At 36.9% G+C, this 72,089-nt stretch overlaps 1 long non-coding RNA gene and 1 pseudogene across 1 annotated transcript; one reads left to right on the forward strand and one right to left on the reverse strand.

The window, feature by feature from the left end:
- Nucleotides 1-1,884: 1,884 nt before the first annotated feature.
- LOC132654509 (uncharacterized) lies at nt 1,885-35,161 on the forward strand. The gene is made up of 3 exons (XR_009592144.1): nt 1,885-1,933; nt 17,814-17,951; nt 34,799-35,161. It is a non-coding gene; the product is annotated as an uncharacterized LOC132654509 (long non-coding RNA).
- Nucleotides 35,162-43,797: 8,636 nt separating this feature from the next.
- LOC110540442 (large ribosomal subunit protein uL10-like) lies at nt 43,798-44,683 on the reverse strand (annotated as a pseudogene).
- Nucleotides 44,684-72,089: the final 27,406 nt, after the last annotated feature.

Here is a 72,089-nt window from a genome sequence, read left to right on the forward strand (position 1 = left end):
TTCCATATTTAATAATGCCATTAGAATTTAGTGGCAGGTTTTGAGAAACAAAACCTAAATTAATAGGTGAATGTGTTTGCTTTTGAAACACTTTCAAAATACATGAACAGCAGCGCCCTCTACATTTGGATAGCTTATTTATTTATTTATTTATTTATTTATTTATTTATTTTTCCTGAAATAAGGAGCATTTGGCAGGCAGGGATCACTGCAGTGTTTAGGATAAGGTATGTGATTGTAACATAAAACATTGCAGGTGATTTCTCATACGAATTTGCTGTATTTTAAAACTGTTAATTGAGTATAGAAGACCCAGCTCTGGAAACCAAATAGCACACCATTATAAAATAAACTGACAGGAGCAAGAGTCGAGGAAAAAACAAGGCTACCCAGCAAATGTTCCAAAATAACTCAATAATATTATTCAAGTAGATTTTCAGAAGTCACTTGTAAATATTATTATCCTTTATGGCTAAGGTAAACAGTACCCTGTAATGTTTACAAGTTCAGGCACAAATAAAAAAACTTAAAAAAATTTTAAAATAAAGTGCTTTGTAGTTTCAGCATCTAGTAAAGATAATATAAACTTACAGATACTGTGTTTAATGTATTTTCACAAAACAAAATAAAACGTTTAGTTTTTTTTTTTTAATCCCTTCTCCTTGGAAAGGGGCACGGTGGAGATGAGGGAGGGAGGGTGGGATTGAGAGGGAATGAGGGAGCGGGATACAGCTGGGATACAGAGTTAATAAAATGTAACTGATAAGAAAAAAATAAAATTAAAAAAATCCCTTCTCAGAATAAATGGTAATAAAACAGTTTATGAAATTATATAAACATAAAATATAATCAGTCATCTTACATATACAGTCTACTGCCTGCTATTAATTAGCATACTACCCTTTAATGGATTTGTACATTACCTCTTAAGTAATCAAGAGAAAAAAAACAGGGACATCTATAAATTATAGTGGATTTTTATAACACAGAAGAAAAATTTAATACATATTTGTGTCTCATTTTTCTAATTATAAATATTTATTGCTCACCAATTTTAATTAATTTAAGTAATCTGGTTAAAACATGATTAATAGTAATAAAATAAATCCAGAGCACTGATGTTGAAAGGCTTAGTTTTATATTTCTGATGCAACTTTTCTTTTAAGATAAATGATATATATTTTAAAAATATAAATTTTGCTTATATGTATTCTCTTAGACACAAGTTTGCCACTGTACTTACATAGAACAGCCTAAAGCAAAAAGTCTTTTAATAAATTCTTTGTCCACTTCCAGTGGCCAAAGAGCAGATTCAAATAACTTAAACTAGTTATCTTTTTATAGGTTATCAGTTTCAATGCCTAAGTATCAGTATTTTAAATGAAAAACAATAACACAATGTATTAAAAATCAACAAGTATGTTTTATGCTTTAAAATGCAATAACTTAAATATCTCAAATGAGCTCCTGGAGAATATATATGTTATTATAATATATATTATATATAAATTAATATATATATTAAATCAGTAAATCTGGATAATCATCACTTGTGAGCAGGAAATAATGCTCCCTTAAATTATCTACTGAGTCTTTGCTTTCCTTTCAACGCCAGAAAGAATCCTAGAGTGGGTTCTAAATTTCTAAAGACATATGCCAATGACTCCGTGGATCGTCTTGTTCATTTGAAGAGCAAATTAAAACAGTGGAAGAATGGTGCAAATAATTGTTTCATATGTTCTTTGCCAGTGACTGCTGCAATCATCAGGCTTGATTTACAAATGTAGACTTGAAGGTTTCTCAGCTCCCCGCGGGGTAGAAGACTGTTACCTTGGCATTCGCCCTCTCGCCCTTGTAATCACCACTCAAAACAGTGCCCTGGTACTTCCACTTCCCAGTGTCTTGATTGAACACCTCGTTCAGTGCTAACAAGGTGAGGTATTTGAACAGGGGCTCCAATTGGAAGATCATTAATGGTTTTGCTCATTAAGAGTTGCTGTGCTAGTTTTGGTAATTTGGTAACTATCTAAGTCGCAAGTAGATTTCTCGGCTTCAGCCTAAAGAATGAGGCATTTAAAATAGTAACGGTAATACCTCCGCTTCACATTGGCAAGGGAGGAGGCTGCTGATTGTTTGTGTACTAACTAGGCTTTGCCGGACTAATGAGGTTCACTTGGATGCTCAGGTTCACTGTCTGTTTAAAACAATGTTTAAAACACAGCCAAGTAAAGTTGAAGATAAAATATATTTCACTGGGTGAGATTTGATCCAAGTTAAGAATAAAAGATTTCTTTATGAATGTGAGAAACAGTAGCAATTTCACCTTTCATTTAATGTTAAAAGTAATTGCATTTTGACCTTTGTTTTTACTAGCAAGTGCATTTTGAGAGGTAGTAAAGCTCATTATTTGTTTAAAATACGAAGTTTTGATTTTTAAAATTTATCCTTGAGATGGTTTCCAGGGCATTAATTACACAGTTCATTTGTATTGAAAGGCAGAACATATCAGGAGACCCATATTTCTGTTGAATAGTCATTTAAAAATAATGGTCAATATTATCTGACTATTTAAGTGTAACTTTTACACACACACAAACCTATGTATACACACACACACACACATATCTATACACACACATAAAATACTGAGTATTTTTTATGAGTTAAACATATCTGTGTCTGTAAAAAATGTGCATGTCAATACCACATTATTTTTACTTATTAAATGATTTTTACACATTAATACTTTATAGAAGATATGCTTTCCAAGGTGAGTTAAGATGACTAGTTTAAATAAAAAATATTTATATACTACATGTTAATGTAAAGCCTCAGATTAGCTTGTTAGGATTTGAGAGAATATTTTGAAAATAAGTTTCCGTACACATTGTTGTTTTTTTAATCATGAATCTTTTTGTTAAGTTTGGCAGCAACTTCACCAGATATTTAATTAATTTCAATGATTTGGATGATTGCCATTTCATCATGTAGGATGAAAGTGGGAAGAGTCAGCTAAGGATGTAGCATTTTCCCGGACCGAGCAAAGGGTCTATTTTATGTGTCTATTTTATGTGATTCATGAGGCGTTTTCTTCTGTGTCATCTTTATATCCTTATTGCTTCAGTGTGACAATACAATGATTGGGAACATTTTGGTAATAACATTTGGTAATAACATTTTGGTTTCAAGTAATAACTTATTGGGGTAAAAACTCATAACTGTTTTGTTTTATTTTGCTTAGAATTCAACCTGAAATCTTTTTTGACACTACTAAAACACAGAAGTTTGCTACAGGCTTATTATTTCCAACATGTTAGAATTGTGTGCTCACCCAAAACCCTGACTACTAAGTCTGAAACTTTTCTTTATTTGGATTGGAAATTGAATACAGACCATGACTTGTGTATATAAAACAAATGCAGAAGTGATGCCTCCTACTGTGTAAGTAGTTTTGTTTGTCATGAATAAAGCCCAAAGTTATTTAAGTTAATTCTAGACTTCCCACAGCAATGGGATATCATTTTTGTTCTATTAAATATACTGGTACATGAATATAGCTTTACTGATTACTTGACCAATTTGCTCACACGTGTTAAATTTTGGGACACAAAGGTGAAACTGATGGCCGTAGCTGCATGTTAACAGGCTTCAGTCACTTATCATGAAGAATACAACTTTCTATGTTGACAAAACATTATATATTCATCATGTCTTTGGAACGCAGAACACAAAGTATTTGAGGATCTTTCTCGGCACTTTCTATTGTAAGCTGTGCAGCTGCCAACAGGAGTATTTGAAATTTTGCTTTTTACAACTTGGAGTTAATTTCAGAGATCCTTCCACCTAAGTAGTTAAGTAGGATGAATTTATTTTAAACTAAAGCGATAAGTAAGAGCTTACAATCTCAATAGTAACTAATTGGGATGCTTAGGTTTAAAAATTACTTTGGAATTGTCTTATTGGCTATGTGATTTTTTTTTTTTTTTTTTTTGGAAAAGGTATTACTGTAACATTAGAAGTAATGTTGTTTCTATAAGTGTTTGGTAGGATGATATCAATGTGTGTGCACATGTTCCTGTGAAATTTCCCAACTATTTAAAGATTTCCATGGGTGAAATTGTGATGAAATGCTACAAAAGACACTCTTGTACAGGCAGACTTTTAAAATATTTTAAGTCTGTTTTTGTTTGTTTGTTTGTTTGTTTGAGCTATGACTTTATGTTGTTATTTTTTAATTATAAAACATGGTTGGCTCCACAAAAGGAGGATCACATTAAAAACTACGTAAGAACATAACTCTATGTGATTTATGCTTATCGTAGTATTTGCTTAATCATAGCTCAGATGTATGCTCACAGTGGTCTTGTCTCCAATGTCACAACTAAAAACACAAACAGGGCTCCAACGCTGTGGTTTCAAGTAATAACTGTAGTAAGGATTGCAACAATGTAGCCTGTTAGTCTACAGAAAACCTAAAACGTCACTCTGCTATGTATCACAAGTAATCTTTTAAGAGATGAAAACCTGATGAATTTGTAGGGCTGTGAACATTTTGTCTAGGAAGAATTCTTCCTAGCTATTGAGGAAGCTGGCTACATATTTACGTTCAGCAGAACTCATATTTGCCTTGTCTTCTTTTATAGGAAAGTCAGCAAATGGACTTTGAACATCAGTTTACAAAAGAGCAAAATGAGATAGAGAGTGAGGCCAGGATTTTTCTTTATAGATCTTGGATTTTGGAGTCAGAGGGAGCTTACTAAGTGACTGAACCCAAGGTCTTCATTTCAAAGATTAGGAAAGCGACATCAGAGGAGGTGCCAGGGTTTTCACCCAATCTCACGTCTAGTCAGCGGTCTGAAGACTACCACCCACGTTCCCTGCTTCACAGATCAGTATAGTTTTTCATCTGCCTACCTTCTCTCATCATCAAAACCAAGCCTTACCTCAAAGGTCATATTATATATGTATACGTGTGTATACGTATACATACGAACACATATGTATGTTTATGTTGAATCAAAAAATATACTAATTGTCTGAGCTTTCGAAGACAGCTTGTTCCTGTTCTAAGGTATTTATCGCTCAGTAAAACAGCTGATAGAGTGCACTGCCGTCTACCACACACGAAGCACTGACCTAAACCCCTAGCGTCTCATACACCAGGCACAGTGGCACACACTTGTAATCCCAGCACTTTGTTGGGGAAGGCAAGAGGGTCAGAAGTTCAAGAACATCCATCCTTGTCTCCATAAACACTCCAAAGCCAACTAAGCTGCATGAAACTCAGTCTCAAAAACAAACAATTCAATTAATTAACTTATGAAAAGTGAAAATATCTTTGTTATTATACCTTAACTCATTGATGCAAAGATCAGAAACAGGACTACAAAAATCAATGTTTGCTGGAGTGACCAACAAACTTAATCACAAAGCAGATTGTGTTTTCTAAACTTGAGTTTGTCTATTTTTATTTATGTACTCTTGATACTACTGTCTAGGCATCTGAGAGTAATATATAGTTCTTTCATGTTCCTCTTTTTACCTGTAACCCACCCATTGTCTTTGCTGACCTGGGTACGATCTGTCCCTCCTCTGAAACCTGACTGCTCTGGCAGTATAGCCCTAGCTTTGCTGCACTTTTATTCTTACATCAGACAAAATTATATGCCCTCTAACATGGTGCATATCACATATTCTAAACTACAGAAGTGATAATCTCATTCAGAAAAACAAGCATTTGTTAACACAGGGTCAGGGAGAACATGTAAATGTTTGGTATTTTTTCCTAAACATAAAAATATAGACATATGCGCATTCCAGTTATTTATTTAAAATTGAAATTATGCTGTTTAGTAACTTTTAAGATCTTGGTCTGCTCACTTTTGAGCATTTGCCTTAGAATGAAGCTTGCTTTAAATTTGGAAACCCAACAAGAGCATTTTGAATTGAACAGCTGTGCGTTCTGAAAAGCAAACTGGAGGTGGCAGGGAAGAATGAAGAGAAATAAGCTGTTACAGTGTTCTAGGCATTTGAAGGTAAGAGCCAGGAGGGTCAGACACAGAATAGAGTAGTGGGAAGCTGGGTACACACGAGTCATGTCAAGTGAGACGGACAAAGATCAAGGTAGGCATCTTACGGAAGTTCTGAATGTGGGAGGCATGAACTGGCAGTGATGTTTGTGAATATGGTTTATGACAAAAAGAGGGTAATTTTCACAGCCCACGGTTTTTTTTTTAAATGGATTAAAAAGCTGCAGCATGAACATTCTGTTGCAAACATAGAGAGGCTCGATGGTTATGACATACAGAAGGAGCAGGCAGCCAGCAGCAGCAGAGTATGTGAAGGCACTGAGAACAGGCAGGCACAACTAGCTGTTACTTCCTCTGGGGGATCAGGTAGACTAGACACGGCGCACAGACAATAGAGTAAGGCATCGCTAACACTTCTCAAAGAGTAGTTTATTATACTCGAATTTCAATTACTAATTATGCTGTGGAAATTAAAGTTCATAAGAGCTAGCTTTACTCAAGGTAAAAACGCAAGACAAAGTAATGTTCCTTATCTTTTAAGGCAGAGAATCCGAAGTAAAGAATAAATTTTAAAATGTAGCATTTTATTTAGACTCATGGTGTTAGCTGAAGAATAAGGTTTAAAAGCATTAAATGGAGTTGTAACATGGTTAGTGAAGGGTGTGTTTGACTTTCATTTCTTGTTCTTCTTTGGTATTTGAATTTCTCATTCTTTATTCCATAGCTGTGGCCACATTCCCTGGCTGAGTTAACATTTGAAACCTCAGAAATAGAGACACAATTTGTAGCCCATCTAATGCGCACATACCTATCAACATTTTTTTATTAATGATACAGGACCGATGACACTAAACTGACAGATGTTTTGTGTATGGTGTATGTATGTACACATTCATATGTGTATACATGTGTGGGTACATGCATGTGGAGACCAGAAGTTGCATGTGATGTCATCCTTTATCACTCTCTATCCTACTTCTTGAGACGCGGTCTCTCACCAAGTCTTGAACTCACAACTGAGTTACAGGAATCCTATTTCTAAGCCTATGCTTCCATATCTGGCTTTTTCTGTGGGTGTTAGGGATTTGAACTCTGGTCCTCATGCTGTCAAATCAAGTTCTTTACCAAGAGAGTCACCTCCCAGCACAATATAAGCTATTTCCAAATTTTATTATTAGTTGTTTGTATTTTCTTATTGTGCCTCATTAATAATATGCTGTCATAAAACAGACGTGAATGTGGTCTTTCAAAAATGACTTACTAATATTCACACTTGTGATGGATGATATGGTACCCGTGTGTTAAGATGCAGAGAGCTGTGTAAATTGTGTGAGTGCAGTATTATGTTCCTCCTGAACTTCTGATGGTACATCAGGAGGAAGGCTGGGAGTTTAAAATATGATTTTTTTCTAAAGTTATGTTTACTATGATCTTACTCAGTAGTCTGTCACTTATAGCTGAGATCATGAAAAGTGAAGGAGCGGCTAAGTGGTCCCAGTTTCTCTACAACACATGCAGACAAGTTGAAGGGCTCCACCAATGTAAGGAGCAATGGGCAAGGGGAGTTAAATAACATGATAGTTATAGAAACCCACTTGACAGATGAAAATTAAGACAAATGGAGAAAATCAACAAGAATGTTAAAACAGGTGGCATTTGGGAGCTAGTACTCAGTATGGGCTAGATCACCTCAGCAGATTCAACTCAGAGACTAGATTTAAACAAATTATTTAATAGTAACAGAGTTGAAGGTGACAGGGAGATCTAACACTTAAGAGAGAAAGCTAATTTACTTTATTTTTATTATTACTATTATCATTATTAACTTTAAATTGAGGGTATTTATAGACAGAATCAGACTTTAAAGATGCTTTATGTTGGAGAAAGTAGAATGAAGGTATTTAATAATACAGTGTTTGCTAATGATGAAAGTCAATTTTGTCAGATATTGGCAGCGAAAAGGTAAGAGCTCAAAAATACAGTTGGAAGCTTTGGGATGGGAAATCTCTGACAAAACATCCAGAGAGTTTAGGTGTCCTTGGTGTTGGATGGGACAGGAGATATGTAGAGTATTTCTGGAAGACAGAAAATGGTGGTGAGACTCCTTTACTGCAAACAAGTGTCTGCGCAGAATCAAGAATCAAGTTATCTATAAAGTTTATGTTGGCCATAGCCTTGGCACTAATAGGAGAGAGGAGGGAATTTGGCAGGCCCTTGTAAGTAATATCACAAAATAGCAAGTTAAAAAACAAAAAAAGGAAAAAATTGAACATACATGAACCTACTACAAACTAAGAAAGAATCGAGTAATATAAAAGAAGCTTAAACAAGTCACAGGCAAACGGTGGGACCTAGAAAAGATCATTCCTAAGTGAGGTATCCCAGAAGGAGAAAGACACACATGGTATATAATTACTTATATAGACCTATAAGATATGATAAACATACTGAAATTTATGTACCTAAAGAAGATAAACAAGAAAAAGGACCTGGAGTAAGATTATCAATCCTCACTTAGAAAGACAAATAGGATGGACATTGGATGTAGGAGAAAACAAGTAACAGGACAAGAGCCTACCACAGAGGGCCTCTGAAAGACTCTACCTAGCAGTGTACCAAAGCAGATACTGAGACTCATAACCAAACCTTCAGCAGAGTGTGGGGAATCATTTGAAAGAAGGGGGATTTAGTATGACCTGGAGAGGATGGGAGCTCTACAAGGACCAAATATATCTGGGCACAGGGGTCTTTCATGAGACTGTTTCTCCAACCAAGGACCATGTATGGATATAACCTAGAACCTGTGCTCTGATGTAGCCTATGGTAGCTCAGTAGCCAAGTGGGTACCCTAGTAGGGGAACAGGAACTATTTCTGACATGATATCAATGGCTGGCTCTTTGACCTCTGCTCCCCTACCCTGGAGGGAGGAGCAGCCCTGCTAGGCCACAGAGGAGACTTTGCAACCAATCCTGAAGATACCTAATAAACCAGGGTCAGATGAAAGGGGAGGAGGTTCTCCCCTATCAGTGGACTTTTAAAGGGGCAAGGAGGAGATGAGGGAGGGAGGATGGGATGGGGAGGGGATGGGGGAGGGGGATACAGCTGGGATACAAAGTTAATAAACTGTAACGAATACTAAAAAAAAAAATAAAAAGTAAAAAAGGTCACTCAAAATAATTAATTTTCTCTTTTTAAAAATAATGTTCGATGGTGCTGGAGAATGGCTCAGCAGTTAGGAGCACTGGCTGCTCTTTCAGAGGACCTAGGTTCTATTACCAGCATCCATATGGACACTTACAACTGTCTTTAATTCCAGTTTCAGGGAATTCAATATCATCATACAGACACACATGCAGGCAAAACAGCAATGTACACAAAGTACATAAATAATGTCAAAAATAATTAGATATAATTGTAATAAAATGTTACCATATGTGGGGTTGGGGAGATGGCTCAACAGTTAAGAGCACTTGCTATTCTTGCAGAGAACCAGGATTTAGTTCCCAGCACCTATAGGAGGTGACACACAACCAGATGATAACTCAATTTTCAGGCAACTTGACACCTTCTTCTGACTTCTGGCAGCACCAGGCATATGTGGGATACACATATATGTAGACAGGCACTTACACATACATATAAAGTAAAATATATTAACATGAGACATAGTTATTACAGTATAATTTTTATAAATAAATAAAATTTATTCTTAAAAGTATGACTTAAACTTAAAGCAAAAACACTCATATGTATCTCTCTCTCTGTATATATATAAAACACAATGTTGCAAAGGAACATTTGAGTTGTTTACGAAAGGTATCACAAAGTAATAGCAGAACTTTTATATGGCCTATATTCAAAATATTATTTGTTTTTCAAAAGAGACTATCCCCAAAATAAGCCTAAAATGAGTAATTTAGAAAAAGACATTACAACAAAATATTTTATACCTGTTTAAAAATACAATTTTACTCCTACAAGCTTGAAGTTTACTATATATACACAATGTAATATTTTTATTAATTCTAAAGCCTCTGCTAACAAATTACTTTTGAGGTAAAATTACTATATAAAAATCCAAGAAACAATTAAGACCTGAGGTAGTTCTTTCTTAAATAACCTTCCTACAAACTCAAGTCCATCTGACACAATGCAGATACAAGTTCTAACTTCAACCAGGACAATAGCGGTTCTTCCACAGAAGATTAAAACTATGCTATCCTTTGGTTAATTATCTCCATTTCCAGCGACTTCTCAGGCATTCCCATCAAGTAAGGATTTGCTTCAAAGATCAGTGCTCCAGAACCAAATTTCCCTGATGAACTCATGCGTGCTACTGACGGCCGCGCGGGTGAGACCAGCAACCTACAGTACTCACTATGCCAACTCTTCCACCCCAAGAACGAAAAGATAATGCGCACACTTACAAGATTGACCAGCAAAGGCTGGCAAGGAAACTTGCAGATTTCTGAGTGTCTATTCTATCACCCACCCAGGGAAAATATATTATTTTTTGAGTTTATTTTTGCAATGAATTCTCTCTGCAGAAATATTCAGGTACGTAGGTGTATGAGTGGACTTGCGTAATCGCTAAACAAATGGGCACTTGTTCTTTTTTTTCTTCTAAGTTTGAAGCAGATCATCTCCAGATTTATTTGCACTCAGACAATGATGGTAGACTCCCTTTCCTCAGCAGGATTCTTTACACATATATTAATCACAGGTTATTTACTTTGTCCCTCAGCCATATCCCCCTCCCTCATTCCCTCCCAATACCATCCTCTCCCTCATCTTCCCCCTGCCCTTTCCAAGGCTACTGATAGGGGAGGACCTCCTCCCCTTCCATCTGACCCTAGCTTATCAGGTATCTTCAGGACTGGCTGCAGTGTCCTCTTCTGTGGCCTACCAGGGTTGTTCCTCCCTCGGGAAGGGGGGGGGGTCGAAGAGCTTGCCATTGAGTTCATATCAGAAATCATCCCTGTTCCCCTTATTAGAGAACCCACTTGGATACTGAACTACCATGGGCTACATCTGAGCAGAGGTTCTAGGTTATTTCCATACATGGTCCTTGGTTGGAGAAACAGTCTCATGAAAGACCCCTGGGCCCAGATATATTTGGTCCTTGTGGAGCTCCTGTCCTCTCCAGATCTTACTAACTCCCCCTTCTTTCATATGATTCCCTGCACTCTGCCAAAGGTTTGGTTATGATTCTTAATATCTGCTTTGATATGCTGCTAGGTAGAGTCATTCAAAGGCCCTCTGTGGTAGGCTCCTGTCCTGTTACTTGTTTTCTTTTGCATCCAATGTCCATCCCATTTGTCTTTCTAAGTGAGGATTGGTAATCTTACCCTGAGTCCTCTTCCTTGTTCATCTTCTTTAGGTGTATAGATTTCAGTATATTTATCCTATCTTATAGGTCTATATAGGTGAATATATACCATTTGTGTCTTTCTGCTTTTGGGATACCTCACTTAGGATGATAATTTCTAGGTCCCACCATTTGTCTGCAAATTTCATGATTTCCTCATTTTTAATTGCTGAGTAATATTCCACTGTGTAGTAATACCATAATTTCAGTATCCATTCCTCAACTGAGGGACATCTGGGTTGTTTCCAGGTTCTGGCTATTATGAATAAAGCTGCTCTAAACATGGTTGAGCAAATGTTCTTGTTGTGTACTTGAGCATCTTTTGGCTATATGCCTAGGAGTGGTATAGCTGGATCTTGAGGAATCACTATTCCTAATTGTCTGAGAAAGCACAAGATTGATTTCCATGGTGGTTGTACAAGTTTGCATTCCCACCAGCAATGGAGGAGGGTTCCCCTTTCTCAACAACCTCTACAGCACATGTAGTCACTTGAGTTTTTGATCTTAGCCATTCTGATGGGTGTAAGGTGAAATCTCAGGCTCGTTTTGATTTGCATCTCCCTGATGGCTAAGGATGTTGAGCCTTTCTTTAAGTGTGTGTTTTTTTGTTTGTTTGTTTGTTTTTTTGGGGTTTTTTTTGCCATTCTACAATCCTCTACAGAGAGTTCTCTGTTTAACTCCATGCTCCCTTTTTTCCCCATTTTTTAATTGGATTACTTGATTTGTTGCTTTTTAACTTCTTCTGTTCTTTACGTATACTGGATATTAGCCTTCAGTCAGATGTAGGGTGGTGAAAATCCTTTCCCAGTCTGTAGGCAGTCGTTTTGCTTTGATAACAGTGTCTTTTGCTTTACAGAAGCTTTTCAGTTTCATGAGGTCCCATTTATTGATTGTTGCTACTAGAGCCTATGGGGTATGTTGGTGTTCTGTTCAGGAAGTTGTCTCCTGTGACGAGTTCTAGGGTCTTCCCTAATTTTTCTTCGAACCGATTTAATGTGTCTGGTTTTATGTTGAGGTCTTTGATCCACTTGGATTTTAGTTTTGTACAGGGCGATAAATATGGATTTCTTTTCATTTTTCTGCATATAGACATCCAGTTGGACCAACACCATTTGTTGAAGATGCTGTCTTTTATCCATTGAATGGTTTTGGCTTTTTTGTCAAAAAAAGATGGAACTGGTTTCTGCCTTCCATCTTCCCGATGGTGAGTGCTCTCTCTCACGAACAACTCCACATTTGGCTAAGGCTGAGGATCAGGCTTGCTTCCATGTATGTGGACCTATCTGCATTGCCCACGTGGCATGCCTGGGTTGGCTACCCAGAGGCTATTTAAGCTGTGGGCTGGCTTTCCCCAGGGTCAGATGATTGTTCAAGGTTCCTGAATAAACTGCATTGAAAATAAATAAATAAATAAGTAAATAAATAAATAAATCAAGTATTCATAAATGTGTGGGTCTTCTATTCGGATCCATTGATCTTCCTTTCTGTTTCTATGCCAATACCATGCAGTTTTTATTACTATTGCTTTGTAGTACAGCTTGAGATCGGGGATAGAGATACCTCCAGATGATCTGTTGTTGTACAGGTTTGTTTTGGAAATTCTGGGGTTTTTTTGTTTCTCCATATGAAGTTGAGAATTTTTCTTTCAAGGTCTGTAAAGAATTGTGTTGGTATTTTGATGGTAATTGCATTAAATCTGTAGATTGCTTTTGGCAGAATGGCCACTTTTACTATGTTAATTCTACCAATCCATGAGCATGAGAGATCTTTCCATTTTCTGATATCTTCTTCAATTTCTTTCTTCAGAGACTTGAAGTTTTTCTCAAACAGGTCTTTCACTTGCTTGGTTAGTGTCACCCCAAGGTACTTTATGTTATTAGTGGCTATTGTGAAGGGTGTTGTTTCCTTAATTTCTTTCCCAGCCCTTTTATCTTTGGTATACAGGAAGGCTTCTGGTTTTTTTGAGTAGATTTTGTATCCAGCCACTTTGCTGAAGGTGTTTATCAGTTGAAGGAGTTCTCTGGTTGAATTTTATTTATACTATCATATCATCTGCAAACAGTGATATTTTGACTTCTTCCTTTACGATTTGTATCCCTTTGATCTCCTTTAGTTGTCTTATTGCTTTAGCTAGGACTTCAGGTACTATGTTGAAGAGATATGGAGAGAGTGGGCATCCTTGCCTTGTCTGTGATTTCAGGGGGATTGATTTAAGTTTCTTTCCATTGAGTTTGATGTTGGCTATAGGCTTGCTGTATATTGCCTCTACTATATTCAGGTATGTGCCTTGTATCCATGATCTCTCCAAGACTTTAAACTTGAATGGGTGTTGGACTTTGTCAAATGCTTTTCCAGCATCTAATGAGATGATAATGTGGTTTTTCTCCTTCAGTTTGTTTATATGGTGGATGACATCGATGGATTTCCGTATATTGAACCACCCCTGCACACCTGGGATGAAGCCTACTTGGTCATGGTGGATGATATCTTTTATGTGTTCTTGGATTCGATTTGCAAGTATTTAATGAGTATTTTTGCATCAATGTTCATAAGAGAGATTGGTCTGAAGTTCTCTTTTTGTATTGGGTCTTTGTGTGGTTTAGGTATCAAGGTGACTGTGGCTTCATAGAATGAGTTTGGTAATGGTCCTTCTGTTTCCATTTTTGTGGAATATTTTGAAGAGAATTGGAGTAAGCTCTTCTCTGAAAGTCTGGTAGAATTCTGCCCTGAAACCATCTGGCCCTGGGTTTTTTTTGGAAGGGAGACTTTTGACAACTGCTTTTATTTCTTTGGGGATATGGGACTATTCAATCTTTCTACCTAATCTTGATTTAATTTAGGTAGATGGAATCTATCAAGACAATTGTCCATTTTGTTTAGATTTTCAAATTTTGTGGCATGTAGGCTTTTGTAGCAAGACCTAATGATTGTTTGGATTTCCTCAGTGTCTGTAGTTATGTCACCCTTTTCATTTCTGATTTTGCTGATTTGGATAGTTTCTCTCTGCCTTTTTGATAGTTTGGCTAAGAGCTTGTGTATCTTATTGGTTTTCTCAAAGAACCAGCTCTTGGTTTCATTGATTCTTTGAATAGTTGTATTTGTTTCTAATTGATTGATTTCAGCCCTGAGTTTGATTATTTCCGGCCGTCTGCTCTTATTGGGTATATCTGCTTCTTTTTTTTTTTTTTCCGAAGACTTCAGTTGGACCATTAAGTTGCTTGTATGAGATGTTTCAAATTTCTTCTTGAAGGTACTTTGTGCTATGAGCTTTCCTCTTAGCACTGCCTTCATTGTGTCCCATAAGTCTGGGTATGTTGTGCTTTCATTTTCATTGAATTCTAGGAAGTCTTTAATTTCTTTCTTTATTTCTTCCCTAACCAAGCTGTCATTGAGTAGCAAGTTGTTCAGTTTCCATGTATGTGCAGGCTTTTTGCTGTTTCTGTTGTTGTTGAGGTCCAGCTTTAGACCATGATGGTCAGATAGGATACCAGGGATTATTTCAATCTTCTTATATCTGCTGAGGTTTACTTTGTGACCAACTATATGCTCTATTTTGGAGAAGGTTCCATGAGGTGCTGAAAAGAAGGTATAGTCTTTTGATTTTGGGTGGAAAGTTCTATAGACATCTATTAGGTCCATTTGATTTAGGGCCTCTGTAAGTGCCCTTGTTTCCCTGTTTTGCTTCTGACTGGATGACCTGTCCCTTGGTAAGAGTAGAGTGTTGAAGTCTCCCACTGTTAAGGTGTTAGGATCAATGTGTGATTTCAGCTTTAATAATGTTTCATTTACAAATGTAGGTGGTCTTGTATTTGGGGCATAGATGTTCAAAATTGTGATGTCCTCCTGTTGGAATTTTCCTTTGATGAGAAGGAAGTGCCCTTCCTTATCTCTTTTGATTAATTTTGGTTGAAAATCTATTTTATTAGATATTAGGATCACTACCCCAGCTTGTTTTCTGGGTCCATTTGCTTGAAAAACATTTTTCCAGCCCTTTACTCTGAGGTAGTGTTTATCTTTTTTGCATACATGTGTTTCTTGGATGCAGCAAAATGTTGGATCCTGTTTCTGCAACCATTCTGTTAGTCTGGGGCACTTGTTCTTATTCCTTTTGACTTTCATAAGTTTTTGTCCACCAAGAAATAAGTAGGACTGATGATTCCTTACTACTTCAGCACTTTAGTTTTACATCCTATGTTTGGCTAACTAAAAAGTTATGTGAGACAATTATTTAAGCTAATCTCAAATTTTTTGTAGGATATAGATATCCAAAATGAACATGCAGAACTTGATTATATACCACAAACATCCAAAGGAACATACAGATTTATTAACTGAAAACCGATTTATTTAACCATAGAAATATGGGAATATCAGAACCAGGTTTTAAGGGTATATCCATGTTTATTGTATAGTACATATAGTCCCTGTATAATAATTTTAATAATCTGTAAAATCACAATGCAAAAAGTGTTTCTGTTTATATTATTAAACAATAATTTAAAATACATTGTATTTATATTGAAACTTTGAAACTTTAAAAAAGACTTAATTTTATGTAGGCATGTGGGTATGTGCACATGAGTGCAGTTACCTAGAGAGGCCAGAAGAGGGAACCAGATCTCCTGGAGCTACAAGCTGTTGTGAGTTACCAACTTAATTTTGCTGATGGGTAAATATCGTATTTAAATGTCTAGACTCATAAATAAATTTTGCGCCTGACTCAAATAACTCATTTTTATTTTCATTATGTACTGTTTTGATAAACTGGGCAGTAAGATAGTGAAAAATGGTAGACATGTACAAGAAATTATATCTACAATGTTAAAATAAACATTGTAACATTTGCTCATCAAACATTTCTAAGCATTTCAATAATAGTAGTTATTGAAGAGACAGAAATGAAGTATGTACTGTGAGACATTTAGAGAAAAAGTAATGAGGAAGTGGGACCAACACTTCAGTGTAAAATTGGAATAAAAGAGTCAGAGAAAAAAATTGTTAATATATGTGGTTATTCATATTAATAGGGTCTGCTGCAGACCAGGTTTTTTTCTGACAATGTTATCAAAACCATTTGATAAAAAACAATGCATACAAATAGACAAAAAAAAATTTGGTTTGCATATTTTGTTCCACAAGCACTCTCTTCACATATATTAGATACTTTCCATTTCTGCACCAAAATGTCTGACAGAAACAATGGAAGCAAGAAAGTATTTATTTTGTTTCACGGCTTAAGAGGATGCAAACGTCATGCAAAGGCCCAGCAGCTGTGCTCATGGCAGGTTGGACTCTGTCTGTAATGGGTCTTGTCTGTAATGGGTCTGTTAGGGCTTGTTACAGCTTTGTGGGTCAAGAAGTAGAGTAAGCTCCATGGTGGAGGAGCGACAGATTATCACTCTCCAGACCCACCCCTGCTGTTCTGCATCTGCCAACTAGGGCCCAAATCTAAAAAATAAACTAAAATAAATTTTAAAAAAACAGCTTGTGGGAAACATTTTATATCACAACATAATATTTTATCACCCCATAACCTCATGGCTTTCTTATAAAGAAAAATGCAATTAAGCATAACCTCAGAAATATAATCTTTTTAGTTATATTTATTTATTTACCTAGCGTGTGTGTGTGTGTGTGTGTGTGTGTGTGTGCATGAGTGGGTCAGGACTCAGCTTTCAGGAGTAGGTTCTTTCAGTCCTCCATATAGACATAGGGGAGCAATATTTAGGTCTTTGGGTTCCACAGCATGTGCCTTGATCCTCTGAGCTATCTTGTTGGCTCAGTACCTACATTTCAAACACCTGGACAATGGGAATCAGTTCACAACATTCAAATGATGGACAATACTCACAGGTCAGAAAAAACAATTTTTAGAATGAAAGAATGGGAAATAATATTATTATAAATGTGTTTCACCAAGTCACACAAAATTGAAATACATAAAATCAAGAAGGAGAGAATCACAAAGTAAAACCAAGTAATGTAACCATCATTCTGACTGTTGCTCAAGAGATGATCACAGCAAAATTTAACAAGGATTAAAATTTTCGAATACATGGGTTTAATTGAGAAATTAAAGTTTACTTTAAAATTTAGAAGTATAAAACATATAACTTCTGTTTTCTAACTTTCATTAAGTAGATTGTCAGGTAATCAAAGGATTAAGTTATGAGGTCAAATTTAATTGAACGTATTCCTGATCCTGATTTCAAAATTTTTTTTCTAGTTAAAAGGCCCTAACATATTCTTTTGTCTTTCTTTCCCCTTGCTTTTCTAACAACAACAACAACAGAAATTGCCAAGCGGGATTAAATCCCAGCTCTCAAAGGAAGGAGACTGCAGATGAGAAAGTATTTACTTAGCACAGCATTCTCTCTGAGTAAAGAAAATCACATTCCTGTTTCTAATTCTGTAGGAGACAGACTTCTGCATGTTTTGACACTAACATTGCCTGTATGGATGAGGAAATGCATAAAGTCTTTGCATTCCATTACTATGTATTCTGGTTGCTGAGAAGAAAATCATAAGACATGGACATTCTAAATTTATTTTGGTAAGTAAGCTTAATGAGGGAATCTTGTTAATAATAAATAAAATGAGATGCAATATAAAAAAGTTATGATATTCAACACTGTATTTGGTTGTTTAAATTGGACTACATTATTTTGTTCTGAAGCTTGCTTGATAATGTGGCACTATGTCATTTGGATTCCTTTTTAGAGAAGCACAGACTAGATATTTAAATACAAAGAATGCATACAACACCCAGTTATATCAAGAGCTTCTCAACTTGGTGATGTTCCTTTTCAGGTGCAGCTAATAGGTACAATCAGCCTATACCCACAATGAAATTAGATGCTGGACTGATGTTCACACGTATTAAAGCATAGCATTTTCTTTTCAGATGGGAATTACAAAATTGAGTAGTTTAATCAGAAAAGCTAGAGCTATGAAATTAACTTCTAGAAATATTGTTTTGGTGTTTTTGAGTTCACATCAGATTAAAAACTACCTAGCTGAGTATCAACTTTCTGCGCAGCCCCAGCGCTAACACCTAAGAGATAAGGAGGAACAGTCTAAAGCAATGTTAACCTAAACATTGCTTGTGCTCTGGGAGGCTGATCTCCATTCTGCTCCCCTGCACAGAAAATCACCTTGCGTTTCACAGGACATTTTATTTTTATTTTTATTTTTAGTTACATTTTATTAACTCTGTGTCCCAGCTATATCCTGCTCACTCATTCCCTCCAAACCTCACCCTCCCTCCCTCATCTCCTCTTTGCCCCTTTCCAAGTCCACTGTTTGGGGAGGACCTCCTCCCCTTCCATCTGACCCTGTTTTATCAGGTATCTTCAGGACCGGCTGCAAAGTCCTCCTCTGTGGACTAGCAGGACTGCTTCTCCCTTGGAAGGTGGGGAGGTCAAAGAGCCTGCCATTCAGTTCCTGTCAGAAATAGTCCCTGTTTCCCTTACTATGGGAAACCAATTGGTTACTGAGCTACCATAGGCTACATCCGAGCAGAGGTTCTAGGTTATATCCATACATGGTCCTTGGTGGAGTGTCAGTCTCAGAAAAGACCCTGTGCCCAGATATATTTGGTTCTTGTGGAGCTCCTGTCCTTTCCACGTCATACTAACTCTCCCTTCTTTCATGATTCCCTGCACTCTGCCGAAGGTTTGGTTATGAGTCTTAGTATCTGCTTTGATACACTGGTAGATAGAGTCTTTCAGAGGCCTTCTGCGATAGGCTCCTGTCCTGTTACTTGTTTTCTCCTATGTCCACTGTACCTCTGATTTGTCTTTCTAACTGAGGATTGATAATATTACTCCAGGTCCTCTTTCTTGTTTAACTTCTTTAGGTGTATAGATTTCATTATGTTTATCGTATCTTGTAGGTCTATATAAGTGAGCACATACCATATGTGTCTTTCTCCAAGGACATCTGCTCAACCATGTTTGTATCAGCTTTATTTGTAATAGCCAGAACCTGGAAACAACCCAGATGTCCATCAATGGAGGAATGGATACAGAAATTGTGGTATTTTTACACAATGGAATACTACTCAGCAATCAAAAACAAGGAAATCATGAAATTTGCAGGCAAATGGTGGGCTCTAGAAAAGATCATTTTGAGTGAAGTATCACAGGCCATTTTAACACCTCTGAGCATAACTCTAGAACAGGAGAAGGCATACTGGCCAAAACAAAGACAAGCATTTAAAGAGAGCAGCAATGAACATGGGTGAGCAGGTTATCTACAGTAGAATACATCTGTTTCCAGTGTTTCCAGGAATCTTCACACCTATTTTGCGACTGTACCAGTTGAAACTTCCACCAGCAATGTTCCCCTTTCCACATGTCCATTTCAGCATTGTCAACATTTACTTTTTACACCTTATCCATTCTGACTTCGGTGAGATAAAATTTCAAATTAGCTTTAATTTACAAGTCTCTGATTGCTAAGTATGTTGAACATAAAAACAAAAACTAAAGGAAAAATGAAAAAACCCATCACCTCAGTCATTTCTGTTTTCTTTTTTTAATTTATTTTTATTTTTATTAATTACAGTTTATTCACTTTGTATCCTAACAGTAGCCCCATCCCCCAACCACTCTCAATCCTACCCTCCCTCCCTCTTCTTCTTCTTCTATGCCCCTCTCCCATTCCAATGATAAGGGAGGTTCTCCTCCCCTTCCATCTGACCTTAGTCTATCAGGTCTCATCAGGACTGGCTTCTTTATCTTCCTTTGTGAACTGGTAAGGCTGCTTCCCCCTCAGGTGGAGGTGATCAAAGAGCTAGCCCATGAGTTCATGTCAGAGATGATCCCTGTTCTTATTATTGGAGAACCGTCTTTGACACTGAGCTGCCATGGATTACTTCTGTGCAGAGAAAGTATTTTGTCTTTTGAGAACTATTTATTTAGTTATGCCTAAATTATGCCTAAATTTTCAGTTGAGTTGTTTCTTGATATGTAGTTCAGATTCAAACCTTTTGTCAGGTGTATATCAAGGAAAGATCTTTTCTCTTTAGTCAAATGATGGTGTCCTTTGATAAATAGAAACTTTGGTTTCATGAGGTCGTCTTTATTAATTGTTGATCTTAATGCCTACACTAAGATCAGGAAGTCATTTTTGTGCCAATGAGCCTGAGCATATTTCCTACATTGTCACACTTCTGTATCAGTACCATATCAGGACTTATGTTGAAGTCCTTGATCCACTGGAGTTGAGTTTTGTGCAGAGAGCTAAGGATCTAGTTTCAACATGTGGTTATCCAGTTTGGCCAGTATTTTTTGATGACGGAGTTGTCTTTTCTTTTATGTATATTTTATATTTATTGACCCCTTTGTCCAAAATTTGGTGGCTGTCTTTACATGTGGATCTTTAATTCCATTCTATTGTTTATTGAGTCTGTTTTTATGCCAGTACTGTTTGTGTTTTTGTTTTTAAATCACAATATATCTATAATATAAATTGCAATATGAGATGGTGATACCTCCTTTAGTTTTTTAAAATTATCAGGTATGGTTTTGGTTATCCTAGTTTTTTTTTTAATTTATTTTTTTTTCAATGCAGTTTATTCAGGAACCTTGAACAATCATCTGACCCTGGGGAAAGCCAGCCCACAGCTTAAATATCCTCTGGGTAAAGTTCAAAGTAACCTTTTCAATTTTTGTGATGACTTGCATTGAAAAGTTGACGGAGATTTTATTGAAAATATAAACTCCTTTTGGTCGGCTGGTCATTTTAACAATTTTAATTCTAATAAAGCATGATTTTGGAAAGTGGTTCTACCACTGGTATCTTCAACTTTATTTTTGAGTGTTTTAATATTTTCATTGTACAAGTCTTTAACTTCTGTGCACATATTTATTCCTAGATATATTACAAGCTATTATGAGTAGTACTGTGGGCCTGATTTCTTTTTTGATGTATTTGTCATTTGTATATAGGAAGGCTACTGTTTTCTTTGTGTTAATTATGAATCCTACTACTTTGATATATGGGATTATCAGCTATAGGAGCTTTCTGGTTGAATCATTAGTGTCTCTTCCTATTAATCCTAAAAATAACAATGTCATTATTGAAAGATACATAATTGTCACTTCTATTTTGACTGTGAATAAACAGAGAAAAAGAAAATCTGTAATTTTCACAGTCACAGAGCTAGTGAGTTATAGAACTGAAATTTGTTACAAAGAGGTTGGATCTCTCAATCTGAACTTTGTGCATTTATTCTACTTATCCTTTTATTAATTAATTCAATTTACATTTTAGTCATAGGTCCCCTCCTCCACTCCTCCCAGTTCCAACTTCCCTCTTACATCTCCTCTCCCCTCTTCCTCAGAAAACAGTAACCTCCATACCCAGATACCCCAGCTCCTCTGTTCACAGGAGGAAGTGCTCATCTTCCTCACCTGCGGCCTGGTAGGGAAGTCCCATCGTGGAGAAGTAATCAAAAAGCAGGCAACATAGTCTGTGTCATAGATTTCCCGTTTTCCTAACTAGTGAGCCCACATAAAGCCCAAGATGCCCATCAGGCTTATCTTCTTGGGGCCTAGGTGCTGAGTATGTCTATCCTGTTCCCTATGAATAAAATCCACTTATGAGTGAGTATATGCCATGTGTGTGTGTTTTTCTGGGTCCGTGTTACCTCACTCAGAATGATCATTTTAGTTCCATCCATTTTACTGTAAATTTCATGTTTTTAATGGCTGAATAGTATTCCATTGTGTAAATGTACCACAGGTTCTTTATCTATTTTTTGGTTGAGGGACATTTAAGTTGTTTCTGGCTATTACAAATAATGCTGCTACAAATATGGTTGAGCCAATGTCCTATTTCTATGATGGAGCATCTTTCAGGTGTATGCCCAGGGGTGGTATAGCTGGGTCTTGAGGTAGAGCTATTCCCAATTGTCTGAGAAAGCACCAGATTGACTTCCAAAGTGGTTGTACAAGTTTACATTTCCACCAGCAATGGAGGAGGGTTCTCCTTTCTCCACATCCTCTCCAGCATGTGTTGTCACTTGAGCTTTCGATCTTGGCCATTCTGACAGGTATAAGATGGAATCTCAGAGTCGTTCTGATTTGCATTTCCCTGATGACTAAGGATATTGAGCATTTCTTTAAGTGCCTCTTTATCATTTGAAATTCCTCTGTTGAGAATTCTGTTTATCTCTATATGCCATTTTTAAATTAGATTATTTGGTTTGCTGTTGTTTAATTTCCTGAGTTCTTAATATATTCTGGATATTAGCCCTCTGGCAGATGTATGATTGGTGAAGATCTTTTCCCAATCTGTAGACTGCTGTTTCACTCCATTGCTAGTGTCCTTTGCTTTACAGAAGCTTTTCAGTTTCAAGAGGTTCTGTTTATTAATTGTAGATCTTTGAGCCTGAGTTGTTGGTGTTCAGTTCAGGAAATTGTCTCCTGTGTCAGTAAGTTCAAGGCTCTTATCCTCTTTCTCTACTAGCAGATTTAGTGTAACTGGATTTATGTTGAGTTATTTGATCTACTTGGACTTGAGAGTTTTGTGCAGGGTGATTGGGATGGATCTAGCTGCATTTTCCTACATGTAGACAAGTGGTAGACCAGCACCTTTTGTTTTTTTCCACTGTATAATTTTGGCTCCTTTGTCAAAAATCAGGTGTACATAAGCGTGTGGGTTTGTTTTTGGGTTTTCTATTAGATTCCACTGATCAACCAACCTATTTCTATGCCAGTACCATGCAGTTTTTTGTTTGTTCGTTTTTTTTGTTGTTGTTGTTTTGTTTTGTTTTCTTTGTTTTTTTTTCTTTTCTTTTCTTTTTTTTTTTTTTTTTTTTTTTTTTTTACTATTGCTCTATAGTATAGCTTGAGGTCAGGTATGGATCTACCTCCAGAATTTCTATTATTGTATAGGATTTAGTTATTCTGTGTTTCTTTTTCCATATGAACTTTATAATTGTTCTTTCAAGGTCTGTGGAAAATTGTGTTGGTATTTTGATGGGAATCACGTTGATCTGTAGTTTGCATCTGGTAAGATGACCATTTTTACTATGTTAATCCTACTGATCCATGAATGTGGGAAATCTTTCCATATTTGTTATCTTCAATTTCTTTTTCCAGAGACTTGAAGTTCTTGTCAGTATTTTTATTTTTTTCCCTTGGTTAGAGTTACCCTTAGATATTTTATATTATTTGTGTCTATTTTGTTGTTTCTCTATTTCTTTCTCAACCTGTTTGTCATTTGTATACAAGAGGCTGAGTGATTTTTTGAATTAATCTTATACCCAGCCACTTTGCTGAAGGAGTTTATCAGTTGCAGGAGTTCTTTGATGGAATTTTTTTGGTTGCTTATGTATACTATCATATCATCTGCAAATATCAATACTTTAACTTCTTCCATTCTGATTTGTATCTCTTTGATCTCCCTTATTGCTTATTGCTCTAGCTAGAACTTCTAGCAATATATTAAAGAGATATGAAGAGACTGGGCAGCCTTGTCTTGTCCCTGAATTTTGTGCAATTGCTTCGGGTTTCTCTCCATTTAGTTTGATACTGGATATTGACTTCCTGTATATAGCCTTTATTATGTTTAGGTATAGGCCTTGTATCCCTGATCTCTCCAAGATTTTTATCATGAAGCAGTGTTGGATTTTGTCAAAGGATTTTTCTGCATCTAATGAGATGATCATGTGATTTTTTTTTCAGTTTGTTTATGTGATGGATTATGTTGATAGGTTTTCATATGTTGAATTATCCCGGCATCCCTGGGATGAAGCCTACTTGAATCAAGGTGGATGATGTGTTCTTGAATTTGGTTTGCAAGTATCTTATTGAGTATTTTTGCATCAATGTTCATAAGGGAGATTGGTCAGAAATTTTCTTTTATGGTTTAATCTTTGTGTGGTTTAAGTATCAGGGTGACTGTGGCTTCATAGAATTTGTTAGTGTTCCTTCTGCTTGTATTTTGAGGAATAGTTTGAAGAGTATTGGTGTTAGCTCTTCTTTGAAAGTCTGATAGAATTCTGTGCTAAAACCATCTGGCCCTGGCCTTTTCTTTTGTAGTTGGGATACTTTTGATGGGTGCATTTATTTTCTTAGAAGTTATAGAGTTTAAACCATTTACCTGCTCTTGATTTAACTATGGTAGGTGAAATCTATCAAGAAAATGTTCCATTTTCTTTAGATTTTCCATCTTAATGTAACACAGGCTTTTGAAGTAAGATCTAATGATTCTTTGGATTTCCTCAGTGTCTGTTGTTATGCTGCCCTTTTCATTTCTGATTTTGTTAATTTGGGTACTGTCTGTCTGTCTTTTAGTTAATTTGTCTAGGGGTATGTCTATCTTGTTGATTTTCTCAAAGAACCAACTGTGGTTTCGTTGATTCTTTGTATTGATCTCTTTGTTTCTAATTTATTGATTTCCTACCATCTACTCCTCTTGGGTGTGTTTGCTTCTTATTATTATTCTTTTTTTTTCCTAAAGCATCCAGGTAATCTGTTAAGTTGCTAATATGGGATCTCTCTAATCTCTTTATGAAGGCATTTAGTGCTATGAACTCTCCTCTTCACACCGCTTTCATGTTGTCCCATAAGTTTCGTAAGTTGTGGCCTTATTTACATTATATTCTAGGAAGTCTTTAATTTGTTTCTTTATTTATATGAATGATTCCCCACCCACTGATCAAGAGGGAGTTGTTCAGTTTCCATGAGTGTGTAGGATTTTTGTTATTTCTGTTGTTGTTGTGGTCTAGTTTTAATACATGGTGATCTGATAAAGAACAATCAGTTTTTATGTATCGTTTGAGGTTTGCTTTGTGACTGACTATATCTTCAATTTTGGAGAAGGTTCCATGAGGTACTGAGAAAAACATATAATCTTTTGTGTTTGGTTGAAAAGTTCTGTAAACATCTGTTAGGTCCATTTGATTCATGACCTCTGTTATCTTCATTGTTTCTCTATGTAGCTTCTGTCTCAATGATCTGTCCATTGGTGAGAGTGGGATGTTGAAGTCTCCCACTATTATTGTGCTGGAACAGATGAGTGATTTAAGCTTTAATGTTTCTTTTACAAATGCAGGTGCCCTTGTCTTTGGGGCATAAATTAGGATTGGGATGTCCTCTTGGTGGCTTTTTCCTTTGATGATCATGATGTGTCCTTCCCTATCTATTTTGATTAATTGTGATTGGAAGTATGGTTTATTAGATACTAGAATGACTACTCCAGTTTACTTCTTGGGTCTATTTGCTTGAAAAACATTTTCCAGCCCTTTACTTTGATGTAATGTCTATCATTGTTGCAGAACTGTGCTTCTTGAATGAAGCAGAATGTTGAACTCTGTTTTCTCAACCATTCTGTTAGCCTGTGTCTTTTTATCAGAGAGTTTACTCCATTGATGCCGATAGATAAATAACCAATGTAATCATGAATGTCTTGTAGTTTCTATGGCAAAGTAATGTAGGTTATAATGGTTGCAGTGTAATTCTTACAGTTGGACGCCAGTATTTCAGAGGTATTTTGAAAGTCTCAGGTACTCTGATAAACATTTTTCTTATTATCTTATTTATTATTTAACTTTTAAGAGAGTAGGCTTTACTGTCATTCTGACATAGAAAGAACTACATTCCAACTTACCCAGATTACTATTACATCTTATTTGCTATTAGACAGTCTTATATTTTGATCCAAATTTCTGAAGTACAAATGAAATGTACAAAGTCTTTCTATTTGGTCATAAAACCTAAGGGTAAATAATCTTTAAAGATTAATTAGCAATCATTTGTCAGTGAATTGCTAGCTATAGTACTGTATACTAATAATTTCACATTGACCAGCAGCTTTCTCTTTAGCTTATCTCCTTAAGTGAAAGAAGACAGAAAAAGAAGAAGGGAAGCCAAATGTCTTGTATAATTGTACAGGTAATAAAATATTTCTGAAGAAAATATAAAGCTGTTTGGAAATCTGTATATTACAACAGAATTGTGAGCGTTAACCAATGTATGTATTAGTGACTTTTCAGGTAAGGAGAGAACATTAGATATACATTTGAAATACAGAGAAGTAACAGAATAAACGTAAACATTATTTTATGTAAAGTATTAGAGTTCAATAATTCACCTTGGTGGTTATAGTTTCTTTGTTACGTACAATTTTGCAATTTGTTCTAACAGTGATTCTTTAAAAATTTCTCCAAGGAAATGTACAAAACCCACTAGTAACCTTGAATTCTAAGTGCTAACAACAATCACAATAACCAGTATATTTACTTAGCCACTGTTGCTATAAATTAAAATTGTATTGGGCTAAATATCATTTATTATTTGTCCTACAATTATTACATTAATATTATTTTTTGAGATACAGTAGTATTTATTTCAGTGATTTTAAAATGATGTTTACTCATAGAAAGTACTTGAACTATTTTGTCATAAAGTTACAGATGAAATAAAGGCAAATGTATCAGTATATATTTTTACAGATTAAGTTTAAAAATATTTTACTAACACATTTATGCATATGTACACATATACACAGGTAATCACCTCTGTGTAAGAATCCTAGACATCTATTATTATGATTTTATTCAACACACATCATTGTGTTTCATCCTTTCCATAGTTTTATGACCTGCCAAATCAGTTTCATTTAAGTCTGTTATAAGTAAGGGACAAAGAACAATTACAAATGGACAGTATCAAGTACTTCTGCTTAAAAGCTTGACTGGGGGAAGTTACATCAACTTCTAAAGGTCTTGAGAGGCTGGTAAGTTCAGGTTGATTAAATTACACAGCTGAAAGAAACATTTTCAAATCACAATCACTGTGTGGGTCTCCGTGAGACTTGCAAACACTAAATATAAATAACTAAAGTCCTGAGTTTGTAAGGGACACAGTGTCACATGTCCAGCAGTATTATTTAACCCACTATCACAATCAGTAAGACAGACACCTGTTAAATTTTATAATTGCCTTATAACACCTTGGGCTGGGCAAATAATTCCACCAACACTATCTTACTAACCTCCCAGCCTGAATCCCATGCCATCTGATTTTCATCCATAATCTTCTAAATACTTGCTTATGTTTTTCATCCTGGTGTTTCTTTTCACACTGTTCTTAGAGTCTTTTCTCCTTGCCCATGTGGTTCTTCTTCATGCTAACCCATAATGGCATCCTTCTTCTTCCTTTCTTCTGTCTTTCTCCTTCTCAATATTTTTTCCTCAGGAAACCTTAGCCATGCCTACCTCCTTCTGCCCTGTCCACATACAAGCCATTTTTATTAACCAATCAGGACTAATGTCTTAGGCAGGTTTACACAACAAGGATAGGACAGTGACCATATTCTGAGGGCCAGTAATTAGCATCAAAATACTAGCATCAGACCAATCCCCAGCAAGTTTCACTTGTTCAAAAGTCCTCCATTTTCTCTGCAGAAAAAGGTGTTTTCGTTGACATAATAAGCATCAACCTACCTTCCTGCTAAATCTCTTGCTTAAGGGACCAGACATGATTGAAATCATGTGGGATCCCCTAAAACAGTGGATTTGCCAGCTGAGTACAACTCAGAACCATACTCAACAGAAGAATTGAATAGTTAAAAAGTGCCTGCATTTTTACACCATGAGATTACAAGTTATGATAAAACCGTTGTTATGATACTATGTGTTCTCTGGGTGTGGTAATAAATAACTATAGCTATGAAGTTTGAATCCCTGCACCTTTCCCCCTACCAAACCCTGCCCCTATAATAGGGATAGACTTTTGTTTATTTGTCAGGATATGTAATGTGGCAAGTAGATACTGGGGGGGACTGCCCCTGCTTTCCTACTTCAATCTGTCTTCTTCATAAACTTCGCTCTAGCAGAATTGAAGCATAATCTGTCCAACCATAAGCACATGTTTTGCAATAAACAGACTTTCAGGATTCCATGAAGTCCAGTGGGATGCTAATGGATAACCTAGAAGTAAGGATATTATGTACCTAAAGACTAGAGAGAAGACTAAAGCAATACTTTAGCCATGAGAACATTTTTTTATTATAAAAATATTTATTTTTCCATAATGAATGTATACATTTAGCACAATAAGAACATTTTCTATTCCACTAGAGGACTAAGTTCTGATCCCAGAACCTGTATCATGGAGCTAATAACCACATGGGACTTAAGGTCCATGAGATACAGTGACTTTTGACCTTTGTGGGTAATTGGTGTACATATGCTACACACAGAGACATATGCATACACATAAAAACGAACAGAGATAAAGAAATGAAGAAATTCAAAAGCAGAAGACTTTTGTGATCTGTATCTTGCTATTGTAAGTTTTCTGGGGCAACCCAATTCAAAATCTTTTATCTATGTCGTCAAAACTTACTGGAACATCTTATCATTTCCTATATTTTTGGTGTGTAAAATATTTATTTCAAAATATCTCTTTTACTGGTAAAGATGGAATTTTTTGTTAGGCTACATGTTCCAATTTTGTGTTCAGAAAATAGGACAATGTACTTTCAACTTAGAGTTAGAGAGCAACAAATTTGGCAGCAAGGATAAGGTTATAGAGGCTGAAGGCCTGCTGGAATGCTGCAAAAGGGGAGCATGGAAGAAAAATAGTTTCTATATAAAGTTTGTATTCAGTGAATATATACAGATATCCTGAAAAAGGTAGTAATCCAGCCTAGTTTTTTGAAGTTTTAAAGTACATTTCTCAACAAGATTTTCTTGAGGATTTTAAAAGACACATTTTTAGAATCATAAGAAAAGAACTACACATTAAAAAAAAGTTATTGAAATTTTTAAGACAATTTCTGTCTTGTCCTCACCTCACCAGTAATTTACTAGGTTTTAAAAATTATGTGAACGCTGTGGTTGTTGCAATTATGCTATCATTCTGTGTTTGTGAGACTATGAATGAAAGGCGAGGCCATCACCCCCCAGCACCATAACTTAAACATGCCCTGACCATTCCTCAGGGGACTTACAGAAAACTGCCTTGCAAGATCTTCAAGTGAAGCTGCATGCACTGTTCTTAAATAACATTGGAGATAACCTAAGACCCTGCAGAGATGTAGCCCACGGCAGTTCAATGTCCAAGTGGGTTCCATTGTAATAGGAACAGGGACTGTCTCTGACGTGAACTGATTGGCCTGCTCTTTAATTACCTCCCCCTGAGGGGGAAGCAGCATTACCAGGCCACAGAAGAAGACAAGGCAGCCACTCCTGATGAAACCTAATTGACTAGTATCAGAAGGAAGGAAAAGAAGACCTCCCCTATCAGTAGACTTGGGGAGGGGCATGCATGCAGAGGGTGGAGGAAGGAAGGGATTGGGACAGGAGGAGGGAGAGAACCACAGGAGGGATACAAAGTGAATAAAGTGTAATTAATAAAGAAAAAATAAATAAATAATTTTTTAAAAAAATAAAACACTTTAATGATCAGGAGAAATGATGTTTTACAACAAAATAGTTTTCTTTTTGTTTTGGGACATGTCATTTAAGCACATTTAACATTATCCATTTTCTTTTTTTTTAATTTTTTTAATTTTTATTAATTGCACTTTATTCACTTTGTATCCCCCCATAAGCCTCTCCCTCCTCCACTCCCGATCACACCCTCCCACCCCTTTCTTCCTGTATGTCCCTCCCCAAGTCCACTGATAGGGGAGGTCCTCCTCTCCTTCCTTCTGATCTTAGTCTATCAGATCTCATCAGGAGTGGCTGCACTGTCATCTTCTGTGGCCTGGTAAGGCTGCTCTCCCCTCAGGGGGAGGTGATCAAAGAGCAGGCCAATCAGATTATGTCAGAGGCAGTCCCTCTTCCCATTACTATGTAACCCACTTGGACACTAAACTGCCATGGGCTACATCTGTGCAGGGGTTCTAGGTTATCTCCATGAATGGTACTTGGTTGGAGTATGAGTCTCTGGGACGACCCCTGTGTTCAAATTTCTGGTTCTGTTGCTCTCCTTGTGGAGTTCCTGTCCTCTCCAGATCTTACTATTTCCCACTCCTTACATAAGATTCCATGCACATTGCCCAACAGTTGGCCATGAGTCTTAGCATCTGCTTTGATAGTCTGCAGGGCAGAGCCTTTCAGAGGCCCTCTGTGGTGGGTTTCTAACTTGTTTCCTGTTTTCTTCTTCTTCTGATGTCCTTCCTCTTTGCTTTTTGCAATGGGGATTGAGCACTATCTATTTTCATAAAAAAAAATTTAAGAGTAGCTTTTGTATCTTAATTAAACATGTAATTATACCATGGGGTAAATTTTTACTGTATATTATGTTTTTACTTTAAGTTGTCTTTATTATATCTATTGGAATATTCTAATAATGACCAATTGTTTGTGAGAAAGTATTTAACATTTTTATTGAATATTTGAGAATTTCTTACAACATATTTAGATCATATTTACTCTTAATTCTCCAAGATCCATCCATAACTTTGCATTTTATGTCCAATTTAACTGTTTGTTAATAACCCAGCTCCAGTTGAAGTGCCCATGTATTCTTGAAGGAGAGACCATGTACTGAGTATAATCAGCCTACCAGGAATTGTATCCTTTAACAAACAACAACAAAAACAAGTTGCAACATTCTCTTTCAGAAGCCATTATTTATCCTGAGTTCCTCAGTTAGGGTTGACAAGCTTATGAACCTCTTCCCACTGGAAGCTGAAAATTTGCCTGGCTTGCTATTGTGCAAGTCTTGTGCGGGCAACCATGACTTCTGTTCATGAATATAGCAGACACAACATTTTTAGAAGCGAATGTTTTATTCAATACAATCCAACCTCTAATTTTTCTAATTCTTCTCTCCTGAACCCCGCTGCTGTTTTTGCAATGGTCCCTGAGCTTTGGGGAGAGATATAACCAGAAATGTCCCACTGGTTGCTGAGTACTTCACTGATACTTACTCTCTGCACTTTGACCAACTGTGAGTTTCTGCATTAACTACCTTCCACTGTACAGTTTAAAAAGCAAATCTTATATTTTAATAACATATATAATTACATCATAGAGTGAATCTTCTACTCAAGTCATCTTGGTGTGTTGTTGTTGTTGTTGTTGTTCATGCACAAAGAATCCCCTCTAATGTGTATGAGAGCTGCACTAAACTGTGGGTATAAAGACCTGAATTTAGGAACCACTTTGCAACTATGTCCAGTTAGCAAAATAATGGCACTACATTCATGCTCGAGGCTTGTAAGCTCCCCAAACATGACTTTGCATGCATATTTATAGTACCAGGAATGGGTTTCTTTCTGTAGAATGGAGCTTAAGCCCAAACAGAAAAAAATGGTTGTTTATCCTTACAGCAGTCATGGTCACATTTGCACTAATGAGATTATCTTGTCACGAGAGTCATTATTGCAGTTCACAGGATTAATAGGTAAAGACTGTGGATGACCACCACCCAACCTCACCTCCCAGAAACATGCATATCATCTTTCAGTACCAAAAAAGATAGCCAGCAGGGAGGACACTTTCTGGTTACAACAACTTGATTTCTCCACATCCTATGACCAATGTGTCTGTTTTCCTCAGCAATTGGGTCTTACCACCATAGCGTGCATTGTTTTAGAGTTCTCTGGGACACATTTAACAAATTATTGAAATGCTGGTAACTGACACTAGCACTCAGCTTTTTTTTTTTTAACTTATCTTAGTGTTATTTTGTGCTTAGTGTTATTATAACTTTATTATTACTTTCTACAATATCTTGGCATTCTCACTCCTCTCTGAAGCCCCAAAAGAGTTCAGTTTAGTAGAATATAAATTTAAAAAATATGACATTATGATTCTCTGCATTTCTTCAGTATTTGTTTTACTGTTTTTTCTTCTCATCTCTACTTTTGTTGATTTGGCATTCTTTCTTTCTGTGGATTAATTTGATTAAAGGTTTGTCAGTCTTTTTATAGATGCAACCTTTCATTGTGTTGATCCTTTGTCTGGTTTCTTCCATTTCTACTATATTAATTTCAGCCCTGCATTTGGTTCTTTCTATCTACTGTTTTGGAGTGTTGTTTGTTCTTATTTTTCTAATGTATTCAGATGCAACATTAAGTTATTGAGTTATCTCAAATATTTTGATGCAGACACTTAGTGCTGTAAACTTTTATGACTGCTTTCAAAGTGTCTCATAAATTTTAACGTCTTGTATTGTTTCTGTGCTCACTGAACTGTAGAACTTTAAATTTTCTCCTTGATTTCTTCTTTTACCCACTGACATTATTTGCTAGTGTGTTTTTTAATTTCCATGAATTCGTTTACTTTGTGTAGTTTCTACTTCTGTTGATGCCAACTTTTATTTCACTGTGTCAGATAGAATGCAAGATGCTATTTCAATGTTGCTTTGTGTTCTAACATAATGATTGGTTGATTTTGGGAAAACTTCTATGGGCTAATTAGAATAATATACACTCAGTTATTTAGTATAATGTTGTGTAGAAGCCTGTTAAGTCCATTTGACTTATGATGTTAACTCCAGTATTTTTTTTGCTTATGTTTTTTCTAGAGGACTTTCTATTGGTGAGAGTGGACTTTTGAAATCATTCACTATCATTCTGTTGGGGTAAATCTGTGGACTTTAGCTTTAATAGTATTTCTGATATGAAATTTGGTGCCCATGTATTCACACAAAACATATGTGTGGGTGACTATGTACATATGTTTAGGATTATACTATCTTCTTGATTGATTATTTCTTTAATGAGTTTGAAGCAACCATCTTTATCACTCTTATCTAGTTTTGTTTTGAAGTCTATTTTTGTCAGATATTATACTAGCTATACCTGCTTGATTTTGGTTCTAGTTATTTGAACTACATTTACTCTGAGGATTTGTCCATCTTTGATAGTAAGGTATATTAGTTGGAGGCAGAAAAAATTATATAACATGTTTTCTTATCCAATTTTCTATTTATTTCTCTTTATTGAGAAAATGAGGTAATTAATATTATTATTATTATTGGATAATATGCATTTATTTCTATCTTTTTGTTTGTTCCTGTGGTGTTTTTAGATCCCTTTGGAATTTTTATGCCCTTTCACTTATTCGATGTCTTCAGAATTAAATATTCTTTCAGTATCCAGAGAGAGAGAGATGGCTTAGTGGAAATAAATTGCTTTATATATTTTTGTCATGAAAGTATTTATTTCTTTTTTAATTTCCGTAGATAATTTTCTAAGTATAATAATTTGGGTCAACAATTGTCTTTCAGAACTTTGAATACATGTTTTCACATACTATGGCTTTATTCAATTGTTTAAAAATCAAATTTGCAGATAAATGGAATTATAAAAAATACTGAGTGAGGTAACACATACCCAAAAAGACAAATAGGTTAAATTTGTTATATTAGCTTCTAACTCAGTGATAACCAAGCTACAGTCTGTAGAACCATAGGGGTTAGATATTGAATAAGAGACTAAGGGGCACAAATATGCCTCTTCAGGAAAACAAAATAGATCAATGGTTCTCAACCTCTGGGGGGGTGGAGTCCACTCACAGAGGTTACATATCAGATATCCTGCATTTACGTTATGATTCGGCTTACGGCAACATGAAGAACTGTATTAAAGGTCACAGCATTAGGAAGGATGAGAATGACTGGAATAGATAGTTAAAGGCAGACAGGGTGGGAGGGACTGGAAAAGGAGGATCAAGTGGATAAAGGAAGGGTGGGGGAGGGAAGAGAAGGATGAAGAATGAAATTCAAGAAGAGACAGCTAAAATCAAAGGCCAGTTGAGGGATAGTATGGAAACTTAATACAGTAGAAGTTTCCTAAAATGTGTACATATGTGAATGTAATCTAATTGAAATCACCAAATAATAGGGGAGACAGAGCCCCAATTGGACATCTTTTGTCAACACATGAAGGTTCTAGTATTAGGAGTGGGTTACATAAAATTGAGTTGTTGGCTAAAGGGGTTCCACAGGAATCCAGAAATATCCCAGGTTGTTGCCAAGACTATAGGTTATTCTCCACAAATGGACAGCACGGCCCTATTGCTGAAGACATTGCATATAAAACTACTTGAAGATGGAGAAGTCGAGATGGTTCATACATAGAAATTTCATCCCTATGGACTAGTGTTCATGATATGGGGAGGTACTCTGCATGCTACCAAAGGAGAAAGGTCAACACCAAACCAGCTACAAACCCTTCAACTTACTATGGCTTCCTGCCTGAAAGGTATGCTAGTGCAAGAGTGGCACAAAGCTGGTGAGAGTAATAAACCAATACCTGACTACAATCAGGGACCATGGGTAGGACTCATACCTAGTGCTGCGTGGATAATCAAGGCCCGGAGACTAGGTAGCCCAGGGACCTAGAATAAAGCCAAATACTACTTTTCTATAGAAAGAATGAAACAACAACATGATCCCTAACAACATTCTGCTACATTCACAGATCAATGACTTGCTCGTCCATCATCAGAGATGCTTCCTCTTGCAGCAGATGGGAACGGATACAGACAAACTCAACATTATGCCGAGAGACCTTAGAACACTCCGTAATAAGTGGCTGAGTCTCTCAAATCCTTCCTGTCATGGCTCAAAGAACATTTTGGGAAAGATGGTGGAATAAATGTAAGAGCCGGAGGGAATGGAGGACATCAAGGAAACAAGGCCCTCTAAATCAACATGATCGACACATGTGGGCTCACAGAAACTGAGGCAGTATGCACAGGGACAGCAACTGTCTGTACCACAGGGAGGGAGTCCTTGAGCTGAAAGGAGAGGTAGACACTTGTCCATATCTCTAACCCAGAAAAGTAATCTCCAATTGATAAGCATTTGCAAATAAAAATTTAGTTTTTTTTTAACACGTGGGCCTCAAACTGCTCTCTTTTTAAAATTAATTCATTAATTTCATATCAGAGCCCCTTCCTTATCTCTTGCTGGTCCTACCCTCCCTCCCTCTTCCCCCCATCCACATCCCCTAGTCCTCAGAAAGTGGAAGCTCTCCTTTTTAAAAATTTTAATTTTAATATTTTTCTTCACAATTTATTCGTTATATATCCTGATTGAAGCCCCCTCCCTCAATTCTCCCAGCCCCCCTCTCTCTCCCTCTTCCTTTATCCCCTTCCCCTAGTCCACTGAAAGGGGGAGTTCTCCACTATTGCCATCAGTCCTGGAAAAGGATCCAGGCAGTCCTGATGAGAGTTAACAAGCTATGGGCAGATGGAAATGGTGGTGCTCTCCTCATTTACCAACTGACTCCAGACTAAAGTCTCTTCAGGACTGCCTACATCCTCTGTGGCTTGGGAAGGCCACCTTGCCAGGGGAGGTGACTGAAGAGAGGGCAATAAAGTTCATGTCAGAGACAGGTCCTGGTCCCCTTACTAGTCTGTATTCCCAGCAGTTGATAGCCAAGAGAAAATGAACTTAAAAAAGTCTTTTGAGGTTCTCTATCTCCTAATGTCAGGTTTTTAAATTTATTTCATTTTTTCTTATTTTTATTTTGTTTCTTTTCTCTCTCTCTTTCTATCTTTCTGTCTCTCTCCTCTCTCTATTTCTCTGTTTATCCTACAAATCCTTTGTTTATATATTATTGCTTCCACTTTTGTTTTTTTAACTTTATTTTCTTAAATTTTTATTAATTACAGTTTATTCACATTATATCCCCTCCCCCGTAGCTCCCTCCCTCCTCCCATCCCAATCCCAACTTCCTTTCTCCTTCTCCACCTCTTGTCCCTCCCTAAGTCCACTGATAGAGGAAGTCCTCCTCTCCTTCCTTCTGATCCTAGTCTATCAGGTCTCATCAAGAGTGGCTGCATTGTCTTTCCTGATAAGGTTGCTCCCCCCTCAGGGGTTGGTGATCAAAGAGAAGGCCTATCAATTCATGTCAGAGACAGTCCCTGTTCCCATTATTGTGGAATCCACTTGGACACTGAACTGCCATGGGCTACATCTGTGCAGGGGTTCTAGATTATCTCCATGAATGATCCATGGTTGAAGTATTTCTCAGAAAAGACCCCTGTGCCCTGATTTTTTGATTCTAGTGGCTCTCCTGTGCAGCTCCTGTCCCCTCCAGGTCTTATTATTGCTCTCTTCTTTCATGAGAAGTTTGGCTGTAAGTCTCACCACACTGAGATTTCACCTTACACCTATCAGAATGGCTTAGATCAAAAACTCAAGTGACAACACATGCTGGAGAGGTTGTGGAGAAAGGGAAACCCTCCTCCATTGCTGGTGCGAATGTAAACTGGTACAACCACTTCGGAAATCAATCTGGTGCTTTCTCTGACAATTAGGAATAGCACTTCCTCAAGATCCAGCTATACCACTCCTAAGCATATATCCAAAAGATGTTCAAGTATACAACAAGGACATTTGCTCAGCCATGTTTGTAGCAGCTTTATTCATAATAGCCAGAAACTGGAAACAACCCAGATGCCCCTCAGTTGAGGAATGGATACAGAAATTGTGGTATGTCTACACAATGGAATACTACTCACCATTAAAAAACAAGGAAATCATGAAATTTGCAGGCAAATGGTGGGAACTGGGAAAGATCATCCTAAGTGAGGTATCCCAGGAGCAGAAAGACACACAGGGTATATACTCACTTATAAATGGATACTAGACATAATATAGGATAAACCTACTAAAATCTGTACACCTAAAGGAACTAATCAAGAAGGAGGACTCTGGATAAGATGCTCAATCCCTATTCAGAAAGGCAAAGAGGATGCACATCAGAAGAGGGAAAAAACAGAGAACAGGACAGGAGCCTACCACAGAAGGCCTCTGAAAGGCTTTACCCTGCAGAGTATCAGAACAGATGCTGAGACTTATTGCACTTTTTCTAAAGAATAAAATGTGATTTATTTCAGTAAAATAAGTAAATTCATAAAAATTTACAGTTAGCTCTTATTCCAGTCAAGGCAAGAAACAACACAAATGTCTAGCCAATGTCTACATTTACATCTACAACATAAATACACAAGTGATTTATTTTTATGCAGAAACCACTTCCCAGTCTCAGTCCATGATTTTCTCACTTTGTTTGTTCCCTTCATACTGATTTAAAACTAGATTCTCAAGTGTTTGTGGAAATGAGTACTTAATTCCATTAAAATTACTGAATGTCTATTATAATTAAAATTCCAGAGTTTTCAAACATTTTACTTTGTCCATTTTTGTTTTTTTATTGAAATTTCTGAGTGTGGGAACAAGTGGGTCTCTGTGTCTTTATCTGTTTCTTGGGCAGTTTTCCTACTATTTGTTTGTTTTGTCCTTAACAAAGTGTTAGTTTTGTTTTTCCTTTGTTTTATTTCATTATTATCTCTTACAAGCTTGTTTGTCTTCTAATGAGTGACAGAAAGCGAGTGGACCTGGATGGGAGGAGAGAAACTAGAGAAGTAGAGGAAGGGGAAACCATATTCAGGATCTAACATGTAAGGAAAAAGATCTATTTTCAATAAGAAGGGGGAAAAGTTTCTGACAATAAGTGAATGCTTCTGTGGAGCCTCCTTTTGTAGGTGACTCGACCTTTGTCCCTTTCAGCTTTCAATACTCTTTCTTTATGCTGTGTTTAAATGTTTTGACCTTAACACGTCATGGGGAGTTTCTTTTCTGGTCTTGTCTATTTGGAGTTCTGTAGGACCCTTATGCCTGGATGGACATCTCTTTCTGTATGTTTGGAAATTTTTTCTTGCAAGATCTTATTGTGAATATTCCGTATGCCTTCACTATTCTCCTTCTTTGCTCATAGATCAAAACATCTTTTGACAGTGTTCCAGAGCTCTCCACTTTCTGTTCCTATTTCTCTTTAAATTCATAATTGACCTTTGCTGAGTGATCTGATTCCCATACCTACCTTGTCTTCCATCCCTGATTCTCTGTTTTCTACATGACCCACTTTCCTGTTGAGGCTGTCCACGAAGGGTTCTTTTGACTTATTGAGCTTTTCATTTCCAGCATCATTCCAGTTTGGGTTTTTCTTTAGCAATTATATCTCCATTTTCATATCTTGGGTTTGCTTTTTGTGTGTCATGAACCTCTGTTTCCGTTATCAGGCAGTGTCTCCAGGGGTTATTTGAATTGACTATACTTATAATCATCTTTTGAATCTTTTTCTGGTAGTTCTTAAGTTCATTTGTATTAGGTATCATTTAATAAGACTAGTGATTTGTGTAAGAGACATGTCTTGGTTTTTAGTGTCTTTTCTGTTTTTCTGCTGGATTTGCAAACCTGAAATTAGGTTTTTTCTTTCATTCTTTTGTATTTTTCTAATTAAAAATTCAAGGGCCAGTTTCTTCTTTCTGTAATTGATTTTGCAATGTTAGCCAATTGGGTTAGGGTGTTCTTTTCCTCCCCTGGACTCAGTCAGAGGCTTTTTGATGGGTCTTGACTGAGGGTCAGATATTACCCTGTGTCAGCTAGTATGTCCTTCCTGGGACTGTGATTTGTGGAACTCTCCTCATGTCTGTGGTCCCTACCCAGAACCTGATCTGGTCTTCACATTGGGTCTGCAGCTTCCACTGAAGCCAGTGTAAGACAGAAATTTCAGTTGGTCTGTGGGCCTAAGCTGGAGTCAAATCTTGATGCTAATATTTGGATTCATAGCTTCCTCTTTTTTCTTTGATTGTCTTGTGAGTGTACTTTTTGATTTCGTTGTCTAGTAGTTTTTATTATCATTTTCTTTCACTGGAGGCCATTACTGTGATTAGCAAAATTTATGTTACCTGGCTTTTTATATTATTAGTGTTTTGTGTTGGGACTTGTAGTTACTGTTAGGTCACTGGTTTGAGTTACTGAATTTTAATTACTTAATTAATTTTGAATTGGTACTTACCTCCCATACATTCTATTATTTTTAGGAAGTAAAAGGTCACGGATAGAAGTTTATGTAGTCATATATGAGTTATTTAGGGTATGAATGTTAAGGAAAAAGAAAATTTAAACAGCCAACAAGGCCCAAAATAAAAGACAAAATGGACTCAGGGCAAGGTGCGGTTACTATTGCATTGGCAAGGAAAACGTATAGGTAAGGTATATTGAAGAGGCTGCGGTGGGCAACAGCTGAGAAATAAAGCCTGAAAATAGACTGAAAGGGAAAGGTGACAAGTTAATGAACTATAGCCAAATGCTGGCTGTCTTCCCTACTGTCAGGAGGCTGAGATATAAAATATCCTGCCAACTTGTCTATGATGTGTTCCTTGGAAGTAGAATATGTAAGAAAAATAAATAAATAGGAGCAGCAGGGCGAGGGTGGTGATGAGGGGGGTTACAAAGTATGAAAAGAATCTAGGTTGCTTTTCGATCATCTAGATCTGTCTCTAGTGGCAGAGTTCTGCTCTTCCTGATTCACTGTGTGATCCTGAGTCATTTTCTCTGAGCACAGGCACTAAGAACAACAATTATCTTGTGGAACCTTATAAAACTGGCAAATGTCTGAAGGGAAATGGATAACATCAATTCGGTAAAGCCGTACCCTACAAAATGAAAAATTATTTTTACCAGTTACCCATGCAATTGTGGGCTAATATCTAAAATATACAAAGAACTTAAAAAAACTGAACATCAAAAAGAGAAAAACCCCAAATAATCCAGTTTAAAAATGGGAGAATATTTAAACAAAGAATTTGCAAAAGATAAAACTCAAATGGCTGAGAAATACTTAAATATTTCATATCCTTAGCCATCAGAGAAATGCAGATCAAAACTACTTTGAGATTCCATCTTACACCTGTCTGAATGGCTAAGATCGGTAAAACAGATGACAGCTCATGCAGGGGAGGATAAGGAGTAAGGGGAGCACTCACCCATTGCTTTTGGGAGTGAAAAATTATATAGCCATTATGAAAATCAGTGTTTCTCAGGAAGCTGGGAATAGATCTACCTCAAGATCTAGCTACATCTCTCTTGCCATATACCCCAAATTTATTTCATCCTTCCACAGAGACACTGCTCAATCATGTCCATTGCTGCTGTATTCAGAAAAAGCAAGAGATCAGAAATAACCAAGATGCCTGTCAACATATGAACGAAAAATTTTTGATACATTTAGACAATGGAATACTATCATTACTCTCGTTAAAAAAACAAAACAATGAAATTTGCATATAAAGGAATGAATCTAGAAAATAAATCAACCTGAGTGAGGTTACTCAGACGCAGAAAGAAAAGACAAATATATCTTCACTTATATGCGGCTGCTAAGTCAAAAATAAGCAAATGACAATCCATAGAAACACAGAGGTTAGGTATAGAGTATGGGATTGGAGTCAGGGAGAAGGATGGATTTTCCTAGGAAGGTAAATAGAATAAATGGATGGATGTGGGAATTAATGAGAAGATCAATAGAAGACAGGTGGAAGAGGGGGCAAGGGAGGGAATATGGAGAGAGACAGCTAAAGCTGAGTGACATTTGGGGGGGATAATATTAAAACCTAATTCAATAAATGCTTCTTTAAATATATCCCATACATTAAGGGGATGTTGATGACATTGTCAAATAATGGGGTAGACAGTGCCCCAACTAGAAATCACTCATCACCAAATGAAGCTTCCAACAATGTAAATGGGTTACATCTATGTGAGTTGTTGGCTAAAAGGGTTCCATTAGAACCCTCAAACCCAGGCTATTGCCAAGGTGATTGCTTGCTCTCTACAAAGTGACACCAAGACCCTATGGCTAAGGGCAACACTACACAACTCATTTTGAACAGAGAGAAGTACAGTTCATGGCAACCTGACCCCTTCACCCCTATATGATAGAGTTTTTGGTACAGTAAGGTACTGTGCATGCTACTGAAAGAGGAAGGTAAACACCAACCCACCTGCAAAGACTCAGGGCCTCTGTGATGATCTACCTGGTCATATTATACTACCAAATGGCACTATTTACACTCTGATGCAAATAGTGGCACAGAACTTGTGGGAGTCATTTACCAATATCTAACTCACACTCCATGAGATGAAACCCATGCCTAACACTGCTCAAGTAAAGCACTTCAGACCAGATAGACCAGGACACTTGGGTAAAACCAATATTACTGTTCTGCTAAAGGAACATAGCAATAAAAATGACTCCTAAGCACACTGTGCTATACACACAGATCACTTCCTTCCTCAGCCATCATCAGATGCGCTTCATCCTGTAGTAGATGGGAAGAAATACAGAGACTCAGAGCCAATGATCAAAGAGAGGCTTTGGAACACTCAGACCTAAGTGGAATGTCTCCATAAATTCCCTTCCTTCAGGGATCAGGGAATCCTGTGGAAGACAAGGCAGAAAGATTGTAAGAGCCACAGGGCATGGAGGACAGCAAGAAAATAAGGTGTTCTAAACATAGCAGGACCTATACACATATGAACTCAGAGGCTTTGGCAACATCCACAGGGCCTGCAAAAGTCTGTACTAAATGGGAGTCCTGGGGCTAGAAGAAGACACAAACTGCATCCTTAACCTAGAAGATATCTCAATTTGGAAACCACTTGCAAACAAAAAATTAATTTCCTCCCATGGAGCCTCACTGGAGAATCATATGGTTCTTAAGGGCAGACTGCATTCTCAGCAATAGATGACCAACACAAAAGGAACTCACTAGCCTTTCCTTTGCTTTATCAGAGTATTATTTCTTTTTTAAAATTTTTTCTTCCTTCCTTCGTTCCTTCGTTCCTTCTTTTCTTCCTTCCTTCCTTCCTTCCTTCTTTTTTTCTCTCTTTCTTTCAAAGTCCTTTGCATATATTTATGGCTTCAGGTTTTGTGTTTTTATGGAATTCCAGTGTGTATGAATTTTATGTATCTGTATGTGTCTCTTATGCTTTTTTCTTTGACTCATTTTCTTCTGTTTGTTTTGTCTTATTCTTATTTGCTTGGTATTGCCTTATCTTATTTCATCATTATTCTTTAGCTTTCTATTTTTTTTTTTTTGCCCTAAGGAGAGAGTGAAAGGGTGTGATTTGGATGGAGGGGGAGACAGAAAAGATCTTGATGAAGTTGGGGGATGGGAAACTGTAATATACAGTATATAAAAATATATTTTCAGCAAATGAAAAACAGAAAAAAAGAATGTTACCACCAATTTTATAATGTTTTATTGAAAGTACAAATAGCATTGCAGAATTATATTTATTTATTATTTAAAAGTGAAAAAAAGAAATGATAGCCAGACTTTCTCAAATAAAAATAAAAAGAAACAGGGGGTAGGGAAAATATGTATAATAGTATACACACTCTTTATTTGAAGCTTTTTGAAATTTGACATTGAATAAAGAATTTTTTGTGTGTGTTTAGACAGTACTAGGAATAATAATTTATACTACAGAGGTTTAAAAGACTATTTCTTTTCTAAACAATGGCTTCTTTTCAACCTGACTGTCTTTTATTTAAAGATGCTGGTAAAGCTATTGGGACACATTCCTAAGTTAACTTTAACGAATCTGTTCCCTCATTTTATGTCAAAAAGATGCTAACAGGCATTTGTATTACATGAACTAAATGTTAATGTTAAGAAAAGATTGCCAGCAATTAATGCTCAGATCTCAGATTTCATCTCACTTAACTGTACACACTTGCACTTTACAACAGCATCAATAGGCTCATTGTCCTTGTTTCATTAAAATAGTCTATGATTTCTAAAGTCATGGTCACTCACAGAAAATGGATATTTAAGTTGCTTGAATATAAACTACATAAACACAGGCAAAAGTACAAGAACAATAGCCCTGCAAAATGTAGGCCAGTGTTTCTGAGCACCCTTATCAGGGACTAATTTTAGTTGAAGAGATCTATTTTCAAACCACTCAGTTCCCACCCTACCAACTCTGAAGCTACACAGATGAAAGTGAGTCATTGAGCTTGGAATACCTGTTAAAAGTTTAAAGAGAGCTCTTTTTTTGCCTTCTTTCATCATTTCATACCAAACCCAAGAGTTATGCTAAGTCAGTGGCTGAAATCCTTGGTTCATCTCCCTGGAAGGGAATCTTCAAAGCCTGGCTCCATACCCCCCACTCTTCCTCAGTTGCTCTAGACCCACCACAGTCTTTCTGTTCCTTTTGTAAGATGCATTAATTGATGGCAAAAAAAAAAGCAAATTAAAGTCAGCTCCTTTACACATTTGCATTAGAAGATACTGGAAACTTGAGCAGCCTGAGGCAGCTTTCTGGCTGCAGGGAGAGTAGGTTTGCTTTTTTTAGCACGGCAGCTTGCTGCTCTACTTCATAGGCTTGCCCTTAGTACGGTTGCCATGATTTGTTCCTCTGTTTGTGGTTTCAGCAAAATGAATCTTAGAAGCATTGAAACCCTTTAGCAGTAATTCCTCAGATACTCAACTTTTTTTTTTAATTTTTGACTATTATGATTCCTAATAGGGCATTTTTTTTAAAAGATAAGTAAACCTTTATTTCCATGTTTTTTCAAAATAAGCTAGCTGAACTGGCTGCTTTGGGAGGTGATTAGTCAAAGAGACCAAATTCCATCTCCCGCACAAGGAGAGCAGCCGCAAAGGCAGATGGGTCAGCCAAGAAGGCCTTGACCTTCTCAGCAGATAGGAAGGTGTAATCGATCTCCACAGACAAAGCCAGGACCCGCTGGTATCCCTTGATGATGATGGTGTGGCACTGAGGCAACAGCTGGGTAACCAGTTTGCCGAGAAACGCTGGCAACATTTCGGACACCCTCTAGGAAGCGAGGGTGTGCAGTCTGCTCTGTGACGTCAAGCACTTCCGGGTTATAGATGCTGCCGTTGCCAAACACCTGCTGGATGACCAGCTGGAAGGAGAAGGGAGCGAAGCTCAGCATGTTCAGCAGCGTGGACTCACCAGCTCCCACTTTGTCTCCAGTTTTCATTAGCTGCACATCACGAGAATTTCAGTGGTGCTTCTGGAGATTTTAGTGGTGATGCCAAAAGTCTGGAAGAACGAGGTCTTCTCAGGTCCCGGACCAGTGTTCTGAGCGGGCACAGTGACCTTACACGGGGCGATGGCACCAGCTCGAGCAGCAGCCTGCACCTTATTGGCCAGCAGCATGTCCCTAATCTCAGTGAGGTCCTCCTTGGTGAACACATTCCCCAGATGTGAGGCAGCAGTTTCTCCAGACCTGGGTTGTTCTCCAGGTGGCCTCTGATGGTTTTGCGCATCATGGCGTTTTTGCCCATCAGCACCATGGCCTTCCCGAGGAAGGACATGCTGATCTGCTGCATCTGCTTGGAGCTCACATTGTCTGCTCCCACAATGAAGCATTTTGGGTAACCATCCAAAAGTTGGATGATCTTAAGGAAGCAGTTGGACTTCCAGGTCGCCCTGTCTTCCCTGGGCATCACGGCGGTGCGTCAAGGATTGCCACGCGAGAGCTTATTAGGATTTTCTAAAGCCACACGCAGTTTCATGATCAGTGCAATGTCATCAATTGCTTCTAAATTGCCTCTAAGATAAAAAAAAAAAATTTTCCTATATTGTACAGTCAGTGACCAGATATAATTTTACAGAAGTACCTAATATGGAAAGAAATTTGTAACCAAAGTTCCTATGCTATTTGTTTGAGCATCCATTGATGTTAATTCTTCAATTAATTTTATAAAGTTCAAAGATAAATTTGAAACTATCTTTGTGCATGTTAAGTTCAACAAGATCCATAGTAGCTTTCTGGATATACTGAAAATACTGCTGTTTTGTTTATTATGTGGGATCTGTCTGAACATGAGACCCTAAGAGTTATTGTAGCCACATAAATTATGCTCTAATTTTGTATGTAAGTAATCTAATCTCCTTTAAAATTGTAGTATCCGATATATATCTTTTACAACTGTTTTATTTTTTCTAAATTACTTAAATTTTCTTGAATTGTAATCAGTTTTTCTAAGGTGTGAATAGCATTCTCTCATTATTTTATGTTTCAAATGAATTACTGAGATTCCAATTTTACCAACCAACCCATGGGTAAATAAAATGTGTAAGAATGTTTAGGCTTTGTCGAAGGCTCCTGTCCTGTTCCCTGTCTTCTCCTACTTTTGATGTCTATCCTGTTTGCCCTTTTGAGTGAGGTTTAAGCCTCTTCCCTAGGGTCCTCCTTGTTGGTTAGCTTCTTTAGGACTATAGATGTTAGTATGTTTATCCTATATTATGTGGCTAACATCCACTTATAAGTTAGTATATACCATGTGTGACTTTCTGCTTCTGGGGTACTTCACTCAGGATGATCTTTTCTAGTTCCCACCAGTTGCCTGCAAATTTCATGATTTCCTTGTTTTTAATAGCTGAGTAATACTCCATTGTGTAAATGTACTACAATTTCTCTATCCATTCTTCGGTTGAGGGACATCTAGGTTGTTTCCAGATTCTGGCTGTTATGAATAAAGCTGCTATGAATATAGTTGAGCAAATGTCCTTTGTACTTTCTATTGTGACACATATTCAAGTCGTCCTTCTCCACTGGAACTATAAATGAGGTATATTTTTATGATGCTTGACCATAGCACTATGGCTTGAGAAATGAGCACTGAACTTTGAGCAAGCACCCATCTCATATGTCTCAATGACACTGAGTCTATGCTAGGTGAGCATGGTTTTGATGATTGACCTTCACAATGCTACAGTAAAGCGGGAAGATTTCTTTGCAAGAGTGCCATGTAGTGTTATTGAATGATGAAAAAAATTTCTCAAAAAGCAAAAGTCCCAGGACTAGCCACAGGATTATCATCATGGATTGCTGCAGCCATGAATCATCTGAAGGAATGGGTGGGCATGGGAGTGTTAGCAGTGTTAGCAGGGCTTCTGGTGTTGGTCACCTTGGTTTGCCTGTGGTATATATGCAAGATTAGAGTCTCACAACAGTGTGATGCAGCCATGATCATTCAGGCCTTTACAGCCATTGAAGCAGGACATTCTCCCCAAGCATGGTTGGATACCATAAAAAGCTAAAATGTTACGCTCAGGATGCGAGGCTAAGCACTGCACTCAGGGTCAGCCGCTCTGGACCCAGAGAAGAGCATGTCTGGTTGCATGCGGGTTGATGCCCCAGGTCCCGCCTCTGAGAAAAAGGTATCGGACGGGTCTGATGCTCTTTGGGTGGATGACACCTAAACGAACATCGGTACAAAGTCCCAATTTATTTCTAATATCAGAGATCAGACCTCTACTCTTGCCTGATGCGTCTAAAACAAAAAGGGGGAACTGTAGAGAGCTGCGGAATGCTATGCCTTAAAGATGGAGCTGGTTTCCGCCTTCCACCTTCCCGATGGTGAGTGCTCTCTGTCACGAACAATTCCCATTTGGCTAAGGCTGAGGATCTGGCTTGCTTCCATGTATGTGGACCTATCTGCATTGCCCACGTGGCATGCCTGGGTTGGCTACCCAGAGGCTATTTAAGCTGTGGGCTGGCTTTCCCCAGGGTCCGAGGATTGTTCAAGGTTCCTGAATAAACTGTATTGAAAAAAAAAAGCAAAAGTCCCATGGAGAACATGAGTGAACTGAAAATAGTCAGCATATCACCAAATTTATTATATTACAAGAACTCTAAAAATTAATTTGTGAAACTTGTGTACCTTCTTGGTGTATGCTTGTGATTCATCCTGTACATGAAAAGATCAGAGCAGACAGAGAGAAACTTAGATAATAGACTTGCTACCATCATCTATTAATAGATTGTTTCTAATGACTTTTTATAACAGAACAGAACTACACAGAGCCGACAACAGTTAGCCAATGATGCACTAGGCCTGGAAGCCATGTGTGTAGTATCCTAGGCCAACTAGCCATTATCTCACATTATTTTCCAAATCACTAGTCTTCCTGATTGTTCCAGGAGCTGTGATCCCACCAACTGAAATGTATCTGAATTTCATTTCTCTCTTTCTTGTTTTTTTTTTTTTTTTTTTTTTGTATCTGGCTTAATAAGCAAAATTCTTTCATTATTCTGATATTGAATTTATTATAATTAACAATTTATATTCTTTTCTTTCCTTAAATGTAACATTTAAAAAGTATTTTTACCTGTTCTTATATTCTCTGTTACTAAGATAAGTTTTTTAAATAAAGTTTTATTAAATAAATAAAGGTTACATTTTATTATGTGAATAAAGAAGATAGCATTTCATGCAGGCCCAAATCAGATGATTATAATGTTATTTTTTTTCAGCTACCAGTTTTTCACCATTTTATTGGTGAGTGTTAATTCTACAGTGTAGATTTGCCACAGTTCAATTAATAGCTTGCCCGTTGTTTGTAGTTGCTGTACCCTAAAAACAAAGTTATCAGGAGCATTCTTTTAAGAGTTTTACATTCTCATAAATCTTTACTTATCTAGAAATGCCTAAGAGAACAACTACTGAATAGAGCAATTGTTTCGGATTTGCATTCATGAGAACATGCTTATTTAATTTTAGTATGGCTACATTATTTCGCATTCTTGCAGCTACGTAAGAATAGTCTGGTTTCTACAGTCCCATGAGCAGAAATAACCATGTATGAGTGAATTACCTAATTTATATTATTTCAAACATATCCAAATACGGTTAAAATGTAGAATCCTACCATTATTGAAATGCCATTATAAAAAAATAACTATTCCAAAAAATGAATGAATATTTCACAAAAAGTTTTCCTTTGCAGTTTCCTCCAGATTATTGCTTTTGTGAGGTAATAGGCATCGGACCCAGGGCCTCCAGGGTGCTGCACCATACAGCCAGATTCCAGCCCAAGTACAAAAGTTTTAAAATAACATTCTGCATTTATAACGGTAAACTTCCTAACATTGTGGTCGTCCCTGAGAGAGCAGAAATTTGGATATTGCCAAGAGTCAAAAATAACCCAATTCTCTGTGGCTAATACTCATATCTAGGAAGTAGATCTCAAATTAGTTTACAGCTCCCATTTCTATTCCATAGCCCTTAGGCTTTTTTTTCCCCGCAAAACAGGTCAATACAATCTCTATCATGGGTTTTTCTTTCACTGTGCTGAGTAAGGCGGCAAGAAGGATAGTTGAAATATGTATAGAAACCTTTCAAAAATATGCCCAGCTTATAATAACTTAGCTTCTAATAGGAACAACTGGAAACATAAAAATCGTGCCAAACAACCAGAATAAATGTATGCTCCTCTTGGCTCCAGCTCCAGGCTCAGTTTCTTGGTGATGAGATACATGATACTGTGCTATAAATTCCCTATAGCCAAATGATGCTCACAAAATATTTCTCTTGAGTTTTACAACGCTTGTATTGGCAGCCAACATGTGGTTTCAACACACCTATGATTCAGCAAGTACAGCTTATATCACGATTATTATGAAAAGTAAAATAAAATAAAAGCATAAACTTCTGAAGCCCTTCTTGTTTCCCATGCTCACATAAAACAAAACAAAACATTGGCACAGTAAAAAAGTGAATTTTTGCTGAGAGGCTAGAAAAGCATTTAAGGGACTTTATCTGTGTCTCACCATCCCCCACCCAGCCCCCACTAGAAGTTTCTTTCCAGGCATTTTGTTAGTGCAAACAGACTGATGTGGTGACTAAGAATCCCACCCTTAGGATCCATTGTTGATAAGCTCTGCTATCTACTGTGTGTGTGATCTCAGGCAGCAACTTCACTGCTCACTTTCTGCTTTTGTGATTAGGGGCAATAACAACACTCTTCCAGAGTCTGGGTGGGGAATAAACTACTTAATGTATAGACATTAACGGCTTGTTAACAGTCAGTCTGAACTAAATGAGTTAATAGCCGCAGAACCAATATATGAGAGAAGAAAAGGAAAGTTTTCAAAGATTAAAAAGATGCAGGATTTTTATGCAGACATATGACAAAAAAATGAAACACTGCAAATTGGCTTGCCCTTTGGACACTCGCAGTTAATAAACTGTAGATTGTTGTGTGATTGCATTGCCCTCCTAATGTAATACATTGACTCATGATTTCTATGCTATACATTTATCAAACATTTATTAAGCAACTCATGAGATAGAGAAATATATAAAATGGTGTATTAGACATTGCGTTATGTACTCTGTATCAAGAAGCTAGTGTTATAGTAGTCAAAAGCATATATATATATGTGTGTGTGTGTATCATATATAGATACGAACATGCACAGAACAATAAAGAAAACATTTGTCTAATGTATGAACAGATGTAAATGATGTGTCTATGAGGTCAGAGATAGGAGAGAGATTACTTCCCAGCTGCTGGTCTAGATAAGGAATCATGGCAGAAGATTTGGCTTGAACGGCTGTAAGAGAAGGAAAAGTATGGTAAATTAAATCTCACAATTGTTACTCGATTAAAATATGGTTTTAAAAATTATTTCTTTTTGATAGCTAAGCATTGGAAGTCTTCTCGTGAGATGTCTATAACTTTGTCACTTTAAAATTGAAAGACCTGACTACACTGGGCCTTGACTCTAGAATGGTAACAGTTATTGGTGGTCAGGTGTAGCATCCCCAGAGAACAGCTCTACTCATGGAAAGTTCATGGCGAAGTCCTCTGTGAAAGGCCATCTACTCTCCTTCTGGTAGCAGTTGCAGAGACACTCATGTCTGTAGACCACAACTGAACTTACTGATACACCAGCCTGTACATGAGGTGGAGACCTCTGCTTCAGTTCACTCAGTGCTCATCATGGTGTGTTGCTTTGCAAAATCGCTCTTTCACCTGTTTGTTTGTTGAAAGGCAGAGATGTATACAACAATGATTTTGTCACCTAACTAAGCTTACCCAACCTGTCCGTGGATAGCTCAGTTATATTTTCCATTCTTCTAAAGGGAACTGCTGACGTATTTCCAGAGTCTGTGCCATATCAAAGAAGAGTTGAAGATCACAGCAGTAAGGCCATATCTGAACTAATCTTTTTGCTTCCTAGTTTCCCTGTCAATACCATGTATTTTTTAAACAATATTTTAATTTATATATTCACTTTACTCTCTTCTCTTCCGAGTCCCTCCCACCCTCTTCTCCCCTCCAATCCACTCCAGCACATCAAGTCACATATGGACTGAGCCCATTCTCATCCACTGAGGACAGACAATGAAGCCCCATTAGGAGGAACTGATCAAAATCAGGCAACAGCAGAGTCTAGGTCATAGACAGCACTTGCTCAACTTTCTAGGGAACCCACTTGAAGATCAAACTGCCCATCATTTACATATGTGTAGGGGGTCTAGGCCCAGCCTATGCATGCTCCTTGCTCTGTGCTTTGGTCTCTGTATGCCTCGATGAGTCGAGGTTAATTGATTATCATGTATTTTTGTGTTTTGTTGTGGCAACGTTTAGGTGTACAAGTGAGTGTTATCAGATACACATGGTTGTGTAGCTACCACCAACATCCATCTTTAAAATTCCTCTTGTGCAATTGACACCCTTTCTCTTGACTACTATCAATCATACTTCTGCTCTGTACTCTTATGGAGTTGAAATATTTGTCTTTGTGAAGAAGCATAATATCTTAAAGGCTATACATGCCGCAATGTGAGCCAGAATTTCCTGTTTACCAGATCAAATAGTAGTCTATTTTACATACAATATGTTTTTTTTTGTTTATTCAATTATTATTAAATGAAAATTTGGCCTTACTGCTGTTTAGCTATTGTAGATAATGCTAACTTGAACTTGTGTGTATGAATATATATTAAAGTATCTGTTATTTTCCTGAAAGTGGGATTGTTAGGTATACTGTATGTCTAGATTTAAGAACTGCCATGTAATTTTTAAGTAAAGTTTGGACCATTTTAACTATCAATGTGCAAACATTCTTCCTTCTTCCCTATGTCCAAATGGTATTTACATATCTCACTTCCTTCTGAATGGTCAGTTGAGGTCTACCTTAAGAAATGACACAACTAGAGATGAATATTAAAGTAGGTGTCATCACTAGCTTCAATTTGAAAATTCCTCAAGATTATAGAAATAGCTTAATATGTGCTTTGTGAGACATAAGGAGAACTCAAATCTTCATTCTCTCTTCTAGCAAGAAAAATGTAGTAGGTGTTAAAGTGACTGAGACTTGAATTTGAACAATTACAGAATTTAACACTACATGTAAACCATTTAGCACAGGACTACTTAAAATACTGTATGACACAGAGCACAAAATTGGCAATAAGAACCATATAAAGGAATCTCTTCCATGGTATGAAGATAGGTATAGAAAACTCTTTCTATGGCTCTTCTCAAGTTATACACTTAAAACCTTATCAGGGGTAATGCTTGATGTGTCTTTTAGTTATTTAGAAATCCAGGGAATCTAAAGGTCATCAGGGGATATGTCTGTCCTTGGAGAAGAAAAGTGTTGGCCAGTCAGAGTTACATAGCTTTCCAGATCTGAGCAGGTGGAAAGGTGGTTTCAGAAACGTTATGGTAGGTGTCCTTTGTAATAAACTGATTATTACTACAACAGAACCACGCTTTAAAGATAAAGTTGCCCTGGGTTTAGAGGTGAAATTCTAATCAGGAAAACAAGGTATGTAAAGTAGAATCAAATCTATTCTTTCCTTCCAGCTTAAACAAAGAGGCTCTACTCAACTGTTACGTGTACCTGGTAGATATGCTACTGAGCACACACCTACCAGAGCGTGGCCATTTATATTTCACTACAGAAAGAATTAATGCACTGACATTAAAAGCTTCTCCATGGAGTTAGATCTGCACACTGACCAAGAGAAGTCTAGTGAGCACTATGGGCCATGGATCTCCTGTCCCTCCTCGCTCTAGGGGAAGAAAGAAGAAAGTCTATACAATTCTGCAGTTGCACTTTCAGAACTTCCGTATTGTTCAGTGACTCAGTATGGCTCAGCTGTTTTTAAGTTTCCAGAATGCTTTTTTTTTTTTTTTTTTTTACTACACTGAACTGGAATAGTGCAATAAGTGCTTACTGCCGTATTTACTTATCTCAGTTAAACCTTTACCTGTCAAAATCAGTTTTTGATGCTGCGTGCACTTTTTAGTATGAGTTAATTTTATTCAATGTGATTGAGTCAGGGATCTCAGTACTTAGATTAATATTTTGAAAATTTATAAAGATTCAGTACCAGCTAGCTTAAATGTAAGATAAAATACCCTTGCACATAGGAGACAATTTATGAACCCTTAATGTAGCTGTTATTTAATCAGAGAAATTAACTTTTTGAACAAAATGAATTCTTTTCTTCAATCAGTAGGTTCCTGTAGTGTTCCCAAGACACACACAGGCTGTACTTTATAGCAGATTAGAACTGACAACAATTAGTCACCTTTGAATTTGTGACAGAAAATAAAAATGAGCTCCCGTGCAAAGTCCAAAATTCATCTCTCTTTTGCCTAAGGTTTTCTTTCCTCAATATTCACTTTGAGTTTAATATAAGATTGTTCACTTAACAATGATGTATTTCAAGCTGAAGGCAGAAATGAATGTTCTATTAATAAATTGTTTAGAGATGGATTCAAAGAACATTTCATTATATAAACAGGGCAGCAATAAAACATACTTTGTGGTCGTTCCATCATTCCTACCTGTAGCAGACGTGTGGAGATGACATCTATCAGTGTGACAGAGAATATTACACAAGTGATAGACAGTTATTAGCTGAAGTCCTGATATATTTACACCATGGGAAAATGCACTTGGTATTTTCTTTCTGGCAACTGCTCTGCTGTTCATAATTTGATGGAAAATTGATTAATCACACGTTTAACTCAATGCAAGATCTTCTGCACTGTAATAAATTATGGCCATTAATCAATAAGTACAAAGTAATTCCAGGAGTCTGGAGACATGCTGGCTTCTAATAGAAAAGCTTGCACTTGGGCCTTCCTGCCAGTGACCACTTCATCTGAGGTATTTTGCACCTGCCTCAATCCAATTAGATGACATAATTAATGAACCTCATTGCTCCTGATAATTTGTTATACTGAAAGAAGGAATGTTTTGGCACATCCATTAAAACCTGATGCACAATACTTTGCAGAAAAGAAAAAAAATGAGCCAACGCATCAGAGGGGCTTATGACAGGAATTTTTGAGTTCAAGCAAATGTGGGAAACGACATTCTAACTTCATGTTGGAGGAAAAAAGCAGTTGCATTTGCTCAGAGAATCTGACAAGGACTTTTCTCTGCATTGAAAAAAGCTGAACTCAGCCCGTATGCAAAGTTTCATGCCATTTTGTTTCTTTTATGACAAATTAAATGGTATGATTAAAGTAAGTGTTCAGGAAGTAGTGTTTCTTAGGCAATCTGATAAATGGCTCCTTGGTAAGTATCCATTGCAGTTTCACATATCATAGTCCCTCCACACCTGTTTTATGGGGCTAACGACAGGCTCTCAGTGGACTTTAGTGGGAGAAAGTCTGGGAAGATAAAAGAAAACCAGTTTGCATCTAATTCTGACACCAGGAAACGCCAGGAATAGATTGTATTTGGAGACTTTGAAAAACAATTAGCTGTGGATTATGGGACTAAAAGGCCTCTCCTAGCTATACCTGGGAAATGCGTGGCCCATTTAATGCCTTCTAAGCTGTCAGTGAGCTGAACTTCAGTCCTAGTGATTAATGAAAAGCTGCAGGGCACAGCTAGGAGCTAAAGTCTCAATTATGAAAAAGCAGTAACTAGTTTAATGTGCTGATGCTTTTATGCTTAAACTGACAGCTTTGAAAAATGGCAATATTTCCAATCATGCTTTAATAATTTATCATTTCTCTATTGGCATGTCCAGCGTGCCCTACTCCCACTGCTCTTTTTCTAGTTCTCAGGTCCTGGCGTGATGACACCAAAAATCATGGTCTGGTATCTTTTTTTAAAAAATGCACATCTTCCTGATCAGAAGCCAGAATTCGTAAGTATAATGGTATCTATCTCTCATCTATCTATAACCTATATAACTAAAAACTATAGTACCTGTTTCCCATCTACCTATCTATTATCTATTGCCTAGCTGTTGGTTCTATCCATCATCTATTAATCATCTGCCCATTATTGTGTATCTGTGAAGTTTCCAATTAGACCGTTATGTGGCAATGGGTTTTTTTGGAAAAAAAAATAGAGAGCAGTAACCCCTGTCTAGTTTCAGGTAGAAAATTGACATATCCATTCATGACAGATGCCTTTAATTATGTGTCTTTTATTACAGGAGAGAGTAGTTGAAGTCAGATGGAGGCATCAGTTTAAGTCTAACCATGTTGAAGAGAAATAATATAATTGTTCAGACAGTGAGTGATATGAGTAAATTTCAGAGCAGTAAGTGAAGTAAAAGATGGTAACCATTCTCTGTGACTGTGATCACAAGTATTTTGCAAAATTATTGTTTAATTTTACATTCAACTTCAACAATAAACCAATTGATCTATATCTGTAGTCATCTCTTTGGTATGGCTTTAACATTGCATTAGACTTTTCTACTATAGTATATACAGTTTACTATAGCAGTTAACACAGCTATTATGGTAGCTACCAGTACTATAACTTGATATATGGGCAAGTAAGCAAATGGATAAAGAAATTCACAAGGCTGAGCATGGTAGTAAACATTGTCACTTGAGAAATGAAGGGGACGTGAATCAGGAGTTCAAATTCACCCTCAGCTACTTAACATGCTCAAGGCCAGCCTGGGCTACATAAAACCCTATGTCAAAAATAAAAGCAAACATTCTGGGCTGATATTTTATTTTAGCAAAGGTTCCCAAGTATTAACTGATTGCCAGAATATGCTTAATGATACCTGTACAACATGAGTGACACTACTTGAACAGAACACCTTAATTTTTAAACTGAGGTTGTTGGACTATATTATGGGGTGTGTGCAACAGACTCTATGTTGACTTCACACTCCTTAAATAGAATAAAGGCACAAAAATATATTTAATAGTTCTTTTTTTAAGTTATTTTATTATTATGATATTTCTTACATTTTAACTATCTAGTGTTTCTCAGTATATGGCTTTTAAAAACAGAGCATATAAGTATTTATAAAATGCTTACAAACAGTATGGTTATTTAAAGTTTTGATATATAAGTTTATTTGTTATATATACATATATATATATTTGTTTTGTGATATAGCTTCCAAATAAAATGAACTACAGGAAATATTTTCATTAGAATCAGGAAGAAAGAGTATAGTTGTAAAATCAACTTATTATTTGAATAGTGGGCATATATTCTGCTTTCCTTAATTACTGCCATCATGGGGCTAATAGCAGTGTCTCTGTTATAGCACATTGCAATTTTGTATATGAAAATTTCCATGAGTGTGGTCATATAATGAGTTTCAAACAGGTGGGAATTTTGCTACTACAATGTTCAAGAAACTATTTTAAACTAAAATGCGCTTTTTGCACATTTGTGCCTATCAGAAGTAAAATTTGCAACATTGGTTATGGCTTGCTAGGCCACATGTCTCTGGGTTTTGATTAGATTCTAGAATGTTGCAAGAATTCAGCATGAGAATTGGAACAGCATACTTTTGTGTAAGTAGAAATATTTTACTTTTTTTATATATTTGTTTATTTTCTTTACATCCTGAGGGTGCCCCCTTCTTCCCCTCCTCCAAGTTCTCCCCACTTTCCCTTCTTCTCCTTTTCCTTCTCCCTTTCCCCACAGAAAAGGAGAGCCCCCTCCCCTTGTATTAACCTTCTCCAGCACATCAAGTCATATCAGGACTGCTCTTAACTTCATCCCCCGAGGCCAGGCAAAGCAGACATGCCAGGGGTAAGTTATGCAAAAGTAGGCAACAGAGTACATTGCAGAAATACGCCCCCCCACTCGCCAGGTGCCCCATATGAAAATCAAGCTGCCCATAGGCTGCGTATGTGTAGGGGCCTAGGTCCAGACCATGCATGCTCCTTAGTTGATGTCTCAGTCTCTGAAAGCCCCCATGTGACTCGGTTAGTTGTCTCTGTTGATCTTCTTGTGAGGTGTCTGTCCCCTTCAGATCTTTCCATTTTCTCCTAACATTTTTTTCAGGACTGCGAGAGTTTCACCCCATGCTAGGCTGGAAGTCTCAGCATCTGTCTCCATCTGCTGTTGCCTGGAGCCTCCTAGACTACAGTCAAGTTAGGCTCCTGTCATCAAGCATAGCAGAGTATCATTATTAGTGTCAGATGCTGCCTCTCTATGATGGGGTGGGTCTCAGGTTGAGCCAATTATTGTTTGGACTTTCCCTCCATCTTTGTTCCCTTGGTATCCCTACACTTCTTGTAGGCAGGGTAATTTTTGGTTCACAGGTTTTGTGTGTGGTTGTTGATCCCCTCCCTCTACTAGTTCTGTCTGGCTAAGAGGTGGTCATTTCAGTCTTCATATTCACCCCCATTAGGAGTCTCAGCCAAAATCACACCCAAATCCTACCAGGAGCCTTCCCTGTAGCAGGTTTCCAGATTGACCAAGAGATGTCCCTCCCAAGTTTCCCTTCTTGTTCCCAGCCCTCTCACCATCACCCCCGTTCTTCCCACATCTGATTCCTACCCTTGTTTCCCTTCGTATTCCATCTCCTGCCCAGTTACCTCTCTTCGTCCACCTCTGCTGTCTCTTCTATTTCCCCTTCTGAGTAACAATCAAGCACTATCCCTTGGGCCCTCCTCGTTACTTAGCTTTTTTGGTGTCTGCAGAGTATGGTATGATTATCCTGTACTATAGGTCTAATATCTGCTTATAATTGAGTACATACCATGTGTGTCTTTCTGGGTTAGGGTTACCTCACTCAGGATGATCTTTTCTAGTTCCATCCATTTGCCTGCAAGTTTGATTTTAATTGCTGAGAAGTATACCATTGTGTTAAATGTACCACAATTTCTGTATCCATTCTTCGGTTCAGGGACATCTAGGTTGTTTCCAGATTCTGGCTGTTATGAATAAAGCTGCTATGAACATAATTGAGCAAATGTCCTTGTTGTATGGTGGAGCATCTTTTGGGTATATGCTCAGGAGTGGTATAGCCGGGCCTTGAGGAAGAATTATTCCCACTTTTTGGAGAAAGCACCAGATTGGTTTCCAGAGAGGTTGTACAAGTTTGCATTCTCATCAGCAATGGAGAAGGGTTCCTCTTTCTCCACTTCCTCTCCATCATGTGTAGCCATTTAAGTTTTTGATCTTAGCCATTCTGTCCAGTATATAATGGAGAGAAAGCATGTGGCTTGAAAAAATAAAACTGCTTTGAAAACTTAGTTAAAAAATGAAATATATTATGCCATTTGGGATAAAATGTAAAGTGACCTTTGTGAGAACACATATTAAGAGCATAATGGAAAATACACCAATATGGAAATATTTGATTAATTGCATAAAATTATGAAGAAAAGTGACTTTCTTTTTGAGTAATTATAGTTGGCCAAATTAAGGAGTGTATGGCATTGGTTACTTTTCTACCTTGTTTTCCTCTGTGAAAAGATGGCTAGGAACGTGTGGGCTCATGCTTATTCCTTCTCTTTACACTCTTTCTATGTAAATTGCATGTTAGCAACGTACTCTTTTATTTAAATGCCTTTATTGTATTAATAGTATGTTGTCTCATTCAGCTTTTTATATCTGGGCATATTGCGGTAGGTTTTAATTTTGGTAGGGATGTAATTTTCTTCTAGTACTATTTAATTAATGTAATAATGTTTTTTTTTCCAAGAACCAATTCTCATGGATCATTTGTAACTTTGAAGCTGATGTCATTCCACCTTTTGTATTGCTTACACATAATCTGGGTGGGATCTTTGACAATTCATGTTTTTGTTGTTATTGTTTTTCCAAGAGTTTCAACACATATTGAAAAGTACCAAACACAATTGTTCTGTTCTCACATCTTGATTTTGAACTACTCATGTCAGCTCTGCGTACATTTCCTTACTTTTTACACCTCTGAGCACCTTTTCAGACTGGCACTTACCGCTGTGCTCAGACACTGATGCTTAAAAACGTCATGCTTCGCGCTGGATGTATCAAGAACTTTAGCCATTGAATTAGGCCACTTTCCACTTTCATTTCATCTATTCCCATACAAAATTTAAAATAAGAGTTGCAGCTCCTTAAATTCTTTATCCTTGAGAGAAGGAAAGAAAGCCATTTAAATCAGGTTGCTTGACGCACAGATATGATGAAAAAAAAAAAAAACTCCTCCTCCCTGGATGGCAGTAACAGCATCAGTATATTTCATTAAGGTTTATATGGTCCCTTGATAAGTATTTGTTGGAAATCCTGAAATCTTCAAATAAACTGCTCCATCTAAGGGTACTTTCCCAACATATGTATTAAATCAGACCAAACCAGAGAGGGTTATGTAGAAGTCCTTCCAGATGACAACTCTCTTAGGGTCACCTTTAGGACCCCATTAACTGCATTCCGCTCCTTCTACCCTCTTGCTTTCATGCTGTTCCTGATAGAGCAGACAGATTTCATTTGGTAATTGTCTAAGCAATCATCATAGTCCATAATTTTAGGTAACTTTTAGCTAGCATCCTCTTAACATTTTAGGTAATCCATGTAAATGAGTTTGTGTTTTTTTCCATAACAATTTAATAGCAATACAGATAATGATTATAAGGATTACCGACATTTCCTAAAAATTTTATTTATTTATTTATTTTTTATTACAATTTCTTCACTTTGTAACCCAGCTGTAGCCCCCTCCCTCATCCCTTCCTAATCCCTCTTTCCCTTTTCTCCTCTCATGCCCCTTCCCCAAGTCCACTGATAGGGGAGATCCCCTTCCATCTGACCCTAGCCTATCAGATCTCATCAGGACTGGCTGCACTGTCTTCCTTTGTGGCCTGATAAGGCTAACCCCCTCAGAGGGGAGGTGATCAAAGAGCAAGCCACTAAGTTCATGTCAGAGACAGCCCCTGGTCCCCTTACGAGGGTACCCACTAGGAGACTGAGCTGCTATAGGCTACATATGTGTAGGGGCTCTAGGTTATCTCCATGCATGGGTCCTTGTTTGGAGTATCAGTTTCAGAAAAGAGCCCTAAGCTCAGATTTTTCAGTTCTGTTGCTCTCCTTATGGAGCTCCTGTCCAATTCAGGTCTTTCTATCTCCCACTTCTTTCATGAGATTCCCTGCATTCTGCTCAAAGTTTGGCTATGAGTCTCAGCATCTGCTTTGATAGCCTGCAGGGTAGAGTCTTTCAGAGGCCCTCTTTGGTAGGCTCCTGTCCTGTTCCCTGTTTTCTCCCTCTTTCGATGTCCATCTCATTTGCCTTTCTGAGTGAAGGTTGAGCATTTTACCCAGAGTCCTCCTTCTTGCTTAGCTTTTTTAAGTGTACAGATTTTAATATGCAGGAGAGGTTGTGGAGAAAGGGGAACCTTCCTCCATTGCTGGTGGGAATGTAAACTTGTACAACCACTTTGTAAATCAATCTGGCACTTTCTCAGGAAATTAGAAATAATGCTACCTCAAGATCTAGCTATACCACTCCTAGGCATATACCCAAAAGATGCTCATGTATACATCAAGGACATTTGCACAACCATGTTCATAGCAGCTTTATTTGTAATAGCGAGAATCTGGAAACAACCTAGATGTCCCTCAATGGAGAAATAGATACAGAAAGTATGGTATATTTACGCAATGGAATATCATTCAACAATTAAAAACAAGGATATCATGAAATTTGCAGGCAAATGGATGGAACTAGAAAAGATCATCCTGAGTGAGGTAACCCAGAAGCAGAAAGAAACACATGGTATATACTCTCTTACAAGGGAATATTAGATATATAATATAGGATAAATATACTAAAATAGGTACACCTAAAGATTACTGACACTTTAAATATATTTGTATATATTAAATTCTCAATAGAGTATGAAATTAATTAAACTTTCACAAAATCTTATGAGTTAGTTGTCATTATCCTGTTTATATTCATGGGACCCTGATAAACAAAGACTTTAAATTTGTCACCTAAGTTCATGAGGCTGGTAAATGAGTGGGTCAGGATAGCACATAGGTGGCCTGACTTCAGAGACTCTATATATTCTACCTAGCATAAAAGACTTTCTATTTTGTAATATAGTAAAAGCAGGGGAGAAATGAGGTCATCTCAGACTAACTGCTATAAATGTCATCTCCAGAAACTAAACATTTTATACAAATTCCTCTTCTATAATTTTTATCAATTGTAATCTATTTTGCATTAACTCTTATGATATTTATTGGTTATATAGAACAAACCAGTGAGCACAAACTCATCAAGATTTTCATGTACAATTTTGGAACCTATTGGCCACTACATTTTTATATCTGTACCATTCACATTCAATGTGCATTCTTCATACATTTTTTTCAACTCCAGACTATATCTAAACTGAAAATAAGTGTACTTCTCTGGAAATTATCAATTTCTGTACGAAATATTTCTTATAGATTACTACTATCTCAACTTTGCAAATTTTCTGAAGTATGGTTATTAATCTGATCACAGACATGTGAATTATATCTTTCATTCTTGGTTCTGTTTTTGAAATCTGAGTCATATTTCAAATACACCAAAGACCCTTTATTATTGCATATGCATCAATGTACATAAATGTACATAGTACATAAATGTAGCAAGTTTTAGTTTTCAGAATCCTTTGAATATTTTATAAGTTTGCATCATTATCCAATTTTCCACGTTCTTTTTTAAATTTGACACATCTTCATAAGTAAAAGCTCTCCCCTTTTACTTTATTACACTTCAGAAATCTAAGAACTACTAATTAGAACAACAGCATAAAATTTAGATATTATATTAAAATTTATTATAACATAATCACATTCCCAAGGAATCCATACTTTCCAAAATTTTTAGCATGAATCTTCATTCAGTGGAGAAAAGAAAGATAATTTGACCTATAGTAAGTGATATTTGCTGTATGAAAGATATTTGTTATTGAAAGATAACACAATGTGTCATAAAAGAAATCTATTCCTCCAACTGAAGTGTGAACTAAATTTATTTGGCTTATCTACAATCAAAACCAATTGTATCTCATTTCATAACTGCTAAAGCAGTCCCAAAAGGCTATGCTACAACACTAGTAGCACAGTGAAAAGATGTTCATTCCTCTTTTGGAGCAAAGCATCTTTAAGAAAACAAACATCAACAACAACAAATTATTGGAAATGTGCCATGAGGGCATGACCTCATTTTTTTAAAAACCCCAACTTGCAAAAGTGCTGTTTCATTTGAAAGGCATGTGAGTGAAGTAGGAATGCCACTGAAGGGTATATGGCTGAGAATCAACTGCTTATGGGAATACTTTCTCTGCTTAGTCACCAAAGTACACAAAGGACCCTACTGCTATAGTAAAAATGAGCCAATTATCTCATGTAGCAGAATACACTGGCAATATAGTCCATATAGTTGCAAAATCCATTGGTGATAGGTCATGGAATTTTTCACTAAGGTTCCAGAATGCAACTGGGTTCCGGCAATGTTTGAGATGATTAAATTCCATACAGAGGATCTATGAATCCATAGCATGATTCTATGAATGTGGAACCTAAGATGCCATAAAGAATCCAAGATATTGAATGCTGTGTGCAACAGTAGCAAGAACTAGTGGTGTGCTGTTAACAAAGAAATTGACAATTTCATTTATGTTTCCTTAGTCTCATGAATAAAAGAATTTAGAAAAGGACTCAAGAGGATGCTCAATGACAATTTTATTGGAGTTTGAGGGGAAAAAAAAACACAAATCAACTAAACAAACAAAACACCTAAAAAACACAAAACTACTTAAAAACAGGACGAAGAAGTTATAAATCCTGGCAGCTTCCAGAAGTGGGGCTAGAAAGCTAGGCCTTGGAAGTCAGGCATGGTGGTGAGAGAAACAGAGAGAAAGCTTGAGAGTGCAAACACACTTGGGTTTTTGGTTGGTATTTGAAAAAAAAAGATAAAGAGGAAAGAAAAGAAATACATGGTACAGGAGACAACTTCCTGAACAGAAGAGCAACAGCTCAGGCTCTAAGCTCAACAATTAATAAGTGGGAACCCATGAAACTAAAAAGCTTCTGTAAAGCAAAGGACACTGTCAACAGGACAAAATGACAGCCTAGAGTCTGGGAAAAGATCTTCACCAACCTTACATGTGACAGAGGGCTAATATCCAAAATATATAAAGAGCTCAAGAAAGTAAACACCAACAAACCAAATAATCCGATTAAAAATTGGGGTACAGAGCTAAACAGTGAATTCTCATTAGAGAAATCATGAATGGATGAAAAGCACTTAAAGAAATGCTCAATGTTTTTAGTCATCAGGGAAATGCAAATCAAACCAACTCTGAGATTCCATCTTACACCTATCAGAATGGATAAGATAAAAAACTCAAGTGACAGCACATGTTGGCAAGGATGAGGAGCAAGAGGAATGCTCCTCCATTGCTGGTGGGGGTTTAAACTTGTACAACCACTTTGGAAATCAATCTGGTGGTTTCTCAGGAAGTTGGGACTAGCTCTTCCTCAAACCAGCTATACCACTCCTGGGCATATACCCAAAAGATGCTCCACAATATCACAAGTATATTTGGCCAACTATGTTTGTAGCAGCTTTATTTACAATAGCCAGGAACTGGAAACAACCTAGATATCCCTCAGTTGAAGAATGGATAAAGAAAATGTGGTAGATTTACACAATGGAATACTACTTAGCTATTAAAAACATGGACATTGTACAGTTTGCAAGCAAATGGATGAAACTAGAAAATATCATCCTGGATGAAGTAACCCAGACCCAGAAAGACACACATGGTATGTTCTCACTTTTGCCATAAAGTACATGATAATCGTGCTAAAGTCCACAGACTCAAAGAAGCTAAATAACAAGGGACCCAAAGAAGAATTATTAAATCTCACTCAGAAGGGAAAATAAAATAGACATCTGAAGTAGATGGATGACTGAGAGGGATGAATGACAGAATGTCAGTCATCTGAATGACTGAGAGGGAGAGTGGGGAGGCATACAGGGGTGGGTGGGAGGAGGAACTGAGGGAGGGCTGGTAGAGTGAACTGAACTCAGTAGGGGGAGGCATTTTTGGGGCAAGACAGGCTCCAGGGAGTCAATAGTGGTGACTCTAGCTGAGAATCCTAGCACAGGGTGGAGGTGAGGGTGGGGGATGGGTGCTGGGGTGGCCAGAATTCTTCAAGTGGATGGAGGGGGACACCAATCCCCACACAAAACCTTTGACACAACCAATCAACGACTGGCCCAACTTGAATTGCATACCATGAGAGAGAGCCCACCACTGACACTACCAACAATATTCTGCTATTCTTGCAGACAGGGGGCTAGCATAACAGTCAACTGAGTAGCTTCACCCAGCAGCTGATGGAAACAGACAAAGAGACTGGAATCTTATGGAAGGGAGAGGTGGGGAGGATTGAAAGAGCCAGGAAGGTCAAGGACACCGCAAGAAAACCTTCGAAACCAACTAACCTGAACCCATAGGGACCCACAGAGATTGACCCACCAACCAGGCGGCATCCACTGGATGGTTTTAGACACCCCCACCCCACCCCAGCTTTGTCTTGCCTAGCCTCAATAAAAGATGGGCCCAGACATACTTAGTATGCCAAGGCCTCCTCTTCTCTGAGAAGAAAGGGAGAGGGGCACAGGGAGAAGGAAGGGGAGGTGAATGGGAGGGACCAGGAGAAGAGGAGGGAGGAAAACTTCCTAGGGGGATATAAAGTAAATCAGAAAATTTATTAATGAAAAAAAATACAAGCAGATCTCTTCAAAAATAAATGTTTAGTAAAATTTAAAAACGAAAACAAAAACATTCTCGGTGTTGGCCACAGATCTGAGTTCAATGAGCACTGCTGCTGACACATGAACTATCTTCCCGTGCAGCTGATTCTAATACAGCAATGCTTCCTCTAAGTTGTCCTTCCTTCTCTGTTTCCAGCAATGGGCATTGGCACCGAGATCCAGTTGCACCACTGTTTTCCAGTTGAAATTTGCTAAGTCTTTTTCATTCATCCCTCTACCACTTTTCAGGCCTGCCCCTTGCTTTCCATATTTATCTCTTGTCCTGCGATGCACAACCGTATTTGCCATAACTGTGAGGCTGATACTTACTTCCTTCTCCTCGTTCTCCAAACCGTTCCCAGACATTTAAGTCTAACAGAAACTTGGGAAGCTCTTCCTTCTTGAATAGACTGTTGCTTGTTTATAAACAGCAAGAGTCATCAGAAGCTTGACAGCCACTCATGTAACTAGTGTTGTTGCCCTCAGCCTATCTCTTGAGTTCCTGAATTTACCATGGATACATTGATCCTTTGCCTTTCAAACTTTCTTCTCTTTATCTTCCTTCTGGGACCCTGAGATCTGCTTGATAAACTTCTCTCTAATTTTGTTTGTTTTAAGACTTAATTTAAGTTTTCTTTATGCTCTTGGCAGCATTATCCATATCCATATGATGTCACTGTACTTTGAAGACAACATTTTTAAAACCTTTTTTTCTTTTTGAATATTGAGTTCTTTTGTATACTATTTTCTTGATATTACATCCTAGATCTCTTCCATCTAGCAAACATCTGGGGATTATGCCTTACATTCAGAAGACACCCAGTAGGGATGATAAAACAGATTCCTGGGTTGCACAGTTCCAATATAAATTCCTGCTTCTTAATCAGTGCTCACCTGGAAAACAATACACACTCAAACAGTTCTATTTCTCCTAGGGTTAGAAATTCAGTAATTGGAAAGACAAAATTGATTTTTGGATAAGATTTACCCACCAAACAATATCAGTGCTCCTGACGATTTTTAAATTACTGAGTAAACAAGCTCCTACCAGTGAAGGGTTTAGATAGTCTCTGGATGTATAAATTTGATAAGCTTATTTCAAGATCATTTTAAATGCTTTTTCATTATATCAGTTACAACTAAACTACTTCACACATATTATGTATATGTATATATATAATTATGAGGTGAAGTAATAGAGACAGTACATTATTGAACACTGTAAAACAAGTCATACAGATTGGTACTTCTTTGGGGCTCTGTTACTACTTAATCTGCTTCTGACCACCCACTGAGCTGGCCTGGAAGAAGCTGTCTTTTGATCTCTTTTGTGAAATGACCTTTGAGGGCAAAAATAGATGAGAACAAGCCTTAAAAGGTTTGTTATAAATATTCTGTTTGGATCATGTATCTTTCCAAAATGCCAGAATAAAACACTTAACTAAAAAGGCTGACTTTAATGCCTTATACAAAAAGGCTGAGCTTACCGTTACAGGCTGCTTAGAATATGTGTTAGTCAACACATTTACCACAAAGGTCCCAACAACTTCCTTGTTCAGGGGCTTAAGGAAAACAAGGAAGAAGAAACTTCCATGCTTATAATCCTGCAGCTGCTATTTTATTATTTCAGCATCCCTTTGCCCTGTAATCCTCAGTCTTTGCAGTCTATACGGCCACTCAAAGCTCCCATCTGCCACTAGAAGCAACACATGCACTTAGGAAGGAACAGTCCACTTTAATGACACCAACTTCCTCTATTCCTCCCTAATTTTTTTTTAAAACAGTGATTATTAAACCCTGTGTGAAGCCTGCAGGTGAATACATATCATAAGGATCAGACTAAACAGTACTGAGATGTTTACAAGTTTGTTTTTATTGAGAGTGAGCAGGTGTGGCTGTTACGCCAGTATGAGATTTCTCTTGGAAAAAAAAAAAAAAAGGTATGTGAAGGTTGTGTCCTTCCTTCTTTTAGCATATAATCAGGCCACTCTCCATCATTTGTTTGCTCATTCATCCAACACAACACACCATGTGAGAGATGCAGTTGCTAGCAGCAGAACAAGGGTCCCAAATTCTCTATTCCAGGTGACTCATTCTTGTATTTTTAGTGTCACATCAAAGATTTCTATGATTTATTCCATGTACAGCTACTGGATTTGTTTAGGTATGTTTTATTCAACTTGAACTTCTCTTAGAACTGGCTTCTTTTTTTAGCTTACTCGTCCACTAACCCCCATTTCAATTATGGAGAGATGGACAAAATAAAGACCCTTTGTGTAAATAGTGCCATATCAGAAAAAATGCCAGTGCTTTTACAGGGAGGATCAGTTCAGAACTATAGTTTAAGCCACAATAGTTTAAGCCCTGGCGAAATGGAAAGCTCCAATAGCATTGTGTTTGAATGTCTATGTTGGCATAAAGAAAGCTCTGTCAGGCATGAAGTTAACATGATGTCAAAAGGAAATCAAGTAGCAAAAGTGATTTGAAATGGCTTACACGTCCAAATGTAGAAAATGAGTTCATGGAATAAGTTAATCAAAACACAGGAAAGAAATGGGAAGAGGAATTCTGAAGCAGAATGTAGGTTTGTAAATATTTTCAAAATTGTTTTCTCTGTGTGACTGTGTGTGCATGTGTGTTTGTGTGCACGTGTGTGTGTGTGTGTGTATGTGTGTGTGTCTGCGTTTGTCTGTCTAATGTGCAATGAAGAAGGCTTATTTTCTGGAAGGAGTGAATAAATAAACAAGTGATTTGACTGGTGAAAAAATTAATAAACAAAATTAAAAAATGTTACTTGAAAAGAATTTGGAGACAATATTTAAATTTTATTCTATGACTTCATTTTTAAATGAATAAATTATAGTTTGGAAGCTTTGGATTAAAGTTTGTAATTGAAGTTATATAAGTACACTAAATTTTAGAAATATGTAAAATGCAAGTTTTGTCTAACCTTATGGAAAAATATTACTTAACACAATTTAATAACTTGTGAGTGGAGGTATATCTTTTAAGTGGCAGAAACTTACATAAATAATTTTTACTAATCATCTGAAATATCATCATTCTGACTTTAATATATATTTTATGTATTTGAATACCTTCAACCAGTGTTGAGAGTTAAAAAAAAAGAAGCTGAAGATTTTAATTTTTTGTGGTAGTGAATGCACATTTCAGAGAATATTAAAGTTAGCCTTTAAGTATTTATTCAATGCGTTTAATGTCTGAAAAGAAAGAACCAGACGAAGAAAGGTAAACAGACAAACGAGCAGACTACTGTCCATCTCACTGCACACCATGAGTACACACAGCACCTCAGTGTCCGTTTCCACAATGCTCATCCGTACATTTGTGCTGCTGATAGTAAGCCATGCTCTTACATGTCTTTCTCTTGGTATATTGCTTTTCCACTTAATATGTCATGAACTCTTTTCACAGTAAGATTAGTGACTGAAAGTTTTATAATTTAACTTGTAGCACAATTAACAGAAGCACTGATGGTGAAGGCATTCCATCATCATTGTCTCTAATCCATATACTCTTTATATTTTTAAATACATCATGAACCATTTTGGATCCATGCCTCACTTTAATTTTCTTTCTAAATAGTGCCAAAGGTTGCTAAAAATGACTCTTCATATTCACTTAAGCAACATAGGAAAGTTTATTCTTCCTAAACTTTACAGTTTTTTTTTCTATTATTTTAAATTTTCCACTAGAATAATGTTTCCATTTTAATAAGCCAATGGGAAAGTTTTGAATATATTTGTTGTCACATTATACTTCCGTTTGCATACTTTTACTCTTCCCTTGTTTTTGTAGTGAAGTAAGTAGCTTTTGTAGAACTTCAAGAAACATTATATCTTAGCAATTCCCCTCTGGCATACTTTAAATATTACCCTTAATTTTCTATACAAAAGCACTTTAAGAAACCCTTATTTGTCAGTAAATACAGTAAGCCAAGTAATGAAGCCATAAGGAAATTCTTACTATTAACTTCAAGTCCAATTGGTTAAATAAAAAATGCACCAGGGCAGTTATTTCCACATTGACTTCATAGCAGAAGTCTATGACTATTCAATTTAATGTATCATTACCAAGATGTATTACCCACTTATCATGCTGAATTGATAAGTGCAGTATTGATCATTTATACCCACTACTAAAATAATAAGCTTTAAGATACAGACTATTTTTTTTAGAAATAATCTTCAAAATATAAGTTCTGTTAGAAGAATTAGTCAAACAGGAAGCATCAGTAAAGTAATGGAATTTATCCTTTGAAAGATGTAAATTTTAATCTCATTTTAGGGCTTATTTGATGTTAGCAGTCAGAAGAAAACGTCAGCCCTTACTGGTTTGCCTACAGGTAACTGAAATTGTCTTTTCCCCAAAGCATTTACAATGCTTATCAATCAGATTACTGAAGCTTGGGTGCTTCCGGGACAAGATTTCACTGTTTTTCTCTCAATGAACCGAGTGTTTCCATTCTGTTTTTATTTCCTGACAGTACAAAGTATGTCTAGAGTTCATTCACATAATGAATGGTGTGAGAAATTAATTCCGTCGGGACTATGATTGTTTGGTTTGCCACTAGACACACGAGACATTTATGGCTTTCCCCTTTTGTGCTATTCCAGCGCACTGTTGAAAGATTGAGGCATAAATCTGGAGGCATGTTTTGCAAAGTTCATATCTGTATTCGTTACCTTTAATATTAATAGGGATGTATCTTTAAAGTGAGTAAATTGAGAAAGGGGCTGAAACTATAGTTTATAAAAGAAGATTAGTGGGTTTAATATGCACTGGAGAGTAAAAGAAAAATCTTATTACTGTATGGAGAAATTACCTCATAAAGAAGCTAATACAGCAGGCTAGGGAGCAATTTTTAACAAGGATTTTATGATGTGCAAGTGTAGGCAAGTTAATGAACTTATCTTTCTAGTTATTTTCAGATTGTAATGATGCTTTTCTTTTCTAGTTCTTGTGCTTTAAAAAGTAAAATACATTTAATCACCTACAATAAACCTAATTCATTACTTTAATAAATCAAGCACAACCTTATACTGTACACTTAAATGTTCTTGCAATAATGCTGGGAGCCAGATCAGGTGCTAAAGTTTAGCATGGATTAGAGCAAAAGGTAGCCATGGAGCTTATTTATTATTTAAATTAAACCATCTCATTTTGATAGTGCAGGCATTTTGAGATTTGACTCCCTTTCCAGCTATTGAACTCAGGAAGCAGAGACAAAAGAAAGAGGAAATATTTTGTTCTAATGACCACCCAATTTTTTGCACTATGACCATAAATTCTGTGAAAGTCGCACACATCACACACACAAACATACACAGGGAAAAAAAACTGTCTGAAGAACTATGCTTTCTACAGGAAAATTGTGCTAGGAAACCAAGAGTAGTTAGGATGACTCATTCCCAGCAAATTCTTCCAACCAGATAGTTTCTTTAGGAAGATAATGGCTGAAGTTTACTGCTGAAAGGCAAATAAGAAACTGTTAAAATCTCAAATTAAGTATTGTGACACATTCTAAAATGAAAACATGATGGACTTGCTAAAAAATAAAAGAAGAAATGGAAGTAGATAAGAAATGATCTGAAGAGTAAATTTCTTTGCACTAAGTGGTTTAAACTGAACTTTTATAACAAGTGTTCTTGTTTTGCTTGGTAGGGTACCAATACATATAAACACCAAAAGTATCACCCTCTGTGTGTGTATGTGTGTGTGGAATTTGAAACTTAATGGCTAGTATAAAATAGTATAGATTAGCTTAGACCCAACACACAATTTAGATAAACATTTGAGGTAAGAACACACAACGCTTCTGATATTACCATTCTTCTATCATACCCCAAATTGTGATAATTAAATAATTCATGAAGAAATAGACATGTAAAACATAATGTACTTGCTGGTTATCCCTTGACCATGAATTACTTAAACTTAACATGACCTGCATGATTTAGCAGAGAAGACACAGAGTCTGTATTATCAGTCACTAGATTTATTCTGATCTCAAATGACTCTTCCTTTGGGGAAAGAATTTGAGAAATTGTATTTACCTTCTGTGGTCTTGGCAGACTAGTTGGTGATCGAGAAAGTGTCATAATCTCTCAGAAGGAAGTCTATAAAAATGGGGTAGATATTTGTGTAGGAAGTCAGAGCTAGGGTTGAACCTAGAGTTGTCTAGGCAGAGTCTACTTGTACCCCCAAACCACTCATCATGTCTTTCTCCCTAAGGTGATCCAGTCTTTTAAGAGCGTTGCCATCATTGATGTCATTATGTTTTAAGAAAAGGAACAGCTTTGGAATTTTATTTTTCCTGACCCAGACCTAGAACCATCCCATGTGTAAATGTGTAAATGGAATGATGGAAAGAAAGTAGATAGATTGTACATTAAGGAGTTATGATATGTGGGCTTTGTCCTTACATATCAGTGTAGTGGGAGTGAGTTCAGTCACTTGGGTTTTGACAGTGGTTTCGTGTGGGATGAATCTTGACTAAAATAAATAATAGCAGAAGATAGTGAAATGTGATAGACAATTAGCAGGTGCTATCTAAAATCTCTCTAAGCCACAGAGATGACACCTTGCCAAATACCCAAATGTCTGAGGCAATAGATGGATTAACTCAGTACAAGATTTAATTTTATGTAAAATAATGCTTTTCACTTTTTATTCACATTACAACAGAAACTGCTCTCTTACAGGTGTTTAAGATTTTAAATATTTTCTCTTTCTCTGTTCTCTTCCTTTCATCACTCTTTCCTTTCTTATTTCCAGTTGTCAACAAATACACAATTACTGTTGAGAAAAAAATTCTAGACATAGAATTTTTTGTATGCTTGGCATGCCTTTAATACCCTGCATTCAGGAAGGCAGAGGCAGGTGGATTGCTGTGAGTTTGAGACCAGCCTCTACAAATGTGAGTCCAGGAGAGCCAGGACCATTAGACAGAGAAACCCTGTCTTGAAAACCAAAAAATGGCTCAGAGGTTAAGAGAATTAGCTGTTCCTCCAAAGGTCCTGAGTTCAATTCCCAGCAACCATATGGTGGCTCACAACCATCTATAGTAAGATATGGTACCCAAGCACACAGCAGGCAGAATACTGCATAAAAAATAAATCTTATTTTTTTTAAAAAAAAGGAAAACAAAATAGACTAAATTTAAAAATTGTATTAAAATATAAGAAAAGTCAGAAGTTTTTAAATGATTTTTAACATGTCTTTAACAAAACGTTACTACCTGTCCTTTCTTTATCTAATCAACAATAGTGGATGTTATAACTAAATAGTATCCTTTGTGAGTTGAGAAGGATAAGGAAGGATTCAGGAAATGTTCTGATACTATTCCTGTCAAGACTAGGCAGGACTCATCAAAACTCAGTATCTCCTAGAAAAAGAACAGAGTGCCTATGCCTAGCAGTTTATAAAAGGCATAATAATCTTTTTAGAAATAATTTTACATAGCATCTTCCTCAGAATTACTTATTAGAAAGGTTGCTTATTTATTTTTGGTGTGAAGATTTTATTTTTATTGTTAATTTGTGTACAGGGATGCAGTACCCCAAAGGAGGACTCTGAACCCGCAGGACCTGGAGTTAGAGGTCATTGTCATCTGCCTGACCTGAGAATTGAGTCCTCTGCAAGAGGAGTAATCAGTTTTAACCTCTGAACCATCTCTCTAGCCCCAAATCACTCATCCAGTCATTCATTCCCTCTTTATTTATGCATGTATACACTGGGTGGGGAGACATTCAATTCACAACCATGCTTTTCTCATTCCATTTTGTGGGTGCTGGATATTGAGTTTAGATTTTTTTTTTTAATCCCTTGCCTTTATTTGATGACTGGTATATAACATATATATTTCTTATGATTAGTTCATTGGGTCACTCATTATTTTCTTTTCTTTCTTTTTTTTATTCTTTTTTCTTTTTTTAATTTTATTTTTTTATACTAATCACAGTTTATTTACTTTGTATCCCACCTGTAGCCCCCTCCCTCATTCCCTTCCATATCTCCTCCCTGCCCCTCTTTAATTCCACTGATAGGGGAGATCCTCTTCCC

Source organism: Meriones unguiculatus, chromosome 6 (genome assembly GCF_030254825.1).
Source record: "Meriones unguiculatus strain TT.TT164.6M chromosome 6, Bangor_MerUng_6.1, whole genome shotgun sequence".
NCBI lineage: Eukaryota > Metazoa > Chordata > Mammalia > Rodentia > Muridae > Meriones > Meriones unguiculatus.